This window comes from Pelophylax lessonae (genome assembly GCF_965119305.1).
Source record: "Pelophylax lessonae genome assembly, chromosome: 5".
Classification (NCBI taxonomy): domain Eukaryota; kingdom Metazoa; phylum Chordata; class Amphibia; order Anura; family Ranidae; genus Pelophylax; species Pelophylax lessonae.
This window is the reverse complement of record NC_138772.1, coordinates 48,904,694-48,965,641: the sequence shown is the minus strand read 5'-3', so window position 1 is coordinate 48,965,641 and position 60,948 is coordinate 48,904,694. Positions and strand designations below refer to the sequence as shown.

Genomic DNA, 60,948 nt, shown 5'->3' with positions numbered 1-60,948 from the left:
GGGTAACGCTCCAGACAGAACTCCTGGCCACCGAATTAGGGGAGCTGTTGGCCAAGGGACCGCTGTGACTCTGATCCAAGCTCGGTCGTATGTGACCCTGCGAGACATTTAACTCGCGGGGCAGCCTCTGTCCGTGAGGCTATGTCGTGACCAATCTAGCGCGTAGCTGCGGTCTGCACACGCTTGCTGGCTAGGCTGGGGGGACCACTGGATCTAGATTATCCAGCCTGTCGCCCAGCCCAGCAGTTGATTGTAGATCTCCCAAGAGAGAAACAAAACAGATGTAAGGAAGGAGAAAACAATTGCTAGGACCAGAGATCCCAGCCGGGAGCCTAGGTCCTTACTCCTGACTAGGCAGATTAAAACTGATTACCTAGAGCAGAGAGGGGGGTTATATACCAAGCTGAGGATGGCCCATGGGCGTATCAAAATGTTAAATATATATAGTGCAGCGCTAATGGGCCCATGGGCGTAACCAGGCCAGGGTTTTGTTTTGCCTAGTCCTACTCCTGGAGGAGGCAATATAACCCACTATTTAAAGCGGAGTTCCGGCCCCAAAATCGATTAGGTCCGCTTGCTATTTGTTCCCTGAAAAACAAATGGGTAGTTACCATTTTTTTTTTACTTACCTTATTATTGTAGAAAATATACTCACCTTTCCTTCCACTTCCTCCCTCTGTGGCCGCGGCCCACGCCGTCACTTCCTGTCCCGCAATGCATCCTGGGAGCTCTTACTCATCACTCCCAGGATGCAATGGGCAGTGACGTAGGCGGCCGGCCGCTCCTCTCATCGCGTTATTTGCAAACAGGAAATAACGTGATGATAGGCATCCCTATACTATGCAGATCGCATAGTACTGGGCATGCGCGAGATTTCGCACTGCATTCACCGGCCCCTCTCCATCTCGAACCAGGAAGCAGGGCATTTTAACACACAGTGGCTTCAGGGGAACCCGGACAAAGAAGGCGGCGCTCAGGACACATTTTATAAAGTAAGATTTTCTAATTGCCAATCGATTATTATACTGTAAAAAACAGGATTAGTTGATGTATGAAGGAGGGGGGGGGGGTGACAGTTTGGGAGGTATTGATAAAAAAAAAACAATTCTGTGGCCAGAACTCCGCTTTAAGATTTATGGAGCGCTGTGTCTGTCGATGAATGAAAGAGAAAGTAACATTCCAATACACATTGCACACTCCATGAGTCTGTCTCTGCAAATTCCCTCCAATTACTTTCCATGTCTCAAAATAAATTATGCAACACAAAGAAAAGCTTTTTCAAAACATGTATTTTGTTATCTATGTGGGATCATTTGTCCAGCTCCTAGTGGCTCCTCAATCCAGCTGACAGTACAGAGCTTTGTGGAATACGGTTCCTATAATCAGCTTCTTCTTGTACACTGCGGCTACGGATGACCCCTGAATCACTGAGCCGTTATTGACATAAACCCGGGTCACTATCGGGTGATCTGAATGAATGTTCTGTATACGGATCACCTGCAAAATCAATACAGCTTCCATTATTTCTCCATTGAGCTTCCTAGACATAAATGCAGCATAAACACCAAGGGCCTCATATATGAATGAAACTAAAAAAAAAAAATGAAATGCAACCACAGTCACATTCTTCTTTTTAATGTTTTAGAATGTATGAATGCTGTTGGGCAACACAAACTATCAGAGACAAAGATTTAATAAAGGTTATAAAGGTTATCTGTTCTCTGGGCACAAAGTTTGTATCGATTTTTTTTTTTATTTTTAAAGTTCAACTCTGAACTAAATTTTTATTTTTGTAAAAAGGTGTTTAAAAAAAAAGCAGCAGCTTAAAGTGTATATTCACTGCATCTAAGCACCACAAACCAAAAACACTATTTAATTATTTTTTAATATTTAAAGCAAACTCCCCCTGTGACAGGAGTCACTTTGGGCATGGGGGTTGTGGACCCCAAATTCCTTTAAAGAGGTTGGGAGGCACTATGTCCAGCCTTGTGTGGCTTTCTTATGTTTAAGTCACCCTGCATCTGTTATGGATGCAGGGTGACCAGGAGGGTGGTGAACACTGAAAATATGGTTTGGACTACTACAAATGGGACAGTCATATTCAGGAATAATGTCTCCCTTGTAATATGAAGATTTTTGTTCCCATTTGCCATGAGGTCTCTGAACAGGAAGTCAACTCCTAATATGGTCATTACAGGAAGTTCTGAGGAGACGGACTGTCTGAGGTGGCTCTCCATTCACCTATTGTCAGGTGTGCTAATGACCTCACCTGTTGTCTGCTAAGGGATGTATTGACACTCAGAGTAATGTGTATTGAGGGCTCGTTAGGGAACCATTGTTCTGTATCTGACCAATCCCTGTTGACTCATTTTCAAGTCCTCATTTGCATGGCAGTCCTTCTGGTCAAGTTATCTGACCAATCACTGCTGACTCATTTTCAAGCCCTCATTTGCATGGCTGGAGAGGACCTTATTGGGAACTGCAGGTACTGTGCAATTGACCAATGGGAAAGCGGTTGTTTTTGGGGGAAGGATGTTCCAAATTCTGTAGAAAAGTGTGCTGTGTTCTTCCAATAAATGTTGTTCCTGTTTTACCCTCAACTCGGAGCTTTGTCTCGTTCTTGGGGGGATTCACTGTATGCTGTTGGAGACTGATTGTTAGGAGTGTAAGCTGATGTATACTTTTCCTGTTCGTCTGCTAGCAGCTATTCGTGAGGTTCCAGGTTGGAGTGCTATTTTGTATCCAGTTCGGGAGTTTGGTGTTCTGCAGCAGCTGTGCCTGTCTCTCAGAAAGGGGCATATCGCCTAAACGGATTTTAACCCCTTGTCTGCTGAAACGGTCCGTTACACCCCCCATCCATCCATGTCTCCATGCTTTATTTTGGTGAGAAATCTCTTTGAAAAACTACCCCTAGGATTTGTGGCTGTGGCCATCTTAAGTAAGGGCAAATGATTCATGTAGCGTTTACTTCCGGCCCCTAACTCAAGTATGCATGCTGGAGAGTGTGCTCAGTTGAGAAATCCCCTCCTCCTCTCCTGAAGACTCCTGGGATATATGAAATAATTTGCCACAATTATGTCATAGAGATGAGAGGATGAAAGGTGTTCTGTATTCAGGGTCGCTGATAGGGGGGGGGACCACCAGTCCCCCTGTAGGGGGCCCGGGCACACGGGGGGCCCCAACGGCATGGAAAACCAGTGTGGTCTGGCAGAGCGGCAATTAAAGAAGGAAGCCCTGTGCAGCTCTCTGCAGCAGCTGAAAGCCAGTTTCTCCCCCTCCTGCCAGATTTCAGCTGCTGTAGGGAGAGACACAGGCACAGGGCATCATTCCTGTATTTGCTTCTTCGACACCCTTCCCTGTTCTGCCTGCACCTGATCCTCCACCCCACCATGTGACCCCCTTCCCCACCCCCTTTCACTGTCCTGTAGAAAAATTATAAATTGTAAAAAAAAAAAAAATAATAGTTAAACATGGTTAATGAATCATTTTAAAAATTGTAAACTAGAAATTATGAAAAGTTTTAACATTTTAAAAAACAATTATAATTTTTTTTTTAATGTAAAAAAACAATTAAAAGGGCTAATTCACACAGGTTCTCTGTTATGTTTGTGTTCACTAATAATGGTTTTAGTGTATTTCTAGTGAAAATATTGTATTGATATATTCGAGGGGGGGGGGGGGGGCTGCCAGGTAGGCTGTAAAATGACTATACTACAGCTTTAAGTGGAATGCAAGAGTTCTTCCAAGAGGATAGGGAAGGGTTGTTGATCCTGGAAATGTAATATTTTGGTGCATGAGGAGGGATTAAACTCTTTAATATTTTATCATTTATACACTAACCTCTGATAATGGGGGAGCCTCATCTTTGTAAACAAACAATTTATGTAAATTTGGATGTGCTCCTGTCCAGATATCCCCAGTAACTGGATCCACAAACAAGTTATCAGCGCAAGTATCCACATCAATTGCCTGGTGGAAAAAAAGTAGAAAATATAATAGTGTATTTTATATCCATGAAGACATGTACATACAGGAGAATATCCATGAAGACATGTACATACAGGAGAATATCCATGACCATGAAGACATGTACATACAGGAGAATATCCATGACCATGAAGACATGTACATACAGGAGAATATCCATGAAGACATGTACATACAGGAGAATATCCATGACCATGAAGACATGTACATACAGGAGAATATCCATGAAGACATGTACATACAGGAGAATATCCATGACCATGAAGACATGTACATACAGGAGAATATCCATGAAGACATGTACATACAGGAGAATATCCATGACCATGAAGACATGTACATACAGGAGAATATCCATGAAGACATGCACATGCAGGAGAATATCCATGACCATGAAGACATGTACATACAGGAGAATATCCATGAAAACATGTACAAACAGGAGAATATCCATGAAGACATGTACATACAGGAGAATAAGAGAGAGAGATAAAAAAGAGGGAGAAAAAAATAAAATAACCCAAATCAGACTCCAGCCCAAAATAAATATTCCATTTGAAAATCAGCAAGTATCTCCTCTAAGTCCATCAGAGCACCTATAACAATGCTTGCTGGTCTGAGCTGGGCTGATTCCTTTTACTGCTTGCATTACATAGGGAAAAGTATGATGTAGCCAGGGAAGGACTGGGCCAGGGGGCAGGGGGGCAATATCCCCCTGGGCCGCTCTGATGCCCCGTAAAAAGGCTGCACCGCTTCTGCTACAGACATGCCTAAAGGATTCTTGGTGAAGGGAATTCAAAGTCCCTGCCGCTGACCTACTGAGTGCGGGTTGAAGACAAGGACAGAGCGCAGATCCCCCCCCCCCCCCCCCCCCCAGCATGGATGGTGTAAACTGTGTCTGAGCAGAGGCTGGTTTAATGCCCCAAAGAAGACTCCCCCACCCCCCGGCCAGCCCCAACCAAGCTGTCCCAGGTCCCCCCAACTGCCCCCTGCTGGCCAGGTTGGGAACCGGAATTCAGCCGGTGAGTAGAGAGTACCGGGAGCGGAGCTTCAGCCTAGAATGAGGGTCAGGAGGAGGACAGAAACAGGGAGAGTGGGAGCGGGGCATAGTCGCCGCACAATGGGCCTTTGGTTTGTACTTGCCCCCTGGGCTAAGAGTTGCCAGTCTGCCCCTGGATGCTGCCCAGGGATATGCAAACTGTGGCCCTCCAGCTGTTGCAAAACTACAAGTCCCATCATGCCTCTGCCTCTGGGTGTCATGCTTGTGGCTGCAATGCCTCATGGGACTTGTAGTTCTGCAACATCTGGAGGGCCAGAGTTTGTATATCACTGAGCCCATTCAGTAGAACCGACAGGGGAGGAGTAAAATTATGGACCTGACTGCCAGCTTCCTGTATAAATAAAAAAAGAAAACGGCGCAGATCTATGATCCCCAAAAACGAACTAATACTTGTGATGCTCCTGAATAATAAATAGCTATCTCAATATGTGCAAATTATAAATCAATCCAACATATCTCATGTAGTGAATATCATGCTAATAAAATCTAATAACATTCAATAGAAAAATGTTTTTTTTTTTAAAGTGCAATTGCTGAAAAAAGTGCAAAAAAATGCAATAATGGCATGCTATAAATGCTAACAAAAGTGCATATTGCAAACCTAATAAAGGTCAAACTCAAATTCATATGTGATCCAAAGAATTGTGCAAAGTTCATATATGATCCCAAAGAGAGATCCCCAGGAAAGTGTTGACTCTTCTTTAAAGAATATAGTTCTGATCTTCGTAGATAACACTTGGTGTGACCCTTCACTGTTCATCCCAAACAAACTTTCCAGAAATATTGGTTGGTCAAGTTTGTAGATGACTCCTGGTGTGATCCTTCACCATTTACCCCAAACTAACTCCCAAGAAATATTGGTTGGTCAAGTTATAAACCAGCAAATGTTCTCCACATCAAAACTCAAAGAGAGTAACTTTTCCAAGTTAACTAACTAACCAACAAGGACCAGTCTAAACTGACCTGCAACACCTCATCGGCACCTTGTTCATCCAAAACTGTGAACAACAGGACCTGATTTAGGACAGAATTGAAGATTCAAAAGAAAAATAAGCCAGGGAATGGAGAATTGAAACAAACTCTCCGCACTTAACTACTGTATACAGGCGGTCCCCGGGTTACAAACATCCGACTTACAAATGACTCCTACTTACAAACGGAGGGAGACAACAGGAAGTGAAGGGAAATATACCCCTAGGAAGGGAAATTCACTCCTGTAAGAGTTATTATTGGAAATGGTGTCCCCACTAAAGCTCTATCACCAATCCTTGTTTCCACAACCCCCCAAAATTTTCAAAATCCAATTGTCACAGGGACAGAAAGTGAGGTTAAATCTTCCGAAAAGGGGCACAGACAGCCAAACAAATGGTAAAGGGGTGTTAACGCTTCCCTATGATATCCAAAAAACATAATAATATTTTTTTGGCTGGAGCTACACTTAAAAATGTACCTCTTCCGACTTATAAACAAATTCAACTAAAGAACAAACCTACAGACCCTATCTTGTTTGTAACCCAGGGACAGCCTGTATACCAGTCACTACAGACCACAAACTAGCCCCATACCTGGAGATGGTACAAGACCCCAAAGAGAGACCCTGGGCATGCAGATACAGAGTGCACACAGCCTGGAAATTTGGTCAGGGTGGCACAGACAGACCTACAAGCTCTAAGAAGAGTAGATTCTGCCAGTTGGGTGACCAGTTGGTCTTGGCGGATGAGGCTCACTTCCAGCTGTGATGCCCCAAGTACTCATCAGTGAGGGGGCACTTACTTCCAGAGATTCTCTGGTCTCATTATAGCCTTCACTTCTACAGAAGAGAAGAGGAAACTCCACATTCTTTTGGAAGAGGAGCCAACAATGAAAATAGCTGCACAGTATATTACAGCATGTCACCAACTAAGAAGGAAATCATGGACTTATAAATCCTCTACATGGTTTTACCACCTTTCCCCCTTTCTATTATAATTTATCTTGATAACATTCCTTCCCTTCTTCTATTCCCATCATTTACCCCTAATTTTGACTTCCACCAGAAACCCCCATCAGATTTACCACTACCAATCCAACCCATAACAACTCTTTCTTTGCTTTGGCGATGCTAAAATGTATTTAATATTTAAATTTTGATTTTGAATTTAAGAAGGACAGAAGGAAAGAAAGAAAGATAGAGAGTGAGATACAGAAGGAAATATCAATCCTTTACTACAACAACAACTGCTGGCAACAATTTTAATTAAACAGAATAAAACAGATCTAAAACTTGATTACCTTTACAGGAGTTAGGGACCAGTTGGCATGTTTCTCATAGACATGGATTGTGTGAGCCATGACATCGACAGCATAGATAAATCTTAAAAGATACACAAATATTTTGAGGAAAATAAAAATTATTATATATTTTACTTAAAGCTCTACTCTAGGCTGTTTTTTTAAAAGGTCTCTGAGCAGTAGGCAAAATAGGAAAGCAGCTCTTGCTGCAATATTCACATCCTCTCCACCCCTGTCCCCATCATTTACACTTTTCTCCCACTAGATGTCCTGGGGGGGGGGGGGGGAGGAGCTGATTACCACTTCAAGACACTTTTTCAGGCACTTTTTGTTTAGACCGGAAAGTCTGTTTTTTTTTTGCTAGGAAATTAGTTAGAACCCCCAAACATATATTTTTTTTTAATGCAGAGACCCTAGAGAATAAATTGGTGGGGTTTACAATTATTTTTATGTCACACGTTATTTGCAAGGCGGTTTTTCAAACACAGTTTTTGGGAGAAAAATACACTTTTTTGAAAATTTCAATGCAAAAAAACACAATACATAACTCAATTTTTTTTTTGTAAAATACAAAATATGATGTCTCGCTGAGTAAATAGATACCAAACATGTCATGCTTTAAAATTGTGCACGCCCGCACAATGGCGAAAAACGTTGTACATATTACTATACATACAGTATGTGGTGCTTTAAAAGCCTTTACTGGTTACAACTTTAGATGTACAGAGGAGGTCTAGTGCTAGAAGTACTGCCCATGATCTGATATTCATGCTGATACCTCACATGTGTGGGACAATTGCGGCCTGCGTGCATTCTGGACTGATGCGTGCTAGCACAGGGGGACGGGGGCACTTACATTTTCTTTTTAATTATAAATTTATATAATTTTTTTTTTCTTTACACTGTTGCTTTAAATTTATTTATTTTTTATCACTTTTATTGCTGTCACAAGAAATGTAAACATCCCTGTGACAGCAATAGGCAGGTGACAGGTACTCTTTATGAAGGGATCAGGGGTCAAAAAGACCCCAAATCCCTCCTTTGCACTTGAAAGCAAGATCTGCGTTTTTGAATACTTTTGATTTTTTTAAATGGATGCCTTTAAGACTCCAATAAACCGGAAGTGATGTCTTGACATCGCTTCCAAGGTTCTTACATCCGAGACCTGATCAAAGTTGATCCTGGTTTTCTTCGGGTCTCCTGCCAGCCAGCAGACGTGATGGTTGGTCGCTTGGGTCTCCCAGTGGTCTCTGCAGGCATCACTCCGGTACAATCACTTGAAGCAAAATGACGTACAGGTACGTGATTTGGCGGCAAGTGGTTAAACTTTATCTCTAATTTTTACATTGACCTGGAGCTTAGATTTAAGGCCCCATTCACACCTGTGTGTCGCGCTTATATAATTTCTTGCACTTCTTTTGCGAGTTTGTTGGGCGACAGGATAGGGCATCCCATTTATTTGAAAGGGTTGCCCTACACGTGACAAACACTCCAAAGTAGCTTCTGCACCTTTTTTGGCCAATGAGCAACATGCATCTCCAGCCACATTTTGGGTACTATTAAGAAATACTGGTTGGGATCTTTTCAGAGCCTGGACCGGCTCCGAAAACAGGTCACAGGAGTGGAGAAAGAACTGCGCTCCTGTGATCCCTAGGAGAAGTACAGCCACAATAGCTTTGGCTATACTTCTCCTTTAAGTCAGTTTGTTGCCCTTACTGAGTACATTTAACCAATGTTCATAGAAGGGGTTAAGAAATATCGGTTACAAGGACAACCAATCACAACCATATCCTTAATCATGTATAGGAAAGAAAGAAGGAAAAAAAAGAGACCAGGAAACAATCAACTGCTGGGGACCTGTACCCCCAACAGAAGATTTCCACGCTCTACTCCTAAATCATAGGACTTTCAAGGTTGTGAGGTTTGTCATATATAGAAAAAACACATTCTATTAAAATATGCATTTATTTATTATAGTATCAAACAAATAAAACAATGGTATATCAAAAGTATCAATAAAAACGTTGTACAACCATATAGAGGTGGCTCATTTGCCCATTTACATTCCCTGTAGAAAAACACAATAATAATAAGAGAACATAATGTCCATGTACTCTAACAATATTTTCAGATCCTTTAGAATGTATTTCATTAGTATGATAAGCTCACCAATTACACATCTGCTCTATAGACAAACTGAGCTGGCTCGTGATCAAGCCCACACGAGTGCCCCATAGCAATCGATTTGCTATAAAGGCACTCAGAGGGGGGCAGAAGCCAGGAGTCCCAGCAAGGAACGTCAGAAGAGGAGGATCGTGGCTGTTCTGTGCAAAACCATTGCACAGAGCAGGTAAGTAGAACATGTTTGTTATTTTACAGAAAAATAACTGAACCTTTACAATCACTTGAAGTCATTTTGATAGATAACAAGAGATTGTGCACTTATAAATACTAATGAGGTAATAAGAGAGTACATACTTTTTATCATTTGATATGGCAATTCCGTTGGCCATGTAGAATCCCGATGCCACTTCTCGGACATCCCCAGGACTGTAATACACCACATTTGTCCACTTTAGTCCGAGGAGACCCTCTACAAATTTCATAGGTACACTCTCAAAGTAAAAATCATTGGTGGCGTAAAAGCTCTCCGGTCCAACAGCAACAATATTATTTACACTGTTAAGAAAAAAATAAAATAAAAAAAAGGTGACAACTTTTCTCGAATAAATGGATAAGACTTTTCTTAAAGGAATTACTGAAAGTAAAGGCCTAGAGCAGCCCTTTTCAACTCTTTTACCCCAGAGGAACCCTTGAAATAATTTTAGGTATCATAGAAACCCTGCTAAAACCAATTCATTGGTGGTCAGTGAGAAAAATGTTCCTTACATCGGTGGTCAGTGAGAAGAATACAACCTCTACGGACATCTAAAAAGATCAATGGCTTCATGCAGCTGGCTCTGCCAAGTTGTGTTGAACTTGGACAATGCAGCCACCATAAAATGAGAAGTCACTCTGCTGCAGGTCAAGGAACCCCTAGCAACCGCTGGGATTTTTCAGCGCATTCAAATCCCACCAAATTACAATAAAGTTGGGACAGGGCCATGTTTACCACGGTATAGCATCCCTTCTTTTATCAACACTCTGAAAATGTCTGGGAACTGAGGAGACCAGTTGCTGGAGTTTTGAGAGAGGAATGTTGTCCCATTCTTGCCTGAGCATATGGTTCTCTAAGACCTAAATATATCTTTCAGAATTGATTGTGCCTTTCCAAATGTGCAAACTACCCATTCCATACACACTAAGGCCCCATTCACACAGGGAGTCCATAAGGTGGACTCTGTTTTTCTCAGCGGGGGGATCGATCCACCGATCCCCCGCTGAGCAGGCGGATGGCAGCTTTGTCTCCGTACGGAGACAGAGCTGTCAGGTCCCCATTCTTCTCTATGGGGGAATCGGATGAGAATGGACCGCCTGTCATCTGATCCCATCCGCCAGACGGATGGAAAATAGAGTTTCCATCCGTCCAGATTTGACGGATCGGATTGGATAGGATGTCAGCGGACATGTCTCCGCTACCATCTGATGCCCCATAGAGATGCATGGGGCATCCTCTCAGATCCGCCTGAAAAACGGACAGGCGGATCTGAACAGTCTCCCTGTGTGAAAGGGGCCTCATGCAGTGGTTCTCAACTCCTGTCCTCAGGGCACACTAACAGGCCAAGTTTGCAAGATAACTGAAATACGTCACAGGTGATATTATTTGCTGCTCAGTGATTGCAGTATTCTAGTCTGCATCCCTCCAAGGTAATACTTAAAATCTGGTCTGTTAGTGGGGCCTGAGGACAGGAGTTGAGAACCACTGCACTAATGCATCCCCATACCAACAGGAACTGCGGCTTTTGAATTGAGTTCTGATAACAAGCTCGAAGGTACCTCTTTTCTTTAGTCTGAAGGATGTGGCGCCCATGGTTGCCAAAAAAGAATGCCACATTTTGATTCATCTGACAATCTTTGCAACAGACCATTTTAAAGTTGCTTTGGCCCAGAGAAGATGGCGATGTTATTAACCCTCCTCTTGTGTTAGGGTCAAAACTGACCCGTTTTCAGGTTTTGAATGTCTATAAGTATCACATAAATTTGTTTATTGCATCAAGATTTTTTTACTTTGTCAGGAACCTCTATTTAAACAATGTAATAGAAAAATAATCCTTTTCACTAAATTATAAAATACTGTGGTGAAAATTAAGACGTTTATGGTGTTAGGGTCAATTCTGACCCAGTTATAATATAGGATTTTAGGACACTAATAAGTTCCAAAACTGAAATCATAAACACTCTCTCTGCTTAGTAACAGTGACAGCCAATCCCCTCTCAACCCTGTGAGCTGTGGTTAGGGAGGGGCCTATCTCTTTTCCTGCTTGTCTGCTTCTCTAAATAAAGTGAAGAAACATAGGACCAATACATTTCAGAGTTGCTGACTTTATTTTACCATTTTTTTCAATTTGACAATGAGAGGTTAAAAGAAAGGTCTAGGGGTCACACCAAAAATATTAAAACCAATCTTTTCAAGGATAAAGAAGGCTAACAAGGTAACCAAGAGGTAAGAAACAAATTTGATGATAAATAATTATTCAGAGGGTATTTTATGGCTGATTTAAAACACGGGTCAAAACTGACCCTAACATCATGGATAGTAACGGAATTCTAACATAAGAGGAGGGTTAAATCATGTTCAAATATAGAGCTTTAACTTTCATTTTTGGATGGCATGGCGAACTTTGTTCACAGACTATGATTTTTGGAAGTATTCCTGAGCCCATGCAGTGATGTCCATCACAGAATCACGCCTGTTTTAATGCAGTGCCAACTGAGGGCCTGAAATCAAGGGGAACCAGTATTGCATTTAGCCTTGATCCTTGCACATAGATTTCTCCAGATTTTCTGGAGCTTTTGATGATAATATGTACTGTAGATTCTGTATATTTAAATTCTTTGCAATTTTACGTTGAGGAACATTTTTAGGTGCAGCCAGTGCTGTATCCTGGCCTAGGCCAACAAGGCCCAGGCCTAGGGCGGCACTTTGCAGGGGGGCAGCAAAAAAAAATATTTCATTATTTGTATAATGACTATGGACGTCCTATTTATTATACACATAAGTGAAATAATCCTATAATTACAATCAGTGGCAGCAAACACAAGTCCAAATATCTTAACAGAGTAATTTTACTAATCCCGTGACATAAGGCTGTACTAATGGGCACTGATAAGGCTGCACTGGTATCCACTAATGAGGCCACACTGATATGCGGCACTGATGGGCAGTAAAGAGGCAGCACTGATAAGGCTGCACTGATGAGGCTGAACTTATGGGAACTGATGAAGCTATGCTGATGGGCACTGATAGACTGTGGTTATGGTCTGTGGTTTACAGATGACAGGGTGGGTCATAAACAGGAAGGGGTGTGGCCTTTACCGGAAGGGGTGGGTCATATTTAAATTAGGGGGTGCACAAGTTTAGTCAGGCCTAGGGCAGCACAAAACCTAAATACACCACTGGGTGCAGCTTTTCACTGACTGGTGAATCACTGTCCATCTTTACTTCCGAGACACCCTCACTCTCCAAGATGCATTTTTCATACCCGTTCATGGTACTGACCTATTGCCAATTAACCTAATTGGTTGCAAAATGTTCTTCCAGTTCTTCCTTGTTAGTACTACTTATTTTGCCAGGTTTTTGTTGCCCTGTCCCAACTTTTTTGAGACTTGTTGCTGCTATCAATTTCAAAACAACCTTTTTTTCCTTCATAAAATAGTACCTATTCTTAGTTTATACATTTGATATGTTTTCTACTTTCTATTGTCAATAAAATATGGGTTTATGAGATTTGTAAATCATTGTAATACAGTATCTCACAAAAGTTAGTACACCCCTCACATTTTTGTAAATATTTTATTATATCTTTTCATGTGACAACACTGAAGAAATGACACTTTGCTACAATGTAAAGTAGTGAGTGTACAGCTTGTATAACAATGTAAATTTGCTGTCCCCTCAAAATAACTCAACACACAGCCATATATCAACAACAGAACAAATAAATATGCTCAGTAGGCCCTTTTTCATACAGCCTTGCTTGGAATGTTGTCGTCATTTTGGATCATTGTCAGTACCTCTGCAATAATGGATGTTTAATGGTTTTCAGATGTAGGAGAGCTTTCTGCTTCTCATTAAATTTAAATATTTCAATATAGCTATTATATTCAGGAACTGGATGATTCACAACAAAAAGGTAGACTGTGGCATCTAAAAGAAAGAATATAAGAGGTCAGATAAGTTTTATAAAGACCAACTCCTGACAAACCAATATATACTGTGTATGAATAACAAAAATATCCACAGGTCCACAAATCCTTTGTCTGGTTTATATATCAATTCCCTGACTCTACTGAGCCAGAAGTGTGCAATGTGTACCATTTGAGGGATTTTACCTCCCTGTAGTGCACAGCAAGGCACAGCTTTGTATTATTGTGCACTACTGCCATTTTGTAGAAAGTGCTCCCCCTAGAGGTAGCATATAGAAAAGGAAATGATATTTCTGAAATTGATGAGTATTTGCAAGATCCACGGCAAAGTGCCAATCCTATTGCTGGTGACAATTTGGCAAAATAATAATCTCACAGTTTTTCTAATTGATACATAGCTGGGATAAAGGGTGAGGTTTTTATATTTGTACGGACTTCTGTATCAAAAGAGAACTAAAAGTAAATCTGTTTTTTTGGGGGGTTTTTTGATAGGTGAGGGTGAGAGTAAGAGAGGGTTATAACCCTTTTCAGGTATTTTTCCTATCTGTGTCACATTGGGGGGATTGCTCTTCACTTCCTGTCCCATAGCCACAACAGGAAGTGTGAAAAAATCCCTCCCATTTGAGGGAAATTTCTGGTGGTCACCAAAACTAGTGTTCCCATTGGAAGATTTCCTCTATTACTGTTCTGGGGACCACTCAAAATGTTTGATTTACTTTCACTTCCAGGACTAAGGGACTGGACAAATCCCCCTAATGGAGACACAGGCAGTGTACTGCCTTTTAAATGAAGGTTAGCAATGGTATTCTACATATTTTTCCTATGAGAAGTTTTCTTAATTTGTTCAAGTAGCTGTTCCCGAAAATGCTATGATAATGGTATAAGACAGGCAAAGGACTAGAGCAGAGGTCTCCGAATCTTATAAAAAAAAAAAAAAAAAAGGGCCAGTTCACAGTCCTTCAGATTTTGTGGGGGGGGGGGGGGCACACTCTTACCAGTGGGAGTAAACAATGCATCAGGCTTGGTGGTTAGTGGGAGTGAAAAATTAAATATCTCCTGTCGTCAGTAGGAAGATGAATATTGCCCCATCATTGGTGTTAGAGGAAGAAATAGAAGCACATTTTTGTTGTCAGTGGGAGGACTCACAAAATGAGATTGAAGGATTGTACAATCCTTCAACCTCATTTTGTTTCTTGTTATAGGGATGGAGACGCCGGGCAACACCAGCTTGGGTCTCATCTAAAGTCCCACCTAGTCCAATATGTTTAAAGCAACCAGGGATGGAGACGCCTTGCTTACAGCTTGGTGCCTCATCTAAAGTCCCACCGTGCGATTTTCGTGCGTTTTTGGTGGATGCAGTTTTGATTTGACCTTAGTGTTTTCCGTATACAGGGATGGAGACCAATAACATGACCTGCTTGTCTCACATAAAGTCCCAAAAAGGAAATTAGGGATTTCAAAGGCAGTGTGCTTTACAGGCCATGCCCCATACATAAAATCCCTTCCCATCTATATACTGCATCCACCAAGGGGATGGAGGTGTAATGCTTTTCAGCTGGTCTTTTCCAGTTTGCACCATGGTTATAACCTAATTATTTGAGTCTTTGAGACAACAGCCAGTCTTGGATGAGGATGGGTTGGGGGAGGTTGGGCTGTCTCCCTCTCACCTGTTCCCCCATCCACCCATTAGCGGCCATGTGCCTTCAGTGTGAGGACACTAAATTAAGAGTGTAGGACTGCAGATTTAAACAGGGTGCCGTGAAGTGGCTCTGCAGCTTTCACATGCGTTTGCAAATGTGTGTCAACTAAACCCCTGTTCTTTGTACCAAGAGACAGGTTTTATTTGGTTGGTGACAGACTGGAGGGTGAGTACATCAGACTGGGGGCTGGCTGACTTTCATGCACCTCTTACAATCCTTCAACCTCATTTTGTTTCTCGTTATAGGGATGGAGACGCCGGGCAACACCAGCTTGGGTCTCATCTAAAGTCCCACCTAGTCCAATATGTTTAAAGTGGGAGGACTCATGCCCCATTGTTGGTGTCAGTGGGAGGACTCATGCCCCATTGTTGGTGTCATTAAGAGGACTTATACCCCATTGTTGGTGTTAACAGGAAAATTATGCTCCATTGTTGGTACCAGTGGGAGGATCAGTGCCTCATCTCAGTGGGAGGATCAGTGCCTCATCTCAGTGGGAGGATCAGTGCCTCATCTCAGTGGGAGGATCAGTGCCTCATCTCAGTGGGAGGAATAGTTCCCCATGGGTTGGATAAAGGCAAAAGGGGCCGCAACTTGGAGACCACTGAACCACAAGGTGGAATATTTGTAAATAACAACCAATTAGTCTTCACTGTCCAGTTCTCAGAACAATTTAACAAGAATTACTTCAAGCAGAAGCTCTTTATTGGTCTCTGTTTGTTGTGGTTAGTTTAGATGAGTTGGGGAGAAGTGGAAAGAATTTAAAATTAGTGGGGGATACAAAGAATGATTGGAAAGGTCACTGGTGTGCAGCATGGATGAGTTGACATGTTCTTATCAGCAAACACAGAAAGAAGTTGTTTCACAACCTCATACTTTGTCCTGTATTCCAGGGACTAGCTGATGGCCTTTAGCTTTGAACATTGATATTCGTACTGAAACTTTATGGCTTTGTGCCCATGAGCTTATCATTCTCCGTGATGCAGCTTATCTTTGATCCATTGCAAACACACTGTTATACATAGAATTCAGGTTGTATAACATAAAGTAGCTAGTTATCCTTCAAAAAGAAACTGAACCCAAAAAAAGTCAGGCAGAGAGCAAAGGACTAGTACTAGTCACCAGTATTGCCTGTGGTCACAGATCTTTCCTCCATTGCTGACTAACCAGGACCTAATTCACACTGTCTCTGCATGGATGCTGCCATATTGGTGGAGGCAGAACTTTGCACAATTACCATTAATAATGTCCCAAGAAATCTTTACTTTGTGAGTTTAGTTCCACTGCGAAAAGCAGAAATGAAATCTTACATAGATTCCCCACTTACCTGTTTTGCTGGACTCTCTTAAAAAACATACTCACCTGCCCAGGGCAGTACTGCTCTACTGACTTTCACTGTCCACCACCCTACTGTCACCAAGCTCTGCCTTACCGACACCAACCTCTGCCCTACTGACACGTCAACAGCTTTACTGACAATGTCCACTGCTCTACTGACATCACTCACTGCCCTACTGACACCGTCCATACACCGTCCACTGCCCTACTGACACTGTCCACACACCGTCCACTGCCCTACTGACATCACTCAATGCCCTACTGACCCCATCCACTGCCCTACTGACACCGTCCTTACATCGTCCACTGCCCTACTGACACCATCCACTGCCCTACTGACACTGTCCACTGCTTTTCTGACACCATCCACTGCCCTACTGACACTGTCCACACACCATCCACTGCCCTGCTGACATCACTAACTGCCCTACTGACACCATCCATACACCGTCCACTGCCCTACTGACATCACTCACTGCCCTACTGAAACTGTCCACACACTGTCCACTGCCCTACTGACATCACTTACTGCCCTACTAACATCATTCACTGCCCTACTGACACTGTCCACACACTTTCCACTGCCTTACTGACATCACTCACTGCCCTACTGACACCGTCCATACACCGTCCACTGCCCTACTGATACCATCCACTGCCCTACTGATACCATCCACTGCCCTACTGACACCATCCACTGCCCTACTGACACTGTCCACACACCGTCCACTGCCCTACTGACATCACTCACTGCCCTACTGACACCATCCACTGCCCTACTGACACCGTCCATACCCCGTCCACTGCCCTACTGACACTGTCCACTGCTTTTCTGACACCATCCACTGCCCTACTGACACTGTCCACACACCATCCACTGCCCTGCTGACATCATTCACTGTCCTACTGACACTGTCCACACACTTTCCACTGCCCTACTGACATAACTCACTGCCCTACTGACACCATCCACTGCCCTACTGACACCATCCACTGCCCTACTGAAACTGTCCACACACTGTCCACTGCCCTACTGACATCACTCACTGCCCTACTGACACAATCCACTGCCCTACTGACATCACTCACTGCCCTACTGACACAATCCACTGCCCTACTGACACCCTCCATACCCCGTCCACTGCCCTACTGACACTGTCCACGGCTTTTCTGACAACATCCACTGCTCTACTGTCATCATTCACTGCCCTACTGACACCTTCCACACACCGTCCACTGCCCTACTGACACTTTTAAGGTAGGCTATATATTTTTACAGAGACATTTGTTTTGTGATATTTTTGTAACTTTTTCTCACTATTTAGTTAGGCTTTTCTAGTAAATTTAGTAAAGGGGTCGCCAAACCCCAGTGATCTTTGATCTTTTTCATGTTGTTCAGGTAGATCTCTCCACCTCTCAAACAAAGCCTACCCCAGCTTTACACTGTGTCGATGGGGAAAAGCACTTGCAGCGTCACCCTGCATAGGTAATTCAGTAATTCAGTCTGCCCAGAACCTCTGAGTTTCCATTTTGACCCACACAGGGAGATGGAGCAAGCCCTTTTGTGCTCCCCAGCAGCACACGCTATCCTCAGCCCCTCTGATCAGCCCAGCAGAGCCCCTCCACCCAGACCAGTGCAGCCTCTCTCCCCCCGACTCTGCTTAACCGTGGATGTTTAATTTGGAGGTCAGTGCTTCCATTGAGTATTTTTACATTAGGTGGAGGGCACAGTGTTAGTGGCACATTTGCAGAAATATTGAAGGATGAATACGCTTTCCCTGTACACAATATATTAGGAAGATTGGATGTTTTAATACATAATACTGGTCATTTGGTTGGGAACTATCACACTCTAAGGACCTTTTCTTTTCTTTTGCACTATATTTATATTTGTCATTTGTTACATAAATTATATATATATATATATATATATATATATATATATATATATATATATATATACACACTGTATATATAGCGCTGCCTCTTGAAGAATAATAATATTTTTTTTGGTCTGTGATATGTCTCCTAAGGCCTGGTTCAAACTTATGCAGTTTGCTGTTGATCCGTTCTGCAGTGCTTTTTGTGCTTTTTTTAAACTTTTTATTTTTTATGCTTTTTTTTTGCCTTATTGTCGTTGGGCAGATAAAAAAATGCAAAACGCGTCAAAAATGCACTACATGCACTGCATTCTTTTCTGTCCTTGACACTTTCCAAAAATGCAGCAGCTGAAAAAAGCATGTGAATGTGTCCCATAGGAAACCATGTTAAATGGACTGTAGTGCGTTTCTGCAAAAAGCACCAACAAACGCATAGGTGTGAACCAGGCCTAAAGCTTATCTCTAATTTTTATAATAACTCTCTAGCATGTTTGTAATCTCTGACAATCTCTTGCAGCATGGCTGTAGTCTCTGGTCATCTCCTGCAGCATGTCCATAGTCGCTGACCATCTTTTGTAGAATGCCCATTGGCGGAGCTTGGGGAGTCGCAGGGGTCACAATGGTGACCTTGACCATGCTCCAGGGTATTCAAAAAGTTGGTAAGATATGTCAAAATGTGGACAGTTTCTACAACATCTTTTGAATTACCATCTTAACCACTTTACCACTAAGCCTATTTTTGACACTTTTTGTTTACAAGTTTAAATCAGTATTTTTTGCTATAAAACTACTTTAAACCCCCAAACATTATATATATTTTTTTTAGCAAAGACTCTGGAGAATAAAATGTCGGTCATTGCAATATTTCTTGTCATGCGGTATTTGCGCAGCGCTCTTTCAAACGCCATTTTTTTGTAAAAATTACGAAAAATCACATTTCACTGCATTTAAAAAAAACTAAACAGTAAAGTTAGCCCATTTTTTTTTATATTGTGAAAGATTATGTCACGCCGAGTACATTTTTTTTTTTTTTTTTCTATTTATTTATTTATTTATTTTTTAATTTCAACACAGGTTTTAAAAAAAATAAAAATCTGATCACTTTTATTGCTGTCACAAGCAATGTAAACATCCCTTGTGACAGCAATATGCAGTGACAGGTACACTTTATGGAGGGATCGAGGGTCTAAAAGACCCCTCAACTACACTTCCATGTTATCAAAACGCCGAAAACTGCATTTTTGAATACTGTCACTTTTTGAATCTGCCACCTTTAGCAGCAGAGTAACCCGGACGTGACGTCATGGACGCCGCCTCCGGGTTACGTCATCGGAGACCCAATCAAAGCCGCTTCCAGCTTTGATCGGGACTCCATCCAGCCGGCGGATATGTCGGCTGGGTGCTCGGGTCTCCCAGTGGGACAGGAGACCCGGGCAAAGCCGCGGGAGGGGGGATGTCCCCTCCCGCTCGCCGGGGTAACGATCGAGCGGCTCCCAAGCCACATCAGTCGTTACCGCCGGAAAGCCGACCGCTGGCTCTAAAAAACGGTGCTGGGATGATGCCTCTAGCTAGAGGCATCACCCCGGTACAACTACGCAGATTCAGGCGACATAGGTCGCTAGACGTTAAGTGGTTAAAATGTGAATAAAGATCTGAAATAATTCTTTAGCCACTTGGAGAATCTTTGCACACGGTAGGAGTATCTTGGCACATGGTGGAAGCAGCAGGTGGTAGTTGAGGGGCCCGGTTGTACTTTTGCATCAGGGCCCACAAGCTTTAAGCTACACCTCTGTACATTGTATTCTGTGCGTTGTGGTGTGAAATTATGCAACCTGCTCCAGATGGTTACTTTGCTTTTAAGTCCATTCATCGTAAATTAGGTGTTTAATGCAGGGCACTGCGTTCTGGTGTGCCAATGTGTCTGGGTGTAGGAAAATGGGCTACACAGAAAAGAAAATAAAATGGAGTGGAGATCTTGCTTTTAAAATATCCCCTACAACCTCATTACCCATCAAAGCAAACATTTTTTTTATAAACCCCTTTTAGTGTGAAAAGCAGCTGAAATTAAATTATCATAATACAACCACATACACAACCAGCATTAAAGATTAATATGTGTACAAATAATTAATACAATGTTGCAAAGTCCACAATCTTTTGTGTACTTGTGTTTCATTCACCACACAAAGAATGTTCTTTGAAATGGATCCACCTTCTTTAACTAAGTACATTTTCCACAGCACGCCATGCGTTCTGAACACCACATCAAATTTTCTCCAAATGTGTCATCTACCAACACCTTCACTAATGCCCCGTAAACACGTTCTGATAATCCTACGATAAAACTCGCTTTCGACCTGATCGCACGATAATCTGATCGTTAGTACACAGCTTTCGACAGCCGATCACGACAGTTCGTCCAACAAAATCAAAAGGGACAAACAGGAAAACTTCTGTCGTACGATAGCCTAGCGAACGACAATCGTTTAATCAGTACACTGTGCGTCCGATAAAAATCGATCAACAAAGACCGCGCATGATCAGAAACACTAAAATAGCACGGAAAAAGCCTGGCTGCCATTGTTTTTGTTTTGCACTATCTGATACGTAGCTAAGCAACCAGGAAGCTTTTCCAGAATCGTACGACAAAAATCATACGGTTTGTACGCATTGTTGTATTCGATGTTAGTATCGTGCAACAAAATACGAACAATAAGTCGTCCGATTATCTGAACGTGTGTACGGGGCATAAGGGTCACTCACCAGATGGGATGAACCTCAAATTATGAATGTCAAATGCACATTTTCAACATTACCTGCAGATCCCTCAGAGGAAAAAACTTTAAGATAGGAACATTCATTTTTTTAAATAATGGAACACTTTTCCTTTATTCCAACTTCAGCTCCATACATTTTCTCAATATGGAAAATATATAAACATAAAAATAATTCAATAGCGGTATTTAAAAAAAAAAAAAAAAGAATTAAAATAACCATTGTTGTGCTCACATTATTTAAGTGCATTGAGCACTCTGAAAAACAGCATGCAAGTATGGACAGACTGTCATCCACAATGTCCCACCACAATACGAATGCTCTGGCCACCTTCAGCTCCATTAGTGGTAAATGGCGGGTTCGACCTTACACCTGTTTAACTTCATTCTATGCATTTCTTCAAATTAGTTCATCAGGACAGAGGCGTAACTAGAGCCTTCAGGGCCCCGATGCAAGAAACCATGAAGGGCCCCCCCAGATCCCTGGCCGGGGCCCTTCCCTTCAAGCCCAGGGCTCTTCCCACTAATCCTGGGGCTCTTTACTCTCGTTGCATGGCCTTTTATTAGGGTCCCGCAGCAGGATCCTTTCACAAGTTCTGCAGTGGGCTCCCTTCCTGCAATCTTTGGGCCTCCCCACAGTGGTGCAATGCCAGGGTCCGGTCGCAAGTGTGACTTTTGCAATCCTGGAAGTTCACCCACTGGTTTGCTACTGGGCCCCCTGGAGCATGGGGCCCGGTAGCAATCGCAACCCCTGCAACCCCTGTAGTTACGCCCCTGCATCAGGAGAATCTTGCTTTTGTCACTGAAATTTGAATTTTATAAAACAAAAACCCCAAATCTTTAGTCACATTACTCCCTTATAATAAAGGATGTCCCACATTATGAAGAGAGCTGGATCCTGGGGAAATATTCACTGCAGGATTGCCAGTCCTTTATCTGGCTCTGAACTTCTGGCGCTGCAATGGTAACAGCTTTGGATCCTCAGGCAGAATAGTAGTACTCATAATCTGATGGGGACAAGCTTCCTCGTTCACCTGCTCCATTGAGAAAAGTTCTTTCATATAATACACCACTTGTCAAAGGCGTAACTAGAACCTTCAGGGTTCCCGGTGCAAGAAACCGGGAAGAGCACCCTGGCCCCCAGATGGGGCCCTTCCCAGTGATCTTGGGGCTATTTACTCCCATTATGGGACCCTTTATTACAGTCCCATGATGGGCCCCCTTACTGCCATCTTGGGGTCTCCCAACTGGATCAAAGTCCGGGTCGCATCAGCAGAACAAAATGAATAGCCTGGAATAGCTCTGTACGGAGCTTCCCATTCTTTCATAAACTGAAGCATAGTAAACACTATTCATGAAGACAAGAAAGTGGCCTGTAAATTACACGTTTACTGGCTCCTTCCCCATTCCCCATCCGGACAGTATCCCCCGCAGCAGCAGCTGGTGGGAGGGGGAAACCTGGCAGTACTGCAGAGGTGGGTGGCAAGTGGGCCAGGGGGGCATACAGGGACCCGGAGCAGCAGAACAGGGATAGGGAGGCGGCTTAAGTGGCATGTAGAGCAACCGATAACCTCCATTGCCTTCCTGCAGGTAGAAGCAGGTATTCAGCAGGAGAATGGAGGAATTGGTTCCTCTACATGTCATTGCCCCTCCCGTCCAGGTGTACAGAGGGTGGACGGAAAAGACCTCTGGAGCATGGGGCCTGGGTCACAATTCCGACCCCTGTATGTACGCTCCTGCCATTTGTAATATGATCGGTGCATGGAGAAATGTCTGATCAGTCACAGGATTCTCTCTCCAATTCACAGATCATGTTACAATCAGTGTAATCAATGAAAGAACTTTTTTTTAATGGAGGGACAGGGCATTGGACACTGCTGTTCTTTCTGAAGACCCAAATCTGTTAAACATTGCAGCCTCTATAGTTCAGAGGGAGGAAAAGAGGACAGTGCATCCCTACAGTGAAGATTTCTTGAGGATACAGCTGGCTGCTCAACATGGGGCATACACTATATTACCAAAAGTATTGGGACCCCTACCTTTACATGCACATGAACTTTAATGGCATCCCAGTCTTACATAGGGTGAAATATTGAGTTGGCCCACCCTTTGCAGCTATAACAGCTTCAACTCTTCTGGGAAGGCTGTCCACAGGGTTTAGGAGTGTGTCTATGGGAATGTTTGACCATTCTTCCAGAAGAACATTTGTTCGTTTCAGTGAAGGGAACCCCACATAAGCATACGAAAACATTTTGGAGATTTTAATGCTTCCAACTTGTGGGAACCATTGGGGGATGGCCCCTTCCTGTTCCAACATGACTGCGTACCAATTCACAAAGTAAGATCCATAAAGACATATATTCTCCTGAGGAAGCAGTCTTTTCCTGCGAAACATGTCGAGAAATACCAGTACTCAGATAATGGAACAGCATACGTGCATAAAATTGTGATTGGTTTGTCCCTTTATTTGTATGGGGACATTTTCGATTCTGTATTACAATATGTGCAGAGGCTTATATTTCATTTTTCCCTTCCCATTTCTTTGTGTTTTTTCCTTCTTACTTTCTTTTTGATGGAAATAAAGGTATATATATTTTTACAAAATGTACTTCTTTTTATAACTTGTCTGATATGCTCAGTATACAATTGGTTTATAGTACCCTCAAAAATCCCCCTTTCCTCATTTCTTGAGGTGAATTGAGTGGAGTAACTGATTTGCAGTCCCCCTTTTTTCTCCTTTTGCTTTTCCAAATAATTGGGATGTGGGTACTCTTACTAATGTCACATATTGAGGGCTCGTTTAACAATAGTTACATAGTAGTTGAGGTTGAATAAAGACAACAGTCCATCCAGTTCAACCTGTACAGGTGTGTGTGTGTGTCAGATGGCGTATTAATTTCCCATAACCCTGAATGTTGTGATCTGTGAGATGGATGTCCAAGAGTCTTTTAAATGTAACCATACTTCCCGCAGCTACCACCAATAGTGGAAGAGAGTTCCACGTTCTCACCGTCCTCACAGTGAAGAACCCCTTACGCAGTTTAAGAATAAACCTCTCCTCTAATCTCATTGTGTGGCCTCTTGCACTCCTTGAGACTAAATTGTTTTTTTCCTATGCTGAGATCACCATTGAGGTATTTGTAAATTGCTATCATGTACCCTCTGAGGCGTCTCCTCTCCAAGGAGAATAAATTAATGTTTGTAATTGCTCCACGTAATTAAGGTCCTCCAATCCCCTAATTAGTTTAGTTGCCCTTCTTTAGACTCTCTCCAGGTCCAGCACATCCCTTCTGAGGATTGGCGACCAGAACTGGACAGAATACTCAACATGTGGTCAGACCAGAGTTTTATAAAGTGGAAGGATTATAGCTTTATCTCTGGAATATATCCCCTTCCTTATGCATGCTAATATTCTGCCGGCTTTGGCAGCTGCAGCTTGACATTGCATGCTATTGCTAATGGCACTTTTCCACTGCAAGTACCGGCTAGTACCGGCTCGGCTCTACTCGGCCCTGCTTGGCCTGGTTTGCTTTTCCACTGCTGGTACCGCATGGTATAGGGTCGGAATGGTTCGGTACGGTACGGTATAGGTTTGCTTTTCCACTAAAGCAGTACTAAAGTTAAGTGGGTGGGATAACAACGGGGTGGGTGGGATTCTCTGACCAATCAGTGGCTAGTAGTGACTGCATGCAAAGGATTGTGGGATATGGTACCAGTTTGGTACCTGTTGGAACCACAATCGAGTAGGTACTGTTTTTTCAGGGCCGTACCGTACCGTACCGTTCGGTTCCATGCAGTGGAAAAGCAAACCTATACCGTACCGTACCGAACCGTTCCGACCCTATACCATGCGGTACCGCAGTGGAAAAGCACAAAAGGGTGCCGAACCGGTACGGTTCCATGCAGTGGAAAAGCGCCATTAGTCTTCTACTAGAACCTGGGGATCATTCTCCACCCTGGATTCCCCCAAAGGTTCCCCCCCAGAGCATAATTTCTCTACATTAAACCTCATTTGCCACATAATTGCCCATTCTGTTATTTTGTTCAGGTCATTCTGTGAGATTTCTATATCTTACTTAGTTAAATATATCCTATTTAGTTGTAGTTCCTTACCTCTCTCATCAATGTACACACTGAGCCCGTAAGGACTAAATGTAGATGCATCAACGCCTTTACTAAGCTGTAGTGGTTGGGGGTGAAGGACATCATCGTTCAGATCCACCTGCAATATTTCTCTGGGTCTGTTGGGTGCAAAACTCTTTAGTGCTGGATGTTTCAGGCCCTTAAAGAGATATAATCTATTAGAACATACCTGGAAATGACTACTAATTAAATTAGCTGGGGCAACTTCAATCCAGAAATAGCAAATATCGTTCTTACAGAGCTGATGAATGTGAGTCCATTGGGAAGAACATGAATATCTTCTGAGCCATACTCTGTATAAAAAAATATGTTGTAACCATTGTTATTACCAATGCCATCCATCCTTCCATGGGCTGTAATTTCTGGCCTATTTCTATAAAACACTTGCTGCCAAAGAGATCACCTTGAAAGCCAAAGAAGAACTACTTTCAGAGAAGTCAATAATAGCACCCTCTATACTTCCTCTCTACAGGTTTCCTTAAATGTCTAGTTAAAGCGATTGTAAAGTCTCTGTTTTTTGTTTTTTTAAATAGCAAACATGTTATACTTACAACCTCTGTGCAGTTGGATTTGCACAGAGCAGCCCGGGTCCTCCACTTCTTGGTTCCCTCTTCGCTGCTCCTGGCCCTTTCCTCCTATTGAGTGCCCCCACAACAAGCAGCCTGCTATGGGGGCACCGGAGCAGAGCCGCAGCTCCCTTTGTCCATTCAGACACGAAGCTGCTGTTCAGCCATGCCCCCTCTCTCTCTCCTGATTGGCTAACTGACTGTGATGGCCAATGGCACCGCTGTTGTGGCCAATCAGGCGAGAGAGTCCTGGACGGCCGAGGGTCTCGTGAACATCACTGGATAGAGAGGGCGCTCAGGTAAATATTAGGTATTTAGTATTGACGCGGTCACGATCACATGACCCTGATGACGTCAGTTACGCTCTGACAAAACGCGTCGGGACGTAGGATCGTGATCGCGCTACTAAGTCACTTCCGACTCCCGGTGGAACGCGGAAGCGGCGTTCCATACCCGGAGACCACGGTTGTGTTCATGATATGCCCTTTGTAAGCCTGTACCATGTAAGTGCATATAATTTATTACCATTAAATTACACTTTTTAAACGTACTTCACCATCTGAGTCCTCTTGTTCCTTTCCTGGGTACGTTTTATGGGACTCCATCCCCAGCTTCAGTGAGCTTAAAGGAGGACCTGTTTGGAGTATATTGGAAGTGTTGCCTGTCCTGTTATCGGGTGTTTATACCTCTGGTGTCCTGAATCTGCCTATATTGACCCCCTGTAACTTAAGGGGTCTACTTAATCCGGTAAGCCTTGAGTGCACACCAGGTGTTCCTGTATATTTGGTGGAGGTGTTTACAACTTTTCAAGTGCTGATATTATTGTCATCATCATATCTACTTTTTCTATTGGACATTCATTACTACGGACTATTTATTTATATATTTAATTGGCACTATATATGTTCAGTTCACCTCATCATTGATTGTATAGAATTTATTTACTTTTTGTTTATTATTTATTTATGCACTATATTATGCACCTTATTTTTGACTTGATTGTAAGGTCTTTATTTTGTAAAAAAAGTGTTTTTTAGTTGAGCGCAACTTTTTTATTTAGCAATATTTAAATATTAGGGGGTGCTGGGATGGCTGCTAAACACAGAAAGTTTTTTATCTTAATGCATAGAATGCATTAAGATAAAAACCTTCTGACTTTACAACTCCTTTAAGTTTACATTAATGCTTATGTAATATTCAAATTTTCTGACATACTGAATTTTGGGTTTCCACTAGCTGTAAGCCATATTTATCAAACTGAAAATAAAGAAGTGCTTGAAATATATCAATCTGTGTGTAATGCATCTATGTAAAATACTGTATATGAGTTTCACTTTTTGAATTGAATTACTGAAATATAATAACTTTTTGATGATATTCTAATTTTATGAGATGCACATGTGAACTTCCTCACTGCAGGTTTCCTAGAATTTCTAACTATGCCAAATTAAATTTCCATTCCTGTCAAACACAATGTTGTGCCAGACAACAGCTAAGAAGGAAATGGCTGCAGCATGTTATGGCTGGCAGCCATTTACTGAGATAAGCTACGGCATGAGGAATGCAGAGAAAAGAGGGACGTGTCAGTCTCTGCATTACTCTTGCCGCTCCTTGTAAGTGCCCACAGCTGAGACAAGCTGGGAGGGGCAGGTCAGACATCATAACCAGAGATAGAAAGCACTTTGAAACATGGGTCAAAGTACTGTATGTACTTTGTCCCATTGGGGACAGAACTATAAAAACATATATATATCTTTAAACTGCATTACAGCTCTCCATAAACAAATACTGGTTTTAGATAGCATTAGATTACATATAATATAGAAAGTACTAGAATGACCTGGCTTATGCATATTATGGTAACTTCCAAAAAAGATTATTTAAACAACCCCCCCCCCCCAAAAAAAAAAAAAATAGACGTTTTGGAATTATCACATACATACCAATTCCTTTTACCAGCTGACAGTTGGGAAGGTCAATAAGTTCTACCTCTTTGAAGAAGCCAGTTCGGTGGCTGCAAAAATGAAAACATATTTATGTCAAAATGTGAAACTCCTATATTCATTTCCATATTGTGTTTTAATTATTTCTAACCTACTCATATCAATCTGAATGATCTTGATGTTTGTAAATTGACTTTGTAAAGAACCCCCACACATTTACTTTCTTGATTTCTGTGACACAAAGTCACAATGCCCTGTGGGTAGTCATGGGATAAAATGCGCTACCCCCACACAGACAAAAAAACTTGCTTGCACAAGTTTTTTACTTCACTTGTGCAAGCAAGTTTTTTGTCTGGCTGGGGGTAGCGCTTTTTATCCCATTTTGTTGCTTGTGGTTTTTCATCTCATCTGGGTTTGAGTGTGGGATAGCAGCACCCCTGGCAGCACTACTTATTATTTGATCCCACTGAAGGATAGTCCCTCAGCGCCTGGTTCTTCTGTGTGTTTTACTGCTGTGTCACACATTTTACAGAACCTGCCTTCTGAATTACAGAGGTGCCAAGAGGAGGAGTTTCAGGAGGTGCAATCAGTACAGGAATCAGCAAGGTATCATGTAATACAGGGGTGTCAAACTCAAATTCATTGGGGGCTGCATCAGCAATATAGTTGCCTTCAAAGGGCCGGTTGTACGGAGTGCGGGGTTCAGGAGTGCGCTGGGTACAGAGTGCGGGATTCATGAGTGCGCTGGGTACAGAGTGCGGGGTTCAGGAGTGCGCTGGGTACAGAGCGCGGAGTTCAGGAGTGCACTGGGTACAGAGCGCGGAGTTCAGGAGTGCACTGGGTACAGAGTGCGGAGTTCAGGAGTGCGCTGGGTACAGAGTGCGAAGTGCAGGAGTGCGCTGGTTACAGAGTGCGGAGTTCAGGAGTGCGCTGGGTACAGAGTGCGGAGTTTAGGAGTGTGGGGTTGCATACGGCATGCGGAGTTCAGGAGTGCGGGGTTGCGTACAGCATGGGGAGTTCAGGAGTGCGGGGTTGAGTACGGAGTGCGGAGTTTAGGAGTGCAGGGTTGTGTACGGAGTGCGGGGTTGCATGCCGAGTGTGGGGTTGCGTGCCGAGTGCGGGGTTGCGTGCCGAGTGCGGGGTTGCGTGCAGAGTTTTCTCACATCTGTGCTTTCTCTTACCTTCCTATCTGTCCCAGCTCTGGTACAACCCCTGCCTGTGTATTGGGCAAAAAGCATGCTCTCACTGACACGAATAGCCGGCACCGCTAGAGGGACTGAGGAGAGAGAGCAGGAGACTGGCCGGCCGGGCATGCGCTCAGCTCAATCAGCCGGCGCCGCTAGAAGGACAGAGGGAGCGTGAGATGTCTCCCTGGAGACCGGCCGGCTGCCCATACGCACAAACACAGGCGGCACCGGAGAATGTATATGTGTGTGAGAAAGTAATAAAGAGGTGGCAGGCAGCGGCCGCTACGCGGGCCGCATGAAAAGGCCTGGCGGGCCGGATTCGGCCCGCGGGCCTTGTGTTTGCCACCTGTGATGTAATATGCAGTGCACAGAAATGGAAAGTAAACAGCAGAGGAGATGTAACATACATGCAGGGAATCCAGGAAGTTGTGGAAAGAGATGGCCAGCAGAAAACACTCACAACATGAAAGAAGATTTTTCAAGTAAACTTATATTGGATTGTCAAAAGAAACTATTGTGTAGCCTTCAATAACAGATGGAAGATGTGGACTGACTTTAGAGGGTAACAAAACTGACTGATAACTTCACTTTCTACTAGAAGTTGGCGCTTTGTTAAGATGGGGCCTGGTCGGGAGGCCGCTGTTCCCTCCCCTCTTGTATAGTTAGTACCCATTGGGGGTGCAGGAGGGGAGGGGAGGGGATGACGGAAAAGCGACCGGTGCACCGTCTCCCGCTGCAACGAGATATTATCTTCTTTTGTGTCTAATAGGCTCTTCTTCCATGCTCCTTATATTAACAATAGATTTTGATATTTTCTCTGACTGTCTGGATTTACTGTATTGCATTTGATAACCATATCCTGTGTATCTTTGTTTTATTTGTGCATGTTGCACAATATTGAAATTGTCATGTTTTTTGTGTTTGTTTATGCAAAACCAAATAAAAATGTATTGTTTAAAAAAAAAAAAGAAATTATTGTTTTTATTGTTATTACAATTTTGATGTTCTAAAATAAAAAGGTATACTATCACCATATACCTCCTTTAACCTCCCTGGCGGTCTGATTATGTCCAGATTTCTGTGCTAAAAGCGGTACATTGTTTTGCATAGAAATCTGTTATTTTACATTTTAAAACTCACCTTCCCCTGCGATCCCCCGCCGTCCTCCCCCGCCATGCTCCCCCGCCGTCCTCCCGCTGTCCGCTCAGCTGATGCCGGCACCTGTCTTCCGGTTCCCTTCTCTGCGAGCGTTGCAACTCAGGCGGGTGAAACCGGCAGCAATTTCAAAAATGTAAATACACTAAATGACATGATACAAAGCTGTGATCCTAACGGATTACACTGTTATCATGCCATTTCACCACAGGATTTCACCTGGTGACTTTTCCAGTGCCCTGGCTGCGCTTTTCCCGTGCTTTTTGCCTGGAAAATTGAGAACAACCTTACGTCCAAAAAGCATTCTTTTTGCGCAAAAGTGCTTTTAGATGAACTGGAAAACAGCGACAGCGAAACTGAGTTACTTGAAGAACTGAGCGATAGCGATTCATGGGAAAATTCGTCATCAGGTACGGAAAGTGACGACAGTGACGATTCTGATGTCTCTTTCTGGCACATCGCTCCGTTGGAAATTCTGAAGAATCATTTGATATACTTCCCAAATTCCACAAGCTATGTGCCAGAAAGAGACATCCGATTCGTTGCTGTCGTCACTTTCCGTATCTGATGACGAATTTTCCCACGAATCGCTATCGCTCAGTCCTTTAAGTAACTCCATTTTGCTGTAGTCGTTTTCCAGTTTGTCTAAAAGCGCTTTTGCGCAAAAAAAATATTTTTGGACGCCATGGTCATTCAAAATTTTCTAGCTGCATCGGTCGTTACCACTGGAAAGCCGACTGCCGGCTCTAAAAAACGGTACCGGGGTGATGCCTTTAGCTAGAGGCATCACCCCGGTATAACACCGCAAAGTTTGCCGACGTAGCCCTACGTCACTTTGTGGTAAGTGGTTAATATCCTCTTTCTTGGTTGCAGACACCCCTCCACTGACTATCCTACTTCTGGGGTGGCCCCCTCAGGTCAGGCCTCTTGACACAATCCCCTGTACTCACAATACTGTTTTTCCAGGGTCTCCAGTGTCTCCCCTTCAGTCAGCTCTCCTGGACCTCTGGGTTCAGCTCCATTTATCTGGCCCCCAGGACAACCTCCTGAGACCACGTGCCATTGCTACAGAGGAGGAGGCAGCCGCCACCCTCCCTCCGGGACTCTGCTCTCCAGCCAAAGACCCTGCAGAATATGTGCTCCTGGCTTTTATACAGTATCCCAGAATGCACCAAGACAGCCTGTCTCTGCCAATCACCAGGACTGTATCAAAGCCTATGCATCCATTGGTCAGGTTTCCTCCCACTGTCCAATTGCCTCCCTATTAGACCAATGTGAAACACTCTCTAGACAGAATGAATCCATACTGAACACCATGAGCAGACCTCACTAACAGATCCTGCTCTCTAATAAGCAGAGAGCAATATAGATTTGCCTGCTGCTCCTCTGATAGGAAGACAGAGCCAAAAACTATACTCTCTCACTAGCACCTACCTAGGAGGGTGCTACACTTGTATACAAGCCAGCAGGTGAATCAAGCCTGCCTTTTAGTTATACAAAGCCTTTCTAAACACTGGCATCCTAACGACCAATGACATCAGTTAATAAGGAGTATGTCTGTCACCTCCACAGCATCCTTGTTTGACCCTCCTGTGCCCCTCTCTCGCTCAGCACTGGGGTGACATTAGCTGACTGATTAAGAGAAATTAAGGGAGAAGAGAAACAAGGGAATACTAGTCATTTGCTTTGAAGAATAAATCACCTCTAGCATTGGGTGTCCTATGTGTGTATGTTGCTACATTATGTAAAGCTATTGGAATCATTTTTTACATTTTAGAATGGGGTGCCTCAAGAGTTTCCATAATTTTAAAGGGTGCCTTGAGATTGTCTATTATTTTAAAGGGTGCCTCCCCTGAAAAAAGGTTGAGAAACACTGTTCTATCACATAAAATCCCAATAAAATACATGTAGGCTTTTGGTTGTAGCATGACAAGATGTGGAAAATTTCAAGTGGTATTAATACTTTTTCAAGGCACTGTATGAGCTTTGCACATTGCAAAACATATAGCAAGTGAAGAAATGTCCATTTTAGAGAGCATTGGAGCAAAGCACAAATCTGAATTGGCCCTCACTGTCAACTATGTAGTATGTACAGTACCTTCTTACTACATAGTTGATGGTTAAAGTAGATTGTGTAGCACTGCCCTCTAGGCTGCTGAGTGTGGATTCCCCTGGGTTACCCATAGCAACAGTCTGTAAAACGTATCACTTTAAGACTCGGCTCAGACAATGAACAGTCCAGGGGATATGGTTTTTTTTTTTTTAGTTTTATTTTAGAACCTGGATGGGAGAAGGAATGAGTGGGACACTGCAACTTGAACCATGCACAATTTCTGAGGAATGAGTGTGGTAAGGCCGCTGCTTCACCTTGCCACTGAAGTGAAGTAGAAAATAGTTTCCTGACTGTATTTCTCTTCAGGGTCCTGACTTGGCACCCCCTTTCTCACTTCCCCTGCATGCTAACCCCTTGGCCACTGACTCTCCACTGGAGTGGTCCCCTTTCTGGGCAGACCCCTGGCAAGCTTCCCGATACTTCCCTGGGTTGCTCTGCCTTCAGCTTCGCTGTCAGTATCCTCGACCTCCTGGCTCTCAGCATGGCACAATTGGTGCACTAGGCCGACTGCCTGTGACCACCTTCCTTGCTGACAGGAGGAGAGACAGCCGTCACCCTCCTCCTGCGACCTGGCTTCCCGCCCAAAAACGCCCTATCACATGTGTTCCTGGCTTTTATGACCTATCCCAGAATGCACCACTGTTGTGCCAACCCACTGGGACAGCCACAAAAGCCTGTGTGTCACTGGCTGGGTTTCCTCCACTGTCCAACAGGCTCTCCCATTGAGAGCTCAGCCCAGATGAATCACACCCTGGACACATGCAACAGGCAGAACTAGCAATCAGGCTCCCCTGATAAGCAGATAGAGCTGCTAAGCTTTTACCTACCTAGCACCTACCTAGGAGGGTACTACAATTGTATACTCAGACTGTAATGAGGGTAACAATCTTTACAGCTTATCTTGAGCTATATGATTTGCCAGTTGAGTCAAAAGCTTAGGGTGACTATGGACAGCCCGATCTGATGGTTCATTGCAACACTTAGGCAATGTGGGATTTCATAGGGGCTATAAAGAGAGCTTCTAATTATAGGTGCAGCCATTTTCACACGTAGTCCTTGGAAGCGTGCCCCCCCCCCCCCCCTTCCCCATTCCTAGTCAGACATCTGCTAGAATTAACAAGCTTTTATTTCAATGATAGATACTCTCAGACAAGGGTAATTTATTAGATTATTTTGGTTTAATGTTGATTTTCAATGCTACTTGACTGACTTCAATACAGTTAAAAGGAAAAAAAACTTGAACATGGGCTTATTTTGCAATGTTTCCGTATGCTTTATGCAGGACCTAAATAACCTTGTCCTCTAGGTTTGGTAAAAATATGTGTGCATTTCAAAGTTATGGATAAGGTTGGGGTTTGCCTTTACCTTGGTTTTAAGGTTTGGAATTTGTGGCACATATTATGCAACAAATTGGCTATATATAGATCTATGTAAAACAACAGTTTCTCAAATGAAAAAGTAACAAAATGTTACATTTGTTATTGTAGGAAAACATTCTGCTCCACCATACAGAGATAAAGAATGTGGCTTACCATAACTGGTACATAAGTTCCCCCAGAAATCCCAGGGTGACTCCAAGAAGGGTTAATTTTAGCATGGTCCCCATGTCAGTGCTGTAATAGGAAAGATCTGCCTGCACTGTGCTTGGTGGGCACTGTGACAGTCACTGTGGGTGGTGTCTTGGTGACTGTTCCAAAGGCTGTGACAGTGACAGTTCTCTGGATGCATAACTGTGCATGTCACAATTCAAAAAGCAAATACTTATAATGATACTTTTAGCTCTTAGAAGTTCCAAAATACAAATTATATATGAAATTTTTTTTAGACATGGTAACATTACTAAAGCCGAGCTCCAGTCAAAGCATTTTATCTAGTTTTGCATAGAGTGGGGAAAAATTAGAATGCCTCTCAGATGTTTAATGTAGAACTCCAGGTAGATATAAAAGACAGGAACTAAACCCAGGAGCCTGCATTCACTATATCTGATCTCCCCAGGAGCCTGCATTCACTATATCTGATCTCCCCAGGAGCCAGCATTCACTATATCTGATCTCCCCAGGAGCCTGCATTCACTATATCTGATCTCCCCAGGAGCCAGCATTCACTATATCTGATCTCCCCAGGAGCCTGCATTCACTATATCTGCTCTCCCCAGGAGCCTGCATTCACTATATCTGATCTCCACAGGAGCCTGCATTCGCTATATCTGATCTCCACAGGAGCCTGCATTCACTATATCTGATCTCCCCAGGAGCCTGCATTCACTATATCTGATCTCCCCAGGAGCCTGCATTCACTATATCTGATCTCCCCAGGAGCCAGCATTCGCTATATCTGATCTCCACAGGAGCCTGCATTCGCTATATCTGATCTCCCCAGGAGCCAGCATTCACTATATCTGATCTCCCCAGGAGCCAGCATTCACTATATCTGATCTCCCCAGGAGCCTGCATTCACTATATCTGATCTCCCCAGGAGCCTGCATTCACTATATCTGATCTCCCCAGGAGCCTGCATTCACTATATCTGATCTCCCCAGGAACCTGCATTCACTATATTTGATCTCCCCAGGAGCCTGCATTCACTATATCTGATCTCCCAAAGTACACAGAACATAGTGTAGCACTACTCCCGTGGGAGTTGCTGGATGCGGATTCCCCTGGGTTACCCATAGCAATAACTTAGTAATGCAAAGCACTTTAAACGTTTGCCTCAGTCAGAAAACAGTCCAAGGGATTTGGTTTTTGTTGTTTTATTGTAGAACTTGGAAGGGAGAAGGGATGAGTGGGATACTCCAACTGGATGAACGATGCACAATCTTGGGACATTTAACTATGCTGAATGCGACAAGGCCGCTGCTTCACCTTGCCACTGAGATGAAGTGTTTGATGAGCAAACTGTAAAGTGAATTACTCTTCAGGGTCCCGCTCGGCACCCCCTTTACCCTTACACTTCAGGGTTCTACTTGGCACCCCCTTTACTCTTGCATACCGTGTGAGCTGACATTCTATCCTCTGACTTCACTGGAGTGGTCCCCCTTACTAGGCAGACCCCTTGGCAAGCCCCCTGGTACTCACGGACACTGTTTTTCCCAGAAGACTCTGCCAGCAGCTCCACCGTCAGCTTTACAGGATCATTTAGGCTCAGCTCCACACCTAGTTCACTAGGCTGACTGCCTGTGACCACCTTCCTCTGACTGCAGGAGCAGAGACAGCCGTCACCCTCCTCCTGGGACTCTGCTTCCCGCCAAAGACGCCCTGTCACATGTGCCCCCAGATTTTATGGTCGATCCCAGAATGCACTACAAGGGTGGCCTCCCACTGGGACTGCCACAAAAGCCCGTTTGCCACTGGCTAGGTTTCCACCACTGTCCAGCAGGCTCCCCTATTGGATGCAGTGATGACACTCCCTCAGACCCAGTGACTCACACCTGGGAACATGCAACAGCCATAACTAACAGATCAGGCTCCCCTGATAAGCAGATGGAGCATAACAATGCTTTTTCCTAGCACCCATCTAGGAGGGTGCTACAATAGAAATGCAATGATTTTAGTAAATATAAACTGCTAATAACCTTTTCTCATCAGCAGTATATAGCAGTCTTGCGTCTTCAATCAGTGTCTGGTTAAAGTTTGTAGGAGGAGTTTTCATTCTCTCTGACTGTCCAATGAGGCTGCATGACCCCTGTCCCTTTGTCTGGAAAGTGCTGATCACATGCACCCTCCCAAGAAAAAAAAACCTCTCTAGCAATACACAACAAACTGAGCATGTGAAGAGTGCCTCCATCAGCAGATGGATTGGGGACAGTGAAAGAAGAAGAGGAGCTGTCTCTTTTCACAGTCTTTTGGGATGTGTGACCTGTGCAGGGAGGGGGGATGAGAAAACTGTGAAATCTAGGTACCGGTTCCATCCCAAAATAAGATCCAAATGTGGCAGAGGAGGGGGGTGTGGAGAAGAAAGAGCAGAACTTCCTCTTTTGGACGAAGCTCTACTTTAAGTCACAAGGCCAGGGCGGAGAGAGACCATTACTGTACGCATTTTACACAGGACACTAGGGATTAGGGTTGCCACCTCATCCCTTTAAAACAGAACACATATTTATTACACAGGTTCTGGAGCAAATTTAACGCAGAAAAGGCACTAAGTGAATTTAATTACCACCTTAATCAGCCACAGAACCTGTGTAATTAATATGTGTTCAGTTTTAAAGGGATGAGGTGGCAACCCTACTAGGGATGGTAGATTTGTGTCCACATGGGGTTGTGGTCCCTTAAAGGGGATGGGAAGAGATATTTTGAGAACTGGGGTTCTAAAGTGATCTGGAAAAGGGGCCTGTCTTGCACCTGTAAGTGGTGCTGTGCTGTAAGGAGCGTCAACCTAGGACAGCGTCAGATCCCCGCCACATATTTAGAAATATAATTTAACCCTTTGATTGCCAGAGACACACACATACACACACTAAACACCTCCATTACTAGTATAGTGTCTGAACAGATCAATACCTTTGATCTGATCAGAACTATACTAGCGTCCCCAATAGTTTAGGATTCCCAAATTGCAGCGTTAGCAGGATCGGCCACAGCACCTGCATTTAGCCCCTCTGCCTAGCCCACCCCACTTAAGCAAGTGCAGTAATCAATAGACTACTGTTACTTCCAATAACACATCACACAAAACCGCAGCGTTAGCAGAGTCAGGCCAAAGTCAGTTTTTTTTGTAGCAGTTCAAACAGTCCTCGACAACCAGGTGCTTTTTTACCTGTAAGTCACACTAGGTACCTATACATTTATTAGCCAAAATGTCCAAACTGAGGTACACTACTGAAGAGGCCTACAGGATACTGACCATGTCAGATGAGAGCGATGGGGAAGCCTCACTGGCAGAATCAGGGTCAGTATACAAACCTGTAGAGAGCAGCGGCACCCTGACAGATAGCTCTGATGACGGAGTGGTCCCTGCTTAGGTCAGGCATACCAGACCCCGTTCTGGAGTTGCTGAGGTGCAGCGATCGCAGGGTTCTCGTATGGAGTGTTGCTACTAGTGCCGCTCAACCTTCTGGTGAACTGGCAAGCACCAGCGGCCTAGTAGATCCTGGTCGTAGACAAACTAGCACTGCAGTATCACTTGGTGATGTGGCGAGTCCCATAAGTGGAGTCCAAGCTGGTGCGGTGGCTAGCACAAGTAGTGGCCCACAGCCACTGAGAATTTGAAGACAGGTCCGTAGAGCCCATAGTGTCCTCTCTGATTCACTGGCAAATCCTGATTGGCAGCCCACAGATTCTGAGGCGCCCGTACTTCCCCCATTCACTGGCCAACCCGGATTTCAGGTGGAAACAGCCAATTTTATTCCCCTTGATTTTTACGAGCTGTTTTTCACGGAAGATCTGTACAGATCTATTGTGGACATAACAATTTATATGCTGATCAAGTCATCGCTGCACACCCAAATTTGTCCCTTGCCAGAGAATTCGGATAGAAACGGTTTACGAGTTTAAGACCTTTCTGGGCCTATCCCTCAACATGGGCATAACTAAAAGGAGTGAGTTGCGGTCACATTGGTCCACTGACCCAATTCACCATATGCGCATGTTCTCTGCTTCCATGGCCAGGACGAGATATGAGCAAATCCTGCGGTTCATGCACTTCAGTGACAATGAACTCTGTCGTCCTCGGGGTGACCCTGAATATAACCGGCTCCACAAAATTCAGCCCCTCGTAAACCATTTCAATCAATGATTTGTAGCCTTGTTTATCCCCCAACAAGTTGTCTGCATTGATGAGTCCCTGATTACGTTTTCTGGCCGCCTTGCTTTCAAGCAGTTTATACCCAGCAAGTGTGCCAGATACAGGGTCAAGATGTATAAGCTCTGTGACAGGGCCACAGGCTATACATATAGTTTCCGTGTTTACGAGGGCAAAGATAGCACTGTGGAGCCCCCCAACTGCCCAGATTACATAGGGAGCAGCAGCAAGATTGGTATCACCCTTATTCGGAAAGGGGTACCATTTGTACGTGGACAACTTTTATACAAGCATGTCACTTTTTAGTCACCTGCTTGAATTTCAAATTGGTGCATGTGGCACAGTGCAACCTAATCACCGGGGCTTCCCTCAACGGCTTGTAGATACCCAACTTAGTCGGGGGGAGACAGCCTGCTTGAAAACAAACAAATCGCTTGCAGTGAAGTGGAGGGATACACAGAATGTTTTCGTTCTGTCCTCCACTCACGCAGACACAGCAGCAGTGGCGGCCGGCCCATAGGGGGCGCAGGGGCGCCGCCCCCCCCCCCCCCCCCCCCAAAAAAAAAGAAAAAAAAAAGATTTAAAAAAAAAAAAAAATTTTTGCCCACAAGGGGCGCCCGTCTCATTGGTGCCTATGGGGGTGGGGTTTTCCACCCGCAGAGGCGCCGATAGACGGCCTTCTGGGGCGTAACTGTAGCGCAGAGCTCTGCGCTCCACCACCCCTCTTTTGGCGTCCGCCGCATTGGTGCCGATGGGGGGTGGGGTTTTCCACCAGCAGAGGCGCCAATTGGCGGCCTTCTGGGGCGTAACTGTAGCGCAGAAAAATGCGCTACACCACCCCCTTTTGTGATGTCTTGGATCATGATTGGTCCAGACTCCAGCCTGGACCAATCATGATTCAGGACATCCATGGTGACCTCGTTGGGGGCGGTGCCGGTGCGTGCATCAGTCACTCACCGTCACCGCCCGGTCACTTTCCCGCCGCAGCCCGCGAAGAAGAGGAGTCGCGAGGAGGGGAGAAGCCGCCGCCAGGAGCCGAGCAGAAGAGGACGGACATCAGAGTCGCGAGGAGGGGAGAAGCCGCCGCCGGGAGCCGAGCCGTCGCCAGGTAAGTGCCTATTCCACCACCTGCGCCATGCCTGTGCCATGCCTATTCCACCACCTGCGCCATGCCTGTGCCATCTGTGCCATGTCTATTCCACCACCTGTGCCATGACCTTACCACCACCTGTGCCATGACCTTACCATCACCTGTGCCATGCCGGTACCATCTGTGCCATGCCTATTCCACCACCTGTGCCATGCCTGTACCATCTGTGCCATGCCTATTCCACCACCTGCGCCATGCCTGTGCCATGCCCATTCCACCACCAGCGCCATGCCTGTGCCATGCCTATTCCACCACCTGCGCCATGCCTGTGCCATGCCTATTCCACCACCTGCGCCATGCCTGTACCATCTGTGCCATGCCTATTCCACCACCTGTGCCATGACCTTACCATCACCTGTGCCATGACCTTACCATCACCTGTGCCATGCCTGTACCATCTGTGCCATGCCTATTCCACCACCTGCGCCATGCCTGTGCCATGCCTATTCCACCACCTGCGCCATGCCTGTGCCATGCCTATTCCACCACCTGCGCCATGCCTGTGCCATGCCTATTCCACCACCTGCGCCATGCCTGTACCATCTGTGCCATGCCTATTCCACCACCTGTGCCATGACCTTACCACCACCTGTGCCATGACCTTACCATCACCTGTGCCATGCCTGTACCATCTGTGCCATGCCTATTTCACCACCTGTGCCATGCCTGTACCATCTGTGCCATGCCTATTCCACCACCTGCGCCATGCCTGTGCCATGCCCATTCCACCACCAGCGCCATGCCTGTGCCATGCCTATTCCACCACCTGCGCCATGCCTGTGCCATGCCTATTCCACCACCTGCGCCATGCCTGTACCATCTGTGCCATGCCTATTCCATCACCTGTGCCAAGCCTGTGCCATGCCTATTCCACCACCTGTGCCATGCCTGTACCATCTGTGCCATGCCTATTCCACCACCTGCGCCATGCCTGTGCCATGCCTATTCCACCACCTGCGCCATGCCTGTACCATCTGTGCCATGCCTATTACATCACCTGTGCCATGCCTGTGCCATGCCTATTCCACCACCTGCGCCATGCCTGTACCATCTGTGCCATGCCTATTCCACCACCTGTGCCATGACCTTACCATCACCTGTGCCATGACCTTACCATCACCTGTGCCATGCCTGTACCATCTGTGCCATGCCTATTCCATCACCTGCGCCATGCCTGTACCATCTGCGGCATGCCTATTCCATCACCTGTGCCATGCCTATTCCATCACCTGTGCCATGCCTATTCCATCACCTGCGCCATGCCTGTACCATCTGTGCCATGCCTATTCCACCACCTGTGCCATGACCTTACCATCACCTGTGCCATGCCTATTCCATCACCTGTGCCATGCCTGTAACATCTGTGCCATGCCTATTCCATCACCTGCGCCATGCCTGTACCATCTGCGGCATGCCTATTCCACCACCTGTGCCATGCCTGTACCATCTGTGCCATGCCTATTCCACCACCTGCGCCATGCCTGTGCCATGCCTATTCCACCACCTGCGCCATGCCTGTACCATCTGTGCCATGCCTATTCCATCATCTGTGCCATGCCTATTCCACCACCTGCGCCATGCCTGTACCATCTGTGCCATGCCTATTCCATCACCTGTGCCATGCCTATTCCACCACCTGCGCCATGCCTGTACCATCTGTGCCATGCCTATTCCACCACCTGTGCCATGACCTTACCATCACCTGTGCCATGCCTGTACCATCTGTGCCATGCCTATTCCATCACCTGTGCCATGCCTATTCCACCACCTGCGCCATGCCTGTACCATCTGTGCCATGCCTATTCCACCACCTGTGCCATGACCTTACCATCACCTGTGCCATGCCTGTACCATCTGTGCCATGCCTATTCCACCACCTGCGCCATGCCTATTCCACCACCTGTGCCATGGCCTTACCATCACCTGTGCCATGCCTATTCCATCACCTGCCCCATGCCTGTACCATCTGTGCCATGCCTATTCCACCACCTGTGCCATGACCTTACCATCACCTGTGCCATGCCTGTACCATCTGCGCCATGCCTATTCCACCACCTGCGCCATGCCTATTCCACCACCTGTGCCATGACCTTACCATCACCTGTGCCATGCCTATTCCATCACCTGCGCCATGCCTGTACCATCTGTGCCATGCCTATTCCACCACCTGTGCCATGACCTTACCATCACCTGTGCCATGCCTATTCCATCACCTGTGTCATGCCTATTCCACCACCTGTGCCATGACCTTACCATCACCTGTGCCATGCCTATTCCATCACCTGTGCCATGCCTATTCCATCACCTGCGCCATGCCTGTACCATCTGTGCCATGCCAATTCCACCACCTGTGCCATGACCTTACCATCACCTGTGCCATGCCTATTCCATCACCTGTGCCATGCCTGTACCATCTGTTCCATGCCTATTCCATCACCTGCGCCATGCCTGTACCATCTGTGCCATGCCTATTCCACCACCTGTGCCATGACCTTACCATCACCTGTGCCATGCCTATTCCATCACCTGTGCCATGCCTGTACCATCTGTTCCATGCCTATTCCATCACCTGCGCCATGCCTGTACCATCTGTGCCATGCCTATTCCACCACCTGTGCCATGCCTGTACCATCTGTGCCATGCCTATTCCATCACCTGTGCCATGCCTATACCATCTGTGCCATGCCTATTCCACCACCTGCGCCATGCCTGTGCCATGCCTATTCCACCACCTGCGCCATGCCTGTACCATCTGTGCCATGCCTATTCCACCACCTGTGCCATGCCTGTACCATCTGTGCCATGCCTATTCCATCACCTGTGCCATGCCTATACCATCTGTGCCATGCCTATTCCATCACCTGTGCCATGCCTGTACCATCTGTGCCCTGCCTGTACCATCACCTGTGCCATGCCTGTACCATCACCTGTGCCATGCCTGTACCATCTGTGCCATGCCTATTCCATCACCTGTGCCATGCCTATACCATCTGTGCCATGCCTATTCCATCACCTGTGCCATGCCTGTACCATCACCTGTGCAATGCCTGTACCATCACCTGTGCAATGCCTATTTCATCACCTGTGCCATGCCTGTACCATCACCTGTGCCATGCCTGTACCATCTGTGCCATGCCTATTCCATCACCTGTGCCATGCCTATACCATCTGTGCCATGCCTATTCCATCACCTGTGCCATGCCTGTACCATCACCTGTGCAATGCCTATTCCATCACCTGCGCCATGCCTATACCATCACCTGTGCCATGCCTATACCATCACCTGTGCCATGCCTATACCATCACCTGTGCCATGCCTATTCTACCACCTGTTCAATGCCTATACCATCTGTGCCATGCCTGTACCATCTGTGCCATGCCTATACCATCACATGTGCCATGCCTGTACCATGACCTCAAAGTCATGCAATTTTTTTACCTCGTTTTTTGCCGCGAAGCAATACCTATTACATTTTTGTTTTTGCGCCCCCCCCCCAAAAATTTTGAGCACCAGCCGCCACTGCACAGCAGTCCAAATTCCTGCGGCTGCTGGTGTTTTGGAGAAGCCCCTCTGTGTCCATGAATACAACCTTAATATGGGAGGGGTGGACCTCAACGACCAGATAATGGCATTGTACTTAGTTGCCCGTAAGACCAGATGCTTGTACAAAAAAGTGTCTGTTTATTTATTTCAATTGGCTTTGCTGAACGCATATGTGCTATACAAAGAGTCAGGACAAAGTGGATCCTTCCTACAATTCCAGGAAAAGATCATCAGAGTTGTCCTGTATCCAGGAGGCCCTCCCGCGTACCCCTCCCCAAAGACACCCCCAAAGAAGATGTCGTGTCTGTAGGAAAACGTGGATTTGAGCGTGACACCCGCACTTCTTGTCCCTTCTGTCCTGGCCAACCTGGTCTCTGCATTGGGGAATGTTTCCATCGCTACCACACACTAGTGGATTATTAGCATAGGGTACAGCACGGCACATTCTAGGCACATTAACACAGGGTCTCAAAAGATTTTGATAGACCCTAACCTGGAACGTTTTACAGTTACAGAAAAAAAAGTTAAAAATAAAAAAAAAATTACAAAAAAATAAATAAATGAACAAATAAGCCAAAAATAGTTGTCGTTTTATTGAGTTCATTTTCTGTTCTTACTCTGCTCTTCTACTCTTTCTGCTTTTACTTTTGCTTTTACTTATTGGTAACCATTTTTTACTTTTCAGATACCAATGTAATGTTTTATTTTTACTGTTCTATTGTTAACCATTGTTTGCCTACACCCATCAGCTGCCACACTGATTTATATATATTCTGACACAAACAGCGTTTGCGCTCAGCATATATGGAAATCTATGATGGCAGCGCTGTAAGAGGTGATTTCACCACCGCAGTTAAAAAAAAAAAAGGCATCCATGGCTTTCATCATGCATGCCCATCATTAGAGAAGTGGGTGGATGTTGGGCGGTCCAATGATGGGTATACCACACATTTTCTGACGGAGTTTTCTTCATCCACATCGATCAATGTGGATGAAGGAATCTGTTAGGTTCTCTTTTTTTCATTCAGCCCACAGGCTGCATGAAAAAAATTAAAAAAAACCCTACAATATATGCTGAACAAGGACCAGCAATGTACTGGTACGTCGTTGAACTTTAAGAGGTTATACCAGGATGATATCTGCACATTTAGGCATCAGCTTGGTATTGTTTTTTACAGCCAGCGGTCGGCTTACATGCAAAAGCAATTCTAGCGAATAATTAGCAAATAGACTGCTTTTACAAGCAGTGGGAGGGGACTCCCCCCCCCCCCTCCCACGACAAGAATGGCTCCAATCATCTCTATGGCCTATGATACCGGAAGCTACGAGCATTTCATGACTTTTGATTTCTTTTTTCAAAAAGAGTGCCCGTCACTACAGATTGCGATCATAGGGGATATTTAAATTCACTGTGATAACAATAAAAATGATAAAATAAATGAAAGGGAAGGTGTTACAATAACATAAAAAAGCAAAATAAATAATAATAATATTAATAATAAAAAAAAATTCAAGCACCCCTGTCCCCCCGTGCTTGCACGCAAAGGCTCACGCAAGCTTCGATCTAGTGTCATATGTAAACAGCAATTGCAGCAGGCATGTATGCATGTGAGGTATCGCCGCAAATGCCATATCGAGGGCAGTAATTCTTGCAGTAGACCTCCTCTGTAAGTCCAAAGTGGTAACCCGTAAAGACTTTTAAAGGCTTTTAAAAATGTACATAGTTTGTTGCCACTGCACGGGCGTATGCAATTTTAAAGCACGTCAAGCTTGGTATCTATGTACTCGGCATAAGATCATCTTTTAAATTTTACCAAATAATTAGGAATTATATAGTGTATTTGTGTATTAAATTTAAAAAAAAAAGTGTTTTATTTTCGCAGAAATTGCGTTTGGAAAATCTGTGCGCAAATACCGTGTGACAAAAAAAATTGCAACATCCATCATTTTGTTCTGTAGGGTCTCTGCTTTAAAAAAATATATAATGTTTGAAGGTTCAAAGTAGTTTTCTAGTTAAAAAAAAATAATATTTTTTCATGTAAACAGAAAAGGCTTGGTCTTCAAGTGGTTAGAAGAGTGGGTGATGTGTGGCTAAGATTGCCAGGACAGTTCAAACAACCCCCAAATGACCCCTTTTTAAAAAGTAGACACCCAAAGCTATTTGCTGAGAGGCATGTTGAGTCCATGGAGTATTTTATATTTTTCCCTACGTTTCGGGAAAATGACAATTTGTTTTTTTTTTTTTTGTTGTTTTTTTACACAAAGTTATCACTAAATTATACATTGCTCATGCATGCCATGGGTATATGTGAAATTACACCCCAAAATACATTCTGCTGCTTCTCCTGAGTACAGGGATACCTCATGTGTGAGACTTTTTGGGAGCCTAGCTGTGTACGGTTTTCTAATGGCTTAAATTGCTTATTTTGCTTCCTCACTACCTATCACAGTTTCAGAGGCTCTGAAATTTCAAGATAAGCACAAACCCCCTCCCAAATGACCATATTTTGCAAAGTAGGCACTCCAAGCTATTTGCTAAGAGGCATGGTGAGTCTATGGAATATTTTATATTTTGCCACAAGTTTCGGGAAAATTATTATTTTTCTCTTTTTTCAAATTTCAAAACTTTGTGACAAAAAGTGAGATCTGCAAAACACTCAACATGCCTCTCAGCAAATAGCTTAGGGTGTCTACTTTCCGAAAAGGGGTAATTTGGGGGGGGGGGGGGGAAGTTTGCTGTCTTGGCATTTCATGGCCTCCAAAACTGTGATAGGTAGTGAGGAGTGAAATCAACAATTTACACCCTTGGAAAGCCTGAAGGCAGTGATTGGTTTTCAGGGTCCTGTACACGATTAGACTGCCAAAAAGTCTCACACATGGGGTATCCCCATACTTAGAAGAAGCAGCAGAATGTATTTTGGGGTGTCATTTCACATATACCCATGGATTGTGTGAGCAATATATTATTTAGTGACAACTTTGTGGAAAAAAAATAAAAATAAATAATAATTTTCCCGAAAATTGTGGCAAAATATAAAATATTCCATGGACTCACCATGCCTCTTAGCAAATAGCTTGGAGTGTCTGCTTTGCAAAATGGGGTCATTTGGGGGGGGTTTGTGCTATCTTGGAATTTCAGGGCCTCAGAAACTGTGATAGGCAGTGAGGAAGAAAAATGTGCAATTTACGCCCTTAGAAAGCTTGAAGGCGGTGATTGGTTTTGGGGTCCCATACACAGCTAGACTCCCTAAAGTCTCACACATGTGGTATCCCTGTACTCGGGAGAAGCAGCAGAATGTATTTTGGGGTGTCATTCCACATATACCCATCTCATGTGTGAGCAATTCATCTTTTAGTGACAGCTTTGTGTTAAAAAAAAAAAATATGTGTAATTTTCCCAAAACTTGTGGCAAAATATAAAATATTCCATGGACTTAACGTGCCTCTCAGAAAATAGCTTGGGGTGTCTACTTTCCAAAATGGGGTAATTTGGGGGGGTTTTGTGCTATCTTGAAATTTCAGGGCCTCCGAAACCGTGATAGGTAGTGAGAAAGTGAAATGAGCAAATTCTGAAGGTGGTGATCGGTTTTCGGGGTATCCCTGTACTCAGGAGAAGCAGCAGAATGTATTTTGGGGTGTAATTACACATATACCCATGGCATGTGTGAGCAATATATCATTTAAATGACAACTTTGTGTAAAAAAAAAAAAAATGTTTTTGTTTTTTAGTCATTTTTCAAACACCTGTGACAAAAAAATTAAATATTCAATGGGCTCAACATGCCTCTCAGGAAATTCTAGGATGTCTACTTTCCAAAAAGGGGTAATTTGGGGGAGGGGGGGGGGTTGTATTGCTCTGCCATTTTAGCACTTCAAGAAATGAGATAGGCAGTCAGAAAGTAAAAGCTGCATAAATTCCAGTATATACACCATCGTTTGTAGACGCTATAACTTTTGCGCAAACCAATAAAAATATGCTTATTGAGATTTTTTTTTTATCAAAGGCATGTAGCTAAATACATTTTGGCCTAAATATATGACAAAAATTGAGTATATTGGATATTTTTTTATAAGAAAAAGTAGAAAATGTCATTTTTTTCTCAAAATTTTCGCATTTTTTTTATTATCGCAAAAAAATAAAAAGTGCAGAGGTGATCAAATACCACCAAAAGAAAGCTCTATTTGTGGGAAAAAAAGGACATAAATTTTGTTTGGGTACAGCATTGCATGACTGCACAATTGTCAGTTAAAATCACGCAGTGCCAAATTGAAAAAAGTGGCCTGGTCATTAAGGGGGAAAATCTTCCAGTCCAGAAGTGGTTAACCTGTGCTGATTGTTTGCCAAAACAACCGTAAGAAAAAAATAAAATATTAAAAGTGACTGGTGCCTATTAAAAATGCTTCAAACCTTATTTTACACAATTCATATGTAGTAAATTTCATAAGCATAAAAATCATTATTCATATGCAACATATGCGTATCAAAAAATAATTATATACATAAACTTAAACGTGGCATATAAACAAGTCTTTCTGTAGCTGATAAAGTGACTGGTGCTCTTTAAAGTTGCTTCAAACTCGTGCATAAAAAAGACTGAAATTAAACATAATTAAAAACTCAAGACTGACTCATTAAAAAGTTCATCAATAACTCATAAAGTAACAGGTGCTCTTTGAAGGTGCTTCAACCTATTTTAAAATGAGTGCTTGATGCGATGCTGGTGTTTCAAATCATGCTCCCCTCTTGTACTTCACTCTCCAGAGAGTTCTCCTCTCTAGGGGGTAGCCAGTATTCACAGCACACAGTGGTTAAAAAAGCAGACCTCAGATCCACAGTCGATTGTAAAGATCCGCTTCCCTTTAGCTTTCTTGCCCCATCGTTTTAAATAGTGCAATACTGTATAACTTCTTTATTGTAAACAAATCCAAAATGCACTTACATCAAACTGGCGATAAACAGCATGAAAAAAAAAAAGTGGCCGTCCCTGATGACGTCGTACTGATGAAATGCGTAGAGCGGAGCTACTAGCGTCATTGCATCTCTTCCGGTTAGAGTCCGTGGAACACATCATGACCCAGACTTCCTTTGTTTTTCATGCTGTTTAAACGCCGGTTTGATGTAAGTGCATTTCGGATTTGTTTATGTAGCACTACTCCCTTGGGATCTGCTTGAAGTGGATTTCCCTGGGTTACCCATAGCAACAACTGGTGAATTCTTAAGGCTTTAGATTCTTGGCTCAGTCAGTAAACAGTCCAGGGGATTTGGGTTTTGTTGTTTTTATTTTATGATGGGATGTCAGAAGGGATGAGTGTGATACTCCAACTTGGTAACTATGCACAACTTGAGGACTTCTAACTATGTTGAATGCGGCAAGGCCGTTGCTTCACCTTGCCACTGAAGTGAAGTATTTGAAAGGCGATCTATGTGGTAGATTACTCTTCAGGGTTCTACTTGGCACCCCCTTTACTCACTAACTGTGTGAGCAGACCTTCTGTCCCCTGACTTCACTGGAGTGGTCCCCCTTCCTGGGCAGACCCCCCTGGCAAGCCCCCTGGTACTCACGGACACTGTTTTTCCCAGGCGACTCTGCCCGCAGCTCCACCGTCAGCTTCTCCAGGACCCTCAAGGCTCAGCTCCACACCTGGCTCACTAGGCCGACTGCCAGCGACCACTTTCCTCAGACTACAGAAGGAGAGATAGCCGTCACCCTCCTCCTGGGACTCTGCTTCCTGCCAAATACACCCTGTCACATGTGCCCTCAGCTTTAATGGTCAATCTCAAGATGCAATGCAGTGCATCAAGGCTCAGCTCCACACCTGCCTCAAAAGGCCGACTGCCAGTGACCACTTTCCTCAGACTGCAGAAGGAGAGACAGCTGTCACCCTCCTCCTGGGACTCTGCTTCCCGCCAAAGACGCCCTGTCACATGTGCCCTCAGCTTTTATGGTCAATCCCATGCAGTGCAGTGGTGCCCTCCCACTGGGACTGCCACAAAAGCCTGTGTGTCACTGGCCAGGTTTCCTCCACTGTCCAACAGGCTCCCCTATTGGATACAGTGGGGACACTCCCTCAGACCAAGTGGCTCACACCTGGACACATGTAACAGGCATAACTAACAGATCAGGCTCCCCTGATAAGCAGATGGAGCAAACAAATACTTTACCTAACACCTATCTAGGAGGGTGCTACATCTACAATAAAGAAGTTATACAGTATTGCACTATGGGGCCTTGCCTTAACTATCTCCACATGTAAAAGAAAGCTAAAGGGAAGAGGATCTTTACAATTGGCTGTGGATCTGAGGTCTGCTGTGTCAGCCACTGTGTGCTGTGAATACTGGCTACCCCCTAGAGAGGAGAACTCTCTGGAGAGTAAGGTACAAATGGGGGGAGCACGATTTGAAACACCAGCATCAAGCACTCATTTTAAAATAGGTTGAAGCACCTTCGAAGAGCACCTGTCACTTCATGAGTTATTGATGAACTTTTTAATGAGTCAATCTTGAGTTTTTACTGAGGCGATCCGACTTTGGGGGGTGACCTGTGAAGTCGCGTGCACCGCGACTTCGGCGCGACTTGCAGGGACTTCACATAATTAAAGTCAATATAAGTCGCTCCGAGGTCGCCCCAAAGTAGTACAGGACCCTTTTTCTAAGTCGGAGAGACTTGTGTCGCTCCTATTAGAACGGGTCCTGTACTACTCAATGGACCGTGACATAGCGCGACTTGTCAGGCTGACAAGTCGCCTGACAAGTCGCGCTAGTGTGAATGGGCTCTTAAAAGAGCACCAGTCACTTGATCAGCTACAGAAGGACTTATTTATGAGCCGCGTTTAAGTTTATGTATATAATCATTGTTTGATACACATTTTTTGTTGCATATGAATAATGATTTTTATGCTTATGAAATTAACTACATATGAATTGTGTAAATTATGGCTTGAAGCATTTTAAATAGGCACCAGTCACTTTTAATTTTTTTTTTTTTTTACTTAAAGGTTGGTTTGGAAAGCAATCAGCACAGGTTAATTCATTTTGTATGTATAAATATTTAGCGGTCACATGCTAACACCTTATGATTTATAACACTGAGCACTTTATTTTAGTTATAATTTTAGTATAATTTAGGAACCTACTGAATCATTTATAACACACGAAGCAGCGCCACACCCACTACACATACTTTATTATTAAACACCCCTTTTGGGGTTGCTTTCAGTGGAGGCAGCAGCTTTTTTCACTAAACATTACGTGGAACCCAGTTTCCGCATTTTTTATAATTTACACATTGGTGCAATGTTACCACTGACCACTAGAGGGAGGATTTGCACACGAAACTACAAGCTAATAGTAACATTCCTATACTCTATGCACACTGCATGGACTGTAAATTCCATTGCCCTTCTCTGACTCTGTCTCTGCAAATTCCCCCCAAGAACTTTCCACTTCTCAAAATGATTTCTGCAACACAAAGAATTTTTTTTTTCCAAAAATGTATTTTGTTATCTATGTCCAATAGTTTCTTCAGGTCCTGGTGGTCCATTAATCCAGCTGACAGTACAGAGCTTTGTGGAATACGGTTCCTATAATCAGCTTCTTCTTGTATACTGTGGCCACGGATGACCCCTGAATAACTGAGCCATTATTGACATAAACCCGGGTCACTACCGGGTCTGAATGAATGTTCTGTATACGGATAACCTGCAAAATCAATACAGCTTCTGTTATTTCTTAATTCTGCTTCTCAGTCATAAATACATCATAATCACCAAGGACCTAATTTATGAAAGAGTCTAAAGAAGTAATTAAATATAAACACGGTCACATTCTTCCTTTCAGTGATTTAGAATGATTGAATGCTATAGGGCAAAACACACTGTCGGAAACAGGAATTAGTGAAGGTCATCCGTGCTCTGGGTGAAAGTTTGTATCGATGTTATTATAAATATAGTGCAAAAAATGAGTGCCGCGCTATGTTAATATAATTACCAAAAAGTGCTGCTGTGCATAAATCAAAATGATTAAAAGGAATAATGTGCCAGGTGTAAACAGCGCAAAAATTGGTATAACCCACCTGATGGGGTGGTCAGTGCAATATAAATAGAAATAAATATATATATATATTGAAATAAATATTCACAAGTATATATAAAAATCTCCAATAGTGGTTACAACCCAGTGACATAAAATAATAATGATAAATAGGTACATAAAATAGTGCTGATTAATAGTCCAAAATCGTGTGTATTACATAGAATAAATGGAATAAATAAATAGATATCGATAGTCCCAATTGGCTCAGCAAGTGGCCAGTGAAAAATCTAACATCAATCAAATAAAGTGCTCAGGTGCTGGAAAGGCAAACACATGCTGCAGTGGTGCGATGCTAAAGTGACTCCTCTCCCCAAGAGTGATTCCACTTACCGGACGGTGTGGACCCCTAGACTGTACGGCGTGGGGGTCACACAAGCAGAGTCCGGTATAAGATCCGGGCAGCTTCCCTGGAACCAAGTTGCCAACCAATTTGAGTCTCCTAGGTTCTCTCACCAGATAGTGGTCATATATGGGAAAAAAGGGGATACCAATAGCGTAATCCTGCTACAAATGCGAATTTGTCTGTGAGAACGCCATTGGCTGGCGAAACGCGTCGACGCAATTTCCGGCTTACTCCCGTAGCAACGTCACTTCCGGTAGCGGTGGAACGCACGCCGGAGCCAAGCCCCACTGCACACCGTCATCCAAAGAGGATTTACCACTCTGTTAAACCATCGCTTGTTTTCTTCACATGAAATGTGAGTTTTATACTTTGTGTTGGCAACAATAAAGCATTTGTAGCAGGATTATGCTATTGGTATCCCCTTTTTTCCCATATATGACCACTATCCGGTGAGAGAACCTAGGAGACTCAAATTGGTTGGCAACTTGGTTCCAGGGAAGCTGCCCGGATCTTATACCCGGACTCTGCTTGTGTGACCCCCACGCCGTACGGTCTAGGGGTCCACACCGTCCGGTAAGTGGAATCACTCTTGGGGAGAGGAGTCACTTTAGCATCGCACCACTGCAGCATGTGTTTGCCTTTCCAGCACCTGAGCACTTTATTTGATTGATGTTAGATTTTTCACTGGCCACTTGCTGAACCAATTGGGACTATCGATATCTATTTATTTATTCCATTTATTCTATGTAATACACACGATTTTGGACTATTAATCAGCACTATTTTATGTACCTATTTATCATTATTATTTTATGTCACTGGGTTGTAACCACTATTGGAGATTTTTATATATACTTGTGAATATTTATTTCAATATATATATATATTTATTTATATTGCACTGACCACCCCATCAGGTGGGTTATACCAATTTTTGCGATGTTATTATAAAGCCCAACTCTGGGCTACATTTTTATCTTTGCTAGGGGTTTAAAAAAAGAAGCAACTCTGACAGGCTGCACTACTCACCTTCAATCTGGAGCTGCCCCCGTAATACCTTTCCATTACCTCAAGATGTCCTCCGAGTTGCCTCAGATGTCTTCTGAGTTGGACAGTGGTGGCTTGTGCATTGGGGGTGCAGGGGCGCCCCCCCCCATCCATGCGTCTGGCCCCCTAATCTACATGCAGGGTGCTGGACGCATCGATTTCAATAGGGTTTTTTTTTTTTTTTTTTTAAGCATGTGATTAGAGCCAGAGGCTCTAATAGGCTTCAAAAAAGGGTCCACCCAGTTGTGTGACAACGGATCCTACTCCCAGCCAATCAGGAAGGAGGGAGGAGACACAGGGGAAGCCGCCGCTGCTGGAGGAAGCCGCCGCTGCCTGCCCTCCGCGTCAGTCCAGGTAGAGTGAGTGAGCCGGAGACAGGGACGGGGGGGTGGGGTATGGTATGGTGTGCGGGCTGGTGTGGTCCTGGGGGTATGGTGTGGTCCGTCTGCCACCCCCCTCGGCCCATGGAGCACCAGCCGCCACTGGAGTTGAATGACACACAATTTCATTAAACCCACAAAACTGATGACTCTACTGTGTGTCATGGCCCCACTCCTGAGGAGGCCACACCAAAGAACCCTTAAAACACACTGTATTAGTGCAGAGTGGCACTGAGATTACCATATCTGTGCTATTAACTACGTCAGTATGGGGCAAAGATGAAGAGGACCCTGCAGTGTCACAAGTGTGACCAAAAGACTTCAGGGCACAGAGAGGGAAGGGAAATTGATACTGGTTGATTGACAGATGCCCTTGAACTCTAATCCACGTACCTAGTTGACAAATTATTTTGAGTTCTGCATAAGGTGTGCTGTGTTGCCAACTATGGATGGTAGGATAGTAGCCAGAAATGTTATATGTGATGGAGTTGATGCTGCTAGCTGCTTAGAGGGGCAACTTTCTTGTGTAACTTAGGTAGGCCTAAGAATTTGTCAGCAAGGTACTTTGTGGATTGAAGTTAAAGTCAGCAGAAACTATGGGGTCCTATGATGTCACATCCCTTTATACTTGTATACCAAATGCAGAGGCTTTTGAGAAGGTAAAGAAACATCTAAAAAGAGATAAAACTCTTGGTCTTGGGAAGTCAATTAGAACTCAAGCCAGATCATAAGTTGCTTTCCAGACCTTTACCCTAACACCAACTATTTCAAGGACATGGGTAACTTCCACAGACAGAAACATGGCTGTGCTATGGGAAAACCGAGATGTCCCATTGTAGCTAACCTGTACATGTAGGAGGTAGAGAAGAGAACCTCTGAATTCAGGGGAATAACACCAAGTTATTGGTTCCGGTATCTAAATTATACATGGGCCAAGAGTAAAATATCAGAAATGCAAGCTTTTAGTGAACACAGAAACTCAGTGGACACTAGAGATGTGCACGAGGGAAAAATTTGTTTTGTTTCGGATTAGTTTGTTAATAATTTCATTTGGTCATATTCATTATGTTGGGATGATTCATTTTCAGGAATACATTTTGTATATTTGGATTTGTGTCTTATATATGTTATTTTTAAATTGATTTGAAATTCTAATTGCCGAAGATGGTCATAATTGTTCTATTTTATTCTACTTTACTCTTTTCTATTGTTTTGTTTTCTATTCTATTTTATTTTATTGTATTTTTTTTATGTTATATTCTTTTCTTTTATATTCTATTCTGTTTTATTCTATTCTTTTATTTTCTATTCTATTTTATGCTATTCTATTCTTGTATTTTTGTATTTTCTATTCTACTCTACGCTATTCTTTCATATTCTATTCTGTTTTATTCTTCTCTTCTATATTCTATTGTGTTCTGTTGTATTCTATTGTATATAATTCTATTGTGTTTTATTCTATTGTATTCCTTTACTTTCTATTCCATTATTTTATATTTGCTTCTGTTTTATTTTTTTCTATTCTAATTGTTTTATTCTATTCTTTTCTATTTTATTCTATAAAGCAGCCTAAATAGGAATCATCATCCTTTTTCACTTTTACACCTTACTGTATGTATTGCAATATGTTTTCATTTTGAATTAGAATTCATTTTCTAATTCAAATTAATTTTCAAATTCAAATTGTATCATTTATTTTGGATTTGTTGAAATTCCTTACTATTGTTGTTTGCTAAAAAAATATATATGCTGTTCTAAGTAATTTTCTAGCGAAAAAATACTGATTTTAACTTGTAAACAACATGTGTCAGAAATGGGCTTGGTCCTTAAGTGGTTAAAGGCACTTGGGGGCACAATGGACTCCCAGCACATAGCAAAGGCATCCAGTGTGTCCCCTCACCAGTATACATCAACAAACAAAATGGCTCCTGCCCCCACCTATAACTGGCCTACATAGCAAAGAGCACATGGAAGGGCAACACATGCGAGACAAAATCAGAAAAAGTTCCTGAGCTGGGAATTTTTTCTGATTTTGTCTTGCATGTGTTGCCCATCCATTGTGCTATGCCTATGTGCTAGGCGTCCCCTGTGCCCCCAAGTGCCTTTAAGGTGGGTTAGGCTACCTCCAGGCTCACCTGCCCCCTATCTATCCATTAGAATACATGTACTTCCACTGTTGAGACTCTCATAGATACAAGAGTTAGGATTGAAGGTAATACAGGGTGCTGTGAAATGGCCCTGCAGCTTACACATGCGTATGCAAATGTGTGCTAACTAAACCCCTGTTTTAACGCATACTGTTAGACAGGCAAATTCAGTTGGTAAGGAAACTGGTTGTTGAATTGAGCTGGGAATTTGTTCTGATTTTGTCTCACAAGTGTTGCCCTTCCATGTGCTCTTTGCTATGTAGGCCAGTTATAGGTGGGGGCAGGGGTCATATTGTTTGTTGAGGGTGTTGTCTCACATACAACACCCTGCAGTAGTAAAAAAGAAAGAACCTCCCGTTGTATAACTTTCTCTCCGATGCTATCCCCCACAGACTTCCCACTCTGTGATCCAGTACCACTCCTCTTCTGGGCTGAATGATTTCCAACATCATAGAACTTACTCTGAGTCCATGGCGTCAAGGACCTGCCCCTTGGGGGTATGTCACCAAGTCATCCTGGATTCAGAGAAGAATGCTGTAGTGCAGTCATTACATGACACCAATAATTGCAGCATTCAGAACCCGGCCAGTGCTGGGGACAGGAGAGGGGATAGGACATCATATGTCCAGATATTTTTTTTTATATAGTGCAGGGGTGCTCCAAGGGAGGGGGAGATTGTTGAACTTGAAGATTTAACATGTTCATGGATGAAAAGGGCATAAACCCTAATATATTATAATTTATTCACTAACCTCTGATAAAGGGGGATCTTCATCATTGTAAAAGAAGATTTTATATACATTTGGATGTGCTCCTGTCCAGATATCCCCCGTAACTGGATCCACAAACAGGTTATCTGGGCAAGTATCTACATCTACTGCCTGGTTGAAAAAAAAAAAGAAGGAAAAATAATAGGGTATTTTATATCCATGAACATACAGGAGAGTAACAAACAGAGAGAGAGGAAAGGGAGAGAGAATGAGGAAAAGAGTCATACGAGAGGGAGAGAAAGAAACAACCCAAATAGGACTCCGGGTCAACAGAAATATCCATCTGTAATTCTGCAATTATCTCCTTCAAGTCCATTGGAGAACTTCCAACAATGCTTGCCAGGATATGCTTGGCAGTTTCTCTTCATTGCTTGCTTTCATTACAGGACATACTAAGACCACCTTCTAAAGTCTTACTGGCCAACAAGGTCCAGGCTAAACTGTGTGGCTTGACAAAAATCTCCAATAAAGAACAAAATGAACATTTCTAAAGAAAAATATGAAGAGATGAAATTAACTCCCAGCAACTAACTACTTACCAACCATTACAGAGAGACCAAAAAATGGTCACATACCTGGAGATGGTACAAGATCCCAAAGGCTGACCTTGAGCATGCACAGACTAAGTGCCCAGAGTCCAGAAATGGCATCAGGTGACAAAGACAGACCTACAATCTCTACCAGTAGACTCTACCAGTTGGGCGACCAGGGGGTCTTGAAGGGTGAAGTAGCACTCATCAGTGAGCTACACTCACTTCCAGAGACCCTCCACTCTCATCTTGGACGTCACTTCTATAGAAGAGAAGAGGAGACAACAGGGAAAATACAGTTCTTTGCAAAAGTTTTAGGCGCCGTGTCCAAAAAATGCTGTAAATGAGGAATGCTTTCAAAAATAGAAGTGCTTAGCTTATTTTTATCAATTAACAAAATGGAAAGTAAATGAACAGAAGAGAAATCCAAATTAAATCAATATTTGGTGTGATCGCCCTTTGCATCAATTCGTCTAGGTACACTTGCACACAGTTTTTGAAAGAACTCAGCTGGTAGGTTGTTCCAAACATCTTGGAGAACTAACCACACGTTTTCTGTGGATGTAGGCTGCCTCAAATCCTTCGGTCTCTTCCTGTAATCCCAGAGAGACTTAAAGTGGAGTTCCGTCCTATTTTGCAACTTTAGTGATTCCTGGAGTGCTCGCTATGCTGATCAACAATTGGGCAATTTCAATTTTTTTCGGGGGTCCCTTATCTTATTTTCAGGGCATTTTTGATTGTACTTCCTCCTTCTCCCCCTCTGTGGCCGTGGCCACTGACATCACTTCCGCCTTTGCATTGCATCCTGGGAGCTGTTTGTCATCACTCCCATGAGGCTGGAATCAGGAAGAACTCTCAGAACACTCCCTGGAATCAGGAAGGACACAGCAGATTACACTGTGGCTTCAGATGCCCACATCCAAGATGGCCGCGCCCAGACAGCGTTTTTAAAAGTAAGATTTTGACTAAAAATCCAATACCGTACACCATGTAAGTATGAGAATAGCGGTTCTGTAAAGGGCGATGGATTAGTATTGTAGGTTTTTTTTTTAGTTAAAAAAGGTATTTGAGGCCGGAACTCCGCTTTAATGATGTTGAGATCGGGGCTTTGTGTGGGCCAAACCATCACTTGCATTATTGTACCGCTCTCCAGCCCTCTGGTGAACAAACTGCCTCCTCCTACAGCCAAATATTTCACATTTTGACTTATCAGCCCAGGGCACCTGCTGCCATTTTTATCCACCCCAATTAAACACAGGAAAACGCAGGAATAATGGAAGCAGGTGCTCTGGACTGACGAGTCAAAATGTGAAATATTTGGCTGTAGTAAGAGGCAGTTTATTGGCAAAGGTCTGGAGAGCGGTACAATAATGAGTGTCTGCAGGCAACAGTGAAGCATGGTGGAGGTTCCTTGCAAGTTTGCAGCTGCATTTCTGCAAATGGAGTTGGTGATTTGTTCAGGATCAACGGTGTCCTCAATGCTGAGAAATACAGGCAGATACTTATCCATTATGCCATACCATCAGGGAGGTGTGTGATTGGCTCCAAATTTATTCGGCAGCAGCACATCGGCCCCAAACATACAGCCAATGTAATTAAGAACTATATTTAGCGTAAAAAAGGAGGAGTCCTGGAAGTGATGGTTTGGCCCCCACAGAGTTCTGATCTCACCATCATTGAGTCTGTCTGGGATTACATGAAGAGACAGAAGGATTTGAGGCAGCCTACATCCACAGAAGATATGTGGTTACTTCTCCAAGATGTTTGGAACAACCTACCTGCGGAGTTCCTTCAAAAACTGTGTGCAATTGTTCCTTGATACTGGTTTAAAGATAAAGGGGGGTCACACCAAATATAGATTTGATTTGGATTTCTCTTCTATTCGTTTACTTCTGTTTTGTCATTTGATAAAAAAACACTATTATATAAGAACTATTAACACTTCTATTTCTGAAAGCCTTCTTAACCACTTCTGGACCGGAAGGATTTACCCCCTTAATGACCAGGCCATATTTTGTGATTCGGCACTGCGTTAATTTAATGTACAATTACGCGGTCGTGCGGCGCTGTACCCAAATAAAATTGATGTTCTTTTTTTCCCCACAAATAGAGCTTTCTTTTGGTGGTATTTGATCACCTGTGTGATTTTATTTTTTGAGCTATAAACAACAAAAAAAACAATATTTTTCACTTTCTGCTATATAATATTCCCCAAAAAAAAATAAAAATCAAAATTTTTTAACATTGTAGGCTAATTTGTTTTCTGCTACATATTTTTGGTAAACAAAAAAACGCAATAAGGGTATTTTGATTGGTTTGCGCAAAAGTTATCGCGTCTACTAACTACGGGAAAGATTTATGTAATTTTTATTGTTTTTTATACTAGTAATGGTGGCAATCTGCGATTTTTAGCCGGACTGCGACATTGCAGCGGACAGATCGGACCATTAACTGACATTTTTGACACTTTTGGGGGGACCAGTGACATTACTACAGTAATCAGTGCTATAAATATGCACTGTCACTGTAATAATGACACTGGCAGGGAAGGGGTTAGCATTAAAGGGCCCCCCGGGCAATGCAGTGCACTGGGGCCCTGCCTACACAATCACCCACGAGAATAAAAATGCAAATTATCGATAAGGCGATATTTATTGGTACAGCAGTGCTAGGCTAATGACTTTCAAGTCAAGTTCGGTGGCTGGGTCCGGTGAACACACACATGGACGGGAGTCAGACTCGACTGTCCTGTGTGTGCCTGTTCCCGTGGAGGCGGACAGGCATTCCTGCAGTTGTGGGCACCCCCTCCATGGTCCAAGGGCAGGGAAGGGGTTAACACTGTGGGTGATCGAGGGGTTAAATGTGAGCCTAGGGGAGTGATTCTAACTGGGGGGGGGGGGGCGTGGCTTGTGAAATTATCACAGAGACCTGTGATCCTATATAGAAGGATCACATGGGCTCTGTGATCATTCCAGAGAGAAGAACGGTTAGCTGTGTTTACAACAGCCGACCGTTCTTCTCTCTCAGCGGGGAGGGATCGCAGGTGTCTGGTGGCCATCGGAGCCAACAGCCCCTTGCATCGGAGTCCCCATTGCCGAGTGGGGGCGGGAGTGCGCCGGCGGCGTGAGCTCGCCCTCTAGCTACGGGCGCGCGACCGATGTATGTCTACGTCGGTTTGCGCAGGAGAGCCACGCTGCCACAGTAAATCGGCGGCAGGTGGTCAGGAAGCGGTTAAAAAAGAACTATTAACGCTTCTATTTCTGAAAGCCTTCTTTACTTACAGCATTTTTTTTACACCTGCCTAAAACATTTGCACAGTGCTATAGCTGCACAAAATGTTACAGCATGTCACAAACTGAGAGGGACATGAGAAACCACCAACTTACAGTATAAATCTCCTACCTACCTACATGGTCTCACCACCTAGCCCCCTTTATATTATGATAACATTCCTCCGCTCCTTTTCTCATCATTTACCCTTAATAATGACCAAAAAACATTCCACCCTCCCTCCCAATCCAACCCCTAATAATTCCTCAATTGCTTTGGCAATGCTAAACTGTATTAATCCAGCCAATAAAGCTTTTTTTAAATGGAATTTGAGGGAAAGAGAGAGAGAAAGAGACACACACACAGAAGGAAAGATGAATGCTACCACTGCTACAATGTCAGCTGATAACACTGAACAGTATAAAACATCATTACCTTTACAAGGGTTAGGGACCAATTGGCATGTTTCTCATAGACATTGATTGAGTGAGCCATGATGTCAACAGCATAGATAAATCTTAAAAGATAAGCAAATATATAGCGTAAATAAACAAAAATTATTATAAATTTTACTTAAAATCCTACTCACGACTTTTTTTTTTTTTTTTAAAGACCCCCCCCCAGCAGTATGTTAAATAGGAAAGCAGCTTTAGCTACTATACTCACCTCCTCTCCAGCACTGTCCCCAACAGTTGTTGTCCTGGAGTAGACATGTGCGGTTCATTTAGTTCTGAATCAAAATTCGTACTTATTTTTCGTTATTTGGAAATTCAGATGTATCCAAATGTCTGAATTGCAACAGTAACAAATTTAAATAAATCCAAAATAACAAATTGAAATTCGACCAGAAATTTGAATCAACTTCAAAATGAATTTGACATTGAATTCGAAAACAAGAATAAAATAGAAAGAAAAGAATAGAGTAAAACAGAAAAGAATAGAAAATAAAAGAATAGAATCAAATATAATAAAGAATAAAGGAATAGAATATGAACAAATAGAACATAGAATAATAGAAAATGATGTATAAAATAGAATAGAAAAGAATAGAGTAAAACAGAACAGAATATATAAAAAAAATCAAAAGAATAGAATAAAATAGAATAGAAAAAAAGGGAATATAATAGAAAAGAACAGTAAAACAGAACAGAAAATTAATAGAAAAGAATAGAACAGAAAAGAAAAGATAAGAAAAGAAAAGAAAATATAAGAAAAAAATAGAATAGAAAAAAAATAGAATAGAAATTAAAGGAATAGAATAGAAAAGAAAGGAATATAGAAAATAAAAGAAAATAATAGAAAAAAACACAATAGAATAGAATAAAATAGAAAGAATATAACCATCTTCCGAAATTCAAATTTCAAATAGAAGTAATTTCAATAGAATAGATTAGAATAGGATAGAAAAGAATAGAATATAATCAAAAAATAATAGAATAGAAAAAATATAGAATAGAGTAAAATAGAAAGAATATAACCTTCTACTGAAATTCAAGTTTATATAGAATAGATT

The 60,948-nt window shown here is 43.5% G+C and overlaps 2 protein-coding genes across 2 annotated transcripts in view; both read right to left on the bottom strand.

The window, feature by feature from the left end:
• Positions 1-1,275: 1,275 nt before the first annotated feature.
• LOC309556889 (serum paraoxonase/arylesterase 2-like) lies at positions 1,276-34,058 on the bottom strand. Its single transcript, XM_082259424.1, has 9 exons — positions 33,953-34,058; positions 27,966-28,036; positions 25,694-25,749; positions 25,427-25,595; positions 13,493-13,625; positions 9,797-9,997; positions 7,319-7,400; positions 3,841-3,969; positions 1,276-1,497 (listed from the first exon to the last, which is right to left on the bottom strand). Exons 1-9 carry the CDS (start codon positions 34,024-34,026, stop codon positions 1,336-1,338), a joined length of 1,077 nt encoding a protein of 358 aa, XP_082115550.1. The 5' UTR covers positions 34,027-34,058; the 3' UTR covers positions 1,276-1,335.
• Positions 34,059-50,369: 16,311 nt separating this feature from the next.
• Positions 50,370-60,948, bottom strand: part of LOC309556420 (uncharacterized protein) — a 126,327-nt gene continuing 115,748 nt past the window's right edge. The window contains exons 16-18 of the mRNA XM_082258886.1: positions 59,871-59,952; positions 55,618-55,746; positions 50,370-50,555 (exon numbers count right to left, since the gene is read on the bottom strand). Of these exons, the coding sequence (XP_082115012.1) occupies positions 50,397-50,555; positions 55,618-55,746; positions 59,871-59,952 (370 nt within the window). The 3' untranslated portion in view covers positions 50,370-50,396. The remainder of the gene's footprint in view (positions 50,556-55,617; positions 55,747-59,870; positions 59,953-60,948) is intronic.

Excerpts from the sequence above, each read along its gene's own strand:
- LOC309556889 (XM_082259424.1), bottom strand. The coding sequence starts at position 34,026 with ATGGGGACCATGCTAAAATTAACCCTTCTTGGAGTCACCCTGGGATTT. Across the intron at positions 13,626-25,426 it reads TGTGTACATTGATGAGAGAG|ATGCCACAGTCTACCTTTTT; the intron begins GTAAGGAACTAC and ends TCTTTCTTTTAG. Across the intron at positions 1,498-3,840 it reads AGGCTCCCCCATTATCAGAG|GTGATCCGTATACAGAACAT; the intron begins GTTAGTGTATAA and ends TTGATTTTGCAG.